Source organism: Rutidosis leptorrhynchoides, chromosome 11 (assembly GCF_046630445.1).
Source record: "Rutidosis leptorrhynchoides isolate AG116_Rl617_1_P2 chromosome 11, CSIRO_AGI_Rlap_v1, whole genome shotgun sequence".
NCBI lineage: Eukaryota > Viridiplantae > Streptophyta > Magnoliopsida > Asterales > Asteraceae > Rutidosis > Rutidosis leptorrhynchoides.
In genome coordinates, this window is record NC_092343.1 from 210,143,125 (window position 1) to 210,215,213 (window position 72,089).

General features: G+C 32.2%; 1 long non-coding RNA gene and 1 pseudogene across 2 annotated transcripts; one reads left to right on the top strand and one right to left on the bottom strand.

The window, feature by feature from the left end:
* Positions 1-11,955: 11,955 nt before the first annotated feature.
* Positions 11,956-14,223, top strand: LOC139877828 (uncharacterized). Of its 2 annotated transcripts, XR_011768798.1 has the most exons (4): positions 11,956-12,216; positions 12,903-13,226; positions 13,527-13,659; positions 14,004-14,223. It is a non-coding gene; the product is annotated as an uncharacterized lncRNA (long non-coding RNA). The 2 variants fall into 2 exon arrangements; XR_011768799.1 differs by lacking the exon at positions 13,527-13,659.
* Positions 14,224-37,511: 23,288 nt separating this feature from the next.
* On the bottom strand, positions 37,512-53,227 carry LOC139877768 (serine/threonine-protein phosphatase PP2A-2 catalytic subunit-like; annotated as a pseudogene).
* Positions 53,228-72,089: the final 18,862 nt, after the last annotated feature.

A 72,089-nucleotide genomic window follows, 5' to 3' on the forward strand; every position in this document is an offset into this window, starting at 1 on the left:
CACTTGTTCTGAAAAAGAACAAGCTACGGCATGTTGCTTTATTCATCAACATATTGATGAATGCTTACAAAATAATTATGTGACTGTAGAAGATCCCCATGTTTTATGGGAAGGTCTCAAAAGCAGATTCAATAATCAAAGAGAAATTTTACTTCCAGCTGCAATGGAACAATGGAGAACATTAAGGTTCCAAGACTTTAAGAAAGTAAATGAATACAGCTCAGCTCTGTATAATACATGTTCACAACTTAAATTCTGTGGACATGAAATTAGTGATGCAGACATGATGGAGAAAACTTTCTCCACAATGAATGCTGCAAACATCACAGTGCAAAGAAATTTGAGAATGCTAAAGTTCAAAACATATCCTGAACTTAATTCATATCTCTTAGTTGCAGAGCAAAATGATGAGCTATTAATGAAAAATCAGCAATCCCGTCCTACTGGTACACTTGCAATCCCTGAAGCAAATACTGCAAATAATTATAAACAGGGACAAGGACGCGGGCAAGGTCGTGGTTATAATAACCATCACCATCATCATGCCAAAAGCCATAACTATGGTAGAAACCATCCTTATGGTAATGGTAATGGGCGTGGACGTGGTCGTGGTCGTGGCCGTGGTGGTCAAAGAAATAGTAATCCACGAAAATATAAATATCAACCACAAAACAAGCCCATTAAACAAGATGTTGAAGAAAATTCTTCTAAAAATTCTGAAGAATCTTGCTACAGATGTGGTAGAATGGGCCACTGGGCTAATACTTGCCGAACATCTAAACATCTTGTTAAGATGTATCAGGATTCGCTGAAAGGTAAAGAAAAGGAAGTAAATTTTGTGGATAATATTGATCCAACAGTCACTGAGAAACCATCTGATTTATATGAAGATTTCTTGAATGTTTAAGTTGTGTGTCTTTTGAAAAATAAACGATTTAATATCGTCTGTCTTTGTCATTATGTTTGCTAAATGTTTCAGTACTATCTATTTGCGTTTAAAATATTGTGTAATATTAATGTACTCACTATTTATTTCTTATATATGAAGTTCAATATGAATTTTGCTGGAATACAACATCAATCAAGTGGTGGAGATCTCTGTATAGCAGACAGTGGAACTACACACACTATACTTAAATCCGAGAAATATTTTATTGATCTAAAACCAACGGAAGGAACTATACATACAATATCAGGACCTGCTAACTTGATAAAAGGGATAGGAAAGGCAAATTTCATACTACCAAATGGTACAAAATTTTTAATAAATGATGCCTTATTTTCTCCCAAGTCAAGCAGAAATTTATTGAGTTTCTCCGACATATACCTTAACGGGTATGATTATCAGTCAGTGACAACAGAAAATGAGAAATATTTAAGTATCACTGACAAGAGTCATGTGGTTGAAAAACTGCCAAGACTTAGTTCTGGATTACATTATACACATATAAATGTACCAGAAATACATATGGTAGTTAACGAAAAATATATTGATCCTGGTGTATTCAGTTTATGGCATAACAGATTAGGCCATCCAGGATCAACAATGATGAAAAGGATTATTGAATGTACTCATGGACATCCACTAAAGGATAGAAAAATCCATCATGATACAATGGTTCCATGTACATCTTGCTCTCTTGGAAAATTGATAACTAGACCCTCACCACTTAAGGTTGAGAAAGAATCACCAATGTTTCTTGAAAGAATTCAAGGTGATATATGTGGACCAATTCATCCACCATGTGGACCATTTAGATATTTCATGGTTCTAATAGACGCATCTAGCAGATGGTCTCATGTTTGTCTGTTATCAAGCCGTAATGTGGCATTTGCAAAATTTCTTGCCCAAATTATTAAATTGAGAGCTCATTTTCCTGATTACACCATTAAAAGGGTGAGACTTGATAATGCTGGTGAATTTACATCTCAAGCATTTAATGACTATTGCATGTCTATAGGAATTGTTGTTGAACATTCTGTTGCTCATGTGCATACACAAAATGGTTTAGCCGAGTCATTGATTAAACGTTTACAGTTAATCGCTAGACCATTGATAATGAGAACAAAACTCCCTGTATCTATATGGGGTCATGCAATTTTACATGCTGCTGCATTAATTCGCATCAGACCAAGTGCAAGTCATAAATATTCCCCCCTACAACTTGCTTTTGGTCAAGAGCCAAATATTTCCCATCTTAGAACATTTGGTTGTGCAGTGTATGTTCCAATTGCGACACCACAACGTACAAAAATGGGTCCTCAAAGGAGGTTGGGAATATATGTTGGATATGAAACATCTTCAATATTAAGGTATATTGAACCTATGACAGGTGACGTTTTTACAGCACGTTTTGCTGATTGTCATTTTAATGAAACATTGTTCCCTAGATTAGGGGGAGAAATGAAAAATAAAGAAAATGATGTTTCATGGTGTGAACCTCAATTAAAGTATCTTGATCCTCGCACAAAAGAATGCGAGACAGAAGTTCAAAAGATAATGCATATACAAGAACTTGCAAATCAATTGCCTGATGCATTTACAGATACAAAAACGGTGACAAAATCATATATACCAGCAGTAAATACTCCAGCTCGAATTGAAATTCCAAAAGCTGGCAATAACGTCACTCATGAATCTTTGCCACGTCAGAAACGTGGAAGACCAATCGGTTCAAAGGATAAAAATCCTCGAAAAAGAAAATCAGCTGATAATGAAGTAAAAGAAAGTGTTCAAGAAGAACCACAAATCAGTACTCCTACTGCAGAGGAGATTGATGATGTCAATACAGAAATTGCAATCAATTATGCATATTCAAAAATATTATGGAACCGAAATGAAATGAAAAATCTTGATGAGAAATTTTCATTTAATGTTGCATATGACATCATGAATAATGATGATGATCCAGAACCAACATCTATGGTTGAATGTCAAAATAGACATGATTGGGCTCAATGGAAAGAAGCAATACGAGCTGAATTAGAATCACTCAATAAAAGAAAAGTTTTCGGATCCATCATTCTCACTTCTAAAGATGTGAAACCTGTAGGATACAGATGGATTTTTGTCCGAAAAAGAAATGAGAAAAATGAAGTTACAAGGTATAAAGCTAGACTTGTAGCTCAAGGTTTTTCTCAAAGACCGGGAATTGATTATGAAGAAACTTATTCTCCTGTTATGGATGCAATTACTTTTAGGTACTTAATCAGTCTGGCAGTTTCTAAAAATTTAGAAATGCATCTCATGGATGTTGTGACTGCTTATCTATATGGATCACTTGATAGTGATATATATATGAAGATACCTGAAGGATTTAAGGTACCAGAAGCATCAAATGCAAAACCCAAAGAAATGTATTCGATTAAATTACAAAGATCTTTATATGGGTTAAAACAATCGGGACGTATGTGGTATAACCGATTAAGTGATTACTTGATAAACAAAGGGTATACAAATAATCTTACTTGCCCTTGTGTTTTCATTAAGAAAACAACATCCGGATATGTGATCATAGCTGTTTATGTTGATGATCTTAACATCATAGGTACAAATAAAGAGATCCATGAAGCCATTCAACTTCTAAAGAAAGAATTTGAAATGAAAGATCTCGGAAAAACCAAGTATTGCCTTGGTTTACAAATTAAGCATATGCCTAATGGTTTACTTGTACATCAAACAACATATACTGAAAAGATTTTGAAACGTTTCAATATGGACAAGGCAAAACCATTAAGTACTCCTATGGTTGTTAGATCACTCAATGTTGAAGCTGATCCATTTCGTCCATGTGAAGATCAAGAAGACATTCTTGGACCAGAAGTACCATATCTTAGTGCAATTGGAGCTCTTATGTATCTTACAAATTGTACAAGACCTGACATTTCTTTTGCAGTTAATTTGTTGGCAAGGTTCAGCTCTGCTCCTACCAAAAGACACTGGAATGGGATCAAACACATATTTCGATACCTTCGAGGAACTACTGATTTAGGATTATTTTATTCTAACGAATCAAAACAAGATTTGGTTGGTTATGCAGATGCAGGTTATTTATCTGATCCACATAAAGCTAAATCTCAAACTGGATATGTATTCCTAAATGGAGGTACTGCAATATCATGGCGTTCTCAAAAACAAACACTTGTTGCTACATCGTCAAATCATGCCGAAGTGATTGCATTACATGAAGCTACTCGAGAATGTTTTTGGTTGAGATCAATGACACAACTCATTACTGATTCTTGTGGACTAGAACGCGATAAAAGTCCAACAACTATCTATGAAGATAATGCAGCTTGCATAGCACAGATGAAAGAAGGGTATATCAAAAGTGACCGAACAAAACACATACCACCTAGATTCTTCTCATACACTCAAAATCTCATTAAGGACAACCAGATTGAAATGAGATATGTGCAATCTAGCAAAAACTCTGCTGATCTTTTCACGAAAGTACTTCCAACTGCTATTTTCAGAACACACGTTCATAACATTGGCATGAGACATGTTCAAAAAATGTAACAGCTGAAGCGATGTCTACTTGAGGGGGAGTCAACTCCATGCTGCACTCTTTTTCCCTTAGCTAAAGTTTTTTCCCACTGGGTTTTCTTTAGCAAGGTTTTTAACGAGGCAGTAATTTATAGTTGATCTTCAACAAAATAAAATTGCTATCCAAGGGGGAGTGTTATAATAATAATAATAATATAGATATGGATAGTCAATTTTGGTGTATACATATAGTCAATTTTGGTACACAAAGTATGTATTTTTATATTGAGATTTTAGGCTATAAATACTCATGAATGCAAGCATTAAACTTGCACCATTTCTCACACTTACAAAGTGTTTCTTTCTTTCTCTCCATTATCATCTTTGTTCTTACACTTCATTATTAGTATTCTAAATCAAGAATCAAATCACTAAAGGTAGTTATAAGCCTACTGAATTATAACATCAAGAATCAAACCACTAAAGGTAGTTATAAGCCTACTGAATTATAACATCAAGAATCAAACCACTAAAGGTAGTTATAAGCCTACTGAATTATAACAATTAGAGGTTATAATTATATAATAATTACATAATAATTAGAATATAACTGGAGTTTTGTCCGGCCAAACGTTGCTGCGGCGAGAATCATTTTCGTGATATGGTTAGATTTTTAATTTCCATATCTAGCTAGCATTTGATAGTGGTTGTTGGTCATTTTCATATTCTTAAATATTTACATTGCTAAAAACTCCACCATAGTGATACTTTCATGTATCCATCAAGATTGGTAACAATCATTTTTGATGGTTATATATACATATATACTTGTCTATATACTTGTCTAGTTTAAGATTAAGGATCTTCTTTTTCTTCTTTGCTTTCAAGTCTTTTTTATGGTGGAATAGCATTCTTTTGGTTATATTTATGTTGCTCGTGCTGTTTTAAGTTTGTTTGAAATGACAACTCGTAGACGATCAAAATATTCATGACATTTAGTACACATAGTTAATAACGTTTGATCATAAAAATATTTATAAAACTTATACATATACTATTGTATTATTGTTAATAAAATAAAAAAAGCAAACGTGTTAGCTTTGTTTTACAAAACAATTAGTAAATGATTAAAATGTTTACGATATTTGGTACATATAGTCAATAATGCTAGAAGATAAAAAAATATTATTATCACTTACTCATATATGATTGTACTTTCTTCGTCTTAATTTCATAATTCACTATTCCGTATTGAGTTGTAATATATTTATTGTCCTAAGTCGTCCAAATTCTATTGTAAATGGAGCATTAGTTTTTGAGATGTACCAAATTAGTTATGATAAATTGTTAGCATATAACCTCTGGCCGAAAACACTATTTTGAAAAAAAATCATTCGATAACTAAATTTAAAGTAAAAAAAATGGAAAAACTAATTATAATACACCAAAGCCGACATCCTAAGTGTACTCCATCCGTCTCAATTCCATTGTTCACTTTTTTGGGGTTGTACTAAATTAAATGTCCAAAGTCGTCTTTATATTCTATTGTATATATTATATAGTTTTGAGATATACTTAGTGTCATAAATAGTTAGCATATAACCTTTAGTTAAAACCGATACTTAAGAAAAAAACATTTGGTAACCAAATGTTTTTCCAAAATATTAAAAACTTATTATTATATAGTACACCAAAACTAAAGGCACATAAGTTTTTTATAAAAAAATTTAAAAACACCATCACACCTAATAGCAATTATACACATTATTTTGTTATTAAAATATAACATTTGGCTACACAGTTGGGAATTGAAGTTTTTCCCACTCACACGACCAAAGTTTGAGTGGGATTTAGTATATAAGGTAAACAGTTGGGAATTGAAGTTTTTCCCACTCACACGACCAAAGTTTGAGTGGGATTTAGTATATAAGGTAAATAAATATAGAAAAAATTAATTTTTTTTTTTTTTTTTTGAAAGGCAAGGTTAGTTGTTAGTTGTTAGACTCGAACCTGGGTCACTCTCGAATCCATGAAACATGGATACCAATGAAGCAAGGCCTCATTGACATAGAAAAAATTAATTAAATTATTATATATACTAAAGTAATGATTACTTCATAATTATTATGTAAATATAAATAAAATAAAATAAATTAGTATTATTTATTATAAATTAAAATTAAATATGTAAAGACCCGTCCTAATCCATCTGGACGAATATATTACATTTGATTACATCGCGAGGTACTTGACCTCTATATGATACATTTTACAAATATTGCATTCGTTTTTAAAAGACAAACTTTCATTACATCGAAAGTTGACAGCATGCAAATCATTTCATAATACATCCAACTATAATTGATTTAATAATGATCTTGATGAACTCGATGACTCGAATGCAACATCTTTTGAAATATGCCATGAATGACTCCAAGTAATATCTCTAAAATGAGCAAATGCGCAGCGGAAGATTTCTTTCATACCTGAGAATAAACATGCTTTAAAGTGTCAACCAAAAGGTTGGTGAGTTCATTAGTTTATCATAAACGATCATTTTCATCATTTTAATAGACCACAAGAATTTCATTTCTAGTTCTCATAATATACGTCCCATGCATAGAGACAAAAATCATTCATATAGATTGAACACCTGGTAACCGACATTAACAAGATGCATATAAGAATATCCCCTATCATTCCGGGAAATCCTTCGGACATGATATAAAACAACATCGAAGTACTAAAGCATCTGGTACTTTGGATGGGGTTTGTCGGGCTCATAGATCTATCTTTAGGATTCGCGTCAATTAGTAGACCGGTTTACTAATTCTTAGGTTACCAAGCAAAAAGGAGCATATTCGGCTTCGATCATTCAACCATATAATGTAGTTTCGATTACTTGTGTCTATTTCGTAAAACATTTATAAAAGCGCATGTATTCTCAGTCCCAAAAATATGTATTGCAAAAGCATTTAAAAAGGGAGTAATGAAACTCACCTAATGTATTTTGTAGTAAAAATACATATGACAATATTGAACAATGCAGGGTTGGCATCGGATTCACGAACCTATATCATTTATGTATTCATTAATACATGTAATTGTAATCGAATAACTATATATATTATTATTAGTGATATAATTTTTATATTGATAACTTATTTATTTCATTAAATATATTCATTTCATATATATAAAAATATTTATATAATTAAGTTATGTGTGTTAAATATATTTTATATAATATCGTTTGTTTGTTAAGTTAATGATAATACTAAAATAATGATATTAGTAACATTAATAATATTAATGAAAATGTTAGTTTTGATAAAATGCAAATTTTAAGGTTGATAGATTTTTAATAAAATTGGAACTGATAATATCAAATAAAATGATACTTTTAATATAACAATACTACTTATTAATGAAAAATTTGATAATAATAATAATAATCTTAATAATAATGATAATAATACTAAAATATTGATTTAACCGTAATGGTACCAAATTTTAACCTTAATGATAATACTAATAATAATACTACTGATAATAATAATAACTAAAATAATAATTTTTACTGCTGGTGTAGTTTTGATAATAATATTAGTAATAACAATAATAATAATAATAATAATAATAATAATAATAATAATAATCATAACTGTAATTGTACTCATGATAATGATAATAATTGATAACTAATACCTTTTATAGTAAAAATAATAATAACCACAATACTTAACGATAATACTAGTAACCACAATAATGATAATATTATTAATCAAATTAATAATAATAATAATAATTATACTACTTAAATAATTGATAATAATATAAACTATATTAATATAAATCATAATATTCATAATAATAATCAACATGATAACCATAACTAATAATAATAATAATAATAATAATAATAATAATAATAATAATAATAATAATAATAATAATAATAATAATAATAATAATAATAATAATAATAATAATAATAATAATAATAATAATAATAATAATGAATATGAGACTACCTTAAAGGAGGCTTTTTAAAAAAAAAAATGTCCAAGCCGAGAATCGAACTCGAGACCACTCGCTAACCCGATACACCCATAGACCATCGATCCATCTGTTTTCTTTCTGATATAATCCCAACCCAATTATTTATAAACCCGTTTATAATTCTGTTTCTTTTCTCTCCCTCTTCTTTAAACTGACTAGACCAGGAGGTTCCAAAATCAACAGATGAATTTTTAAGCAAGAGTTAAGAGACTGATATTTAATTACAACGACCCATTCTTGGAAGATTAATTCAACAGACATAAAAAATATATATATAAAAGAAACAGACTTGCTTCGTCGCTGTTGTAAAACAAAAAAAAATATATTGATTTTTGACTTTGAGTAGGTTATAGACAAAACTTCCTTCATGAAATATGTTTAATATCGTTCATATAATCTGTATGAATCATTAATTTATCCAAAATCATTAAAACGAACCTCAATTTAACCATGAACACATCGGTTGACTTTTGAAAACCAATACTTTGACTCGAAAATTCGAATTGGATTGGAAAGATTGGAAGCTGTAACTTTACAGATAGCTTAAGTACAAGATTTCTAATAAATCTGCATTAAAGGATTTTTAAATTAAGCTCGAATTTGATGTTTTTGGAAAAATGGTTAAGAACAGAGATATAGCGCCTGTTCTTGGTAATGCTGGTTAAATTTGGTTGTTTTAAAACGTAATGTTGTAATGTAAGATTTATAATATGTGATAGAAGATGGACTGAATTATTAGCACACCAATTGATCGAGTTTTATTGCAAATGGAGACCATCAATCAGTCAATTAAAGCAGTACAAAAAAAAAATATGAAAAGTGATTTCGATAGCTAACAGAATTCGTCTGATTGTGGAATACTTTTGTTATGGAAGACAGAAACAAAATATAGATGCAGTTTCAATGGCTACTTGCAACTGATTTAGATTTTTTTTATCCTATAATAATGCGTATTTATCTCTATATATATATTTATGTGTTTATATCCATATTTATATATATTTATATCTATATTTGTATATACGTTTATATAATCTGTATATGTGTTTCTATATATCTAAATCTGTATTTATATAAGTATATACATATATTAAATTATTTAATTTTTGATATTTTACAAATATAAATATATTAATAAAGTAATTTGTAATAATAATTGATAAATAATATTATTACATAGAAATAAGGACAATACAATCTTATTAGTTATAATAATATTAATATTATTAATGATAAATGTAATAATATAATAACTTATACATATCAAAGTTTTATATATATCTTTTGTATTTATTAATTATACAAATTTTAATATCTATAAAAGTAATGATAATATTTTCAAACTTGCAATTAAATCTAATATAATACCATTTATTATTTATGTAATATTATATTATATGATAACATTTACTGAATAGTTATTATTTATATATTTTATGTATATTTAATAGAAATAATATATAGATTCATAATAACATATATAATTATATATATCTATTTATATTAACAATAGCTTAATTATTCTAAGTATTATTTTACATTTTATATTTCAATTAAATAGAGTATACCTTACTAATTCAAAATATTATATGTATATGCTTATATTTATATTTATACAATATATATACATATTTATTTACAACAATTGTTCGTGAATCGTCGGGAATAGTCAAAGTCAAATGCATACATGAACATAGTTTCAAAAATTTCGAGACTCAACATTACAGACTTTGCTTAACGTGTCAGAATCATGTAGATATTAAGTTTAAATTTGGTCAAAAATTTCCGGGTCGTCACAAAATATTACTGTATAAATTATATTTATATATTATAAATAATATAATGATCATATAAAAATTTATTCTCAATCTCATTTTCTCTTTCAAACTTTAACCCTAACAAAAAATCTCTCCCCTCCCATTTTAAAATTGACATTGCCTCCACCATCCTACCACCACTCCGTCGCCGTCGTACAAAAATCCGGTCATCACCTATCTTTTCGCCGCAAGTAAACTCCATCTTCCTCATCCTCTCGTTGATACTCTCCTCCCTTTCGACTTTTTTTTCGTTTTTTTAAACCAAAGACGGCTGCTGGCGGTAATAAACCACCAAACCACTACAAACACCAAACAAACAACGAACAACAAATCTGGGTTCTCACAATTGTTTTCATTTTAAACTAGCGGCGGTGACGATGGTGGTCTTCGGTGGACGTTGACAGTTTGATGGTGTTCGATGGTTGATGGTGTTTGTTGGCGTTTGATGGTGTTTGTTGGCGTCTGATGGTGTAAAAAAATAATAAAAAGCGGCGATGACAGTGGTGTCTTACGGCGGTGTCCAAGGTGGCCGACGTCGGTTTGTTGGTGTTTGATGGTTGATGGTGTTTGAAGGTTAGGAGAAATTAATATTGTTTAGTTTAACATAAATTAAAATTGTTTATTAATAGAAATTATTGCTATTAACAATCGCTCTTGAAAAAGTGTTTAGTTTTTAGACACCTTGGATTAAGAATTAAATTGAGTTGGATTAAGACTGATTATTTACTTGCATTTTATAAGAGTATTAACTTAATTAAATGAGGTTAACTGTTTCTTGAAAATGTTAATTACATTTTTTCTTTAAAATATTAACTTAAAAAGTAATAATATATGGACTGAAAAAGAGTAAACTTTTTTGTTAGGACTGAAAAAAAGTAGTAGTTTTTTTTTTTTTTTTTTTTGGCGAAATAACGAAAATTTATATAGAAACGATGTCGTTTTTCAAAAGAAAATGTACTCAACAGGGAATACAAATGGAAATGGGAAAAAAACGTAAATTTAAATTGTAGACTTTGACTTTGACTTCCTTACACCAATTTGGTCACCTGTATACTGTTGTAAACGACGTTCGTTGCGTCCGTTGCGACACCCGTTGCGGCGTTTTGGTGACTAAACCGTTTCGACCCCGTCCCGTTTTCTTATAAGTCGGTCAACGGTCAAAAGTCAGGTCAAGTGCAGGAAAAATTGGGTCAACGCCGGTCAAAAGTTATAAATTCTGTTAAAATCGGTCATAAGTCGGTCAAATCAATCAAAATTGACTTAGTTTAGTATTTCATTTTGTATTATACTAACGCTAATAGCAATTATAGGTACAAACTTGTCAACGAAGATTTTTTAGCTCTAAAATATGTGTAAATATATATTTATATATATAAAAGTCAACATCCGTTTCGACCCCGTATCAGTCCCGTTTTTTTTTCGTTGTGACGTTTTGAGGTCGCTACCGTTTCGGCCCCGTCTCGCGTCTTTTTCTACCTCTGTATCTGTATCCGTCAAACACATTGATAGGTGACCTGTATATGTATCAATGTGTTCAGACCTAAATTTAAATTGTAGACTTTGACTTTGACTTCCTTACACCATTTTGGTAGTGGACCCTTTCTGATTCACAATCTTATACGGAGTACTAAACAAAAATCTCCCTGAATCTCCAACGGTCCAAACGACTCACATAAATAAATCATTTGATTCACAATCTATAATAATTTGCTCCGACGATCTACTCCGGCACCACCTACTCGTCGACCGTCGTTACCTAGTCCGGCACCGTCATCTAGAACCCTAGATTTCTTCACTGCCGTCTTCAATCTATGAGATTTGGGGGGTTTTACAAACCCTAAACTTGAGGTATGAATTATTTTGTACTTTAATCCGATATTATATGTTATTACTGTGAAATGAAGTTTGTGAATCAAAATGAGTAGAGATGGTGAGTTTTGTAAAAATTGAAACTAATATGTGAAATGGCATGTAAATATAGAGTTAAAAAAATTTTTGTTGATGATAATATTAAGTTTTAAGAGTTGTGAAATGGTAGTTTAAGGTTTGGAAATTTATAGGATGAGCTGCTTAAAAAAATATATATTATTTGTTTATTACTATAAGTGAAGTAAAATGGGTGAGAAGGATGATGAGTAAGGTGCTATAATGAAATCAAATGTTTAGTCTTAAACGATTAAGTAAAAAAATAGCTTGTTTTAATGGGAGAAGAGATGGTACATGGTTATGAACATCTGTTGGGAAAGGAATAACTTGTGGTGTTGTATGTGAAGAATTGAATCTAAAATCGTATTGTGTAGGTTGATTTTGCTTGGATCGATTAATATTATGAATCTTTGAATTAAATGATTTCGACAGTTGTAATTTAAATACACGCGTACGGAAACTGTGAACCTATTTGATTAATTCTCACATTAGCTACACTTATTTGTATTTTAGGTATTTTTTGGATTAAGATTAGCCCAATCGATCCATCGACTACGAGTATTATGTAATAAAAGTTTTATCTCTTTTCATGTGTGTATGTTTTTTAGATTCAAAGGAGAAGCATAATATCCATATTGTGACTTCATCAAAAAGAGCTCATTCTGTTTTTGTCAATGGGTGATCTTCAACGATCGATCCCATCAGTGGTGGATGGATTGAAACCAGGCCAAAGGAAGATTCTGTTTTGTGCTTTCAAGATTAGGAAGCTGATTAAAAAGGAAATGAAAGTTTCTCAATTTAGTACGGCTTATCATCATGGTGAGCAGAGTCTTGTTGTTGGCTCCATCGTTAGCATGGCCCAAAATTTCGTTAGGAGCAATAACATTTACCTTCTTTACCAAACAAGTGGGCGATTTGGTACCCATCAAATGGTAAGTTATATCTACATTACTACGCTTATCTTTGTACATCTTAATGACGTACTTCCGAACATGCTCAAACTCTTTTTTTTTTTGGTTAAATTTTTTAATGGACGTGGGATTTTTGTATACACTAGATTAAGGCCAAACAAGAAGTCAACTTTTAACCGACGTGGACTTGACTTTTTCCAACTTTGACCTAACTTTTTAACGTTGACCAACTAACTGACCGTTTTTGAGCACCATGATCTTGTGACATACTTACGTACATCCAAATTACTTACTTTTGTACATGCCCAAACTCTTTTTTAGGGTGGAAAGGACCATGCGAGTGACGGATATGTCTTTTCTAGCCTTTCTTCGATCACATGCAAAATTTTCACGAAGCTTGTCAACTTCTAATCAACTACTTAAACGAAGATGGACAATCCATTGAGCCCACTTGGTAAATATTATACCTGGCAAACGGGTCGGGTTTGGTTAGGTTGATAATGAGTCGAAACGTGTCATGGGTCTAATGGGTCATATTTGGAAACGGTTTGGGTTGGGTCGGGTTGATAATGGGTCGAAACGTGTCATGGGTTTGCTTGCATTTGAGTCTTCTGATAATTGGCATAAATATGCTTTTTAGGTGGTACACTTTAATTGGGGACCTAAGTTTGTATACAATGTTTGCATACTATTTTGCTGTAGCTAATTACCGCCCTTTTATGTTATGTCGTATAGAACATATGGAACTCTGAAGCAAACTAGTACTTATTTAATAATTTAGTTATTTATTTTGTGTAGTTTGCGCATATGAATTGTGTTCAAAGATGATGCTACGAAGACATCCATTTTGAAATTTGTGGCAAGTTATCTCAATGTCTATCTTATTTTGTTATGAATTATACATATGTATATTGTTATGCCTATTATTTATTGATATAATATGATGAGACCTAGTTGTGTTTACATACTGTTGTAGTCCAAATACATAATATAGAGCTACCTTTATTTGTGTATTAATAAGATTTAGCCTTGCTTTAAAAAAAAAAGATTGAGTCTTTGTGAAGTGCATATTGACTTTCGACACATACAAATGGTTGCTGACAATGGGCATTTGCTCCAAGGGTCCAATGTATCCTTGATATCAGGATGTAGCAAATATCCTAAGTAGGTTATTGTGGTGAAATGGTAATGGGAGATGTTATAGGGCCACCAACAAATCTTAGTACTGAGAATGCTACGTTTCTTGGCTAAAGGTATATTTCACTGTCTTAATGATAGACTTTATTAAACGTGATTTTGACCCATCCTTTTGGGGTATGTTATACTCTCTCTGTTCCATATTAATAGTCCACAGACGAGACGAAACAATACACAGTTTAAGAAAATATCATAAAAGTACTCTGTCAGTTTTACCCTTACTTTTTCCCTTTTTCTATTAATTATATCCACATACATTAAGGGCATAATAAAACTTTAATTTATTATTCTTATCTATATATGGAAGTCGACTATTAATTTGAGACAACCCAAAATGGAATACTGGACTATTAATATGGGACAGAGGGAGTATATAAATTATGGAGTCGGTAATATAATAATTTTAAGGTGCAATAAGCCTCACTCAATTAATATACTGCAATATTTAAAATAATTTTGTTCACGTAATTTTTTTAATGATTATTAAAGTTGAATGTTGGTGATACTTCTATTCTCGGTAGCCAGAACAGGAATAGTATGGCACCAACAGGAATTGTGTTCACTGATACATGACAAAACATCATACAAAAATGCTATTACACTAATATTCAATTTTTTTTGCATATACAATTCCCGTTCTAGCTACCGAGAATAAGAGTAGCACCAACATTCAACTTTAATAACCCCAAAAAAAGTGGTTCAACATTCATATCATCAAACATATAAACACCAATTACTAAGTAAACCCATACCCATAACCCACAACCCACAACATATACACACCAATTACTAAGTAAACCCATACCCATAACCCATAACCCACAACATATAAAACACGAATTACAAAAGTCATCCAATAAAACTATACTAATTATTATTTATTGTTCTATATGGTCAAAAGCTATGACTAACAATTTACAGCAATCTCGAAATCTTTAACATCAACTAATAATAAAGAAAAATGTTGTCACCAGCTAGTTCTTGTTATGCATTTCATTGATTTCAGGCAGCCTTTTTAATGTAAACGTCATATTGCCTTCAATATCTCTCTCCACACAGTTTGTTACCTCATACAGACCAAGACACACATAATACTCATTACCTCTTTTCGACTCTGTAAGTTTTCTAATCACTCTGACCCGATAGTCTGTACCAACACAGTTTATCAATGCCAAACTACTTTTTGCAATTTTTGGATCTCCTTTAACCCCACCTTGAACACCATATGTTGTCATGTCAACTTCACCTCCATTGTCGACGATACTCTAACATAAATTATTCCGTAAACGTCCACATAATCTTATTCTAATTGTATCCGATGGTGAATACCGATCACTCGAAGTTGGGCACGGTACTTATACTTATCTCCAACTTCAACATTAGAAATTGAACCTCAACTCTTTCTAACATCAACTCATTTCAATCTTTCTTTCACTATCTTGACTGTCTCGTTAATAGTTTCTCATTTTACTTTGTCTTTATTAATATTTTCTTCCTTTACTTTGTCTTTATTCGTTTTTCTAATCCCTCATATACTTTATAAAACAAAGCCATTGCGTCTTTGATTTGTTTTCGTCTCGTTTTTTCTTTTTTTTTATCATAAAAACTTTATCCACTTAAGATTTGCTTTCAGTGACCTCCAAAATTTTGTCGATGTCAATTTTTTAAAAGGTAATTGCTTTGTTTCCTTCTTTCATAATTTTCATCGCTATCTTCCTGCAGCAAAGATACAACCCATAATATTAATATTAGAGCATGTCTAATGATAGCTATCCATATATAAACTATTTATATTAGTAACATAATAATAAACTTATACCAACAATTAGTAAATCTTTTTTACAAATCAATTCATCTTGTCCACTTTTTTTTTGCTCTTTGAAGAAATATAATTACATTCTAATGATCGCACTAAATGAGATGTCTGCACCATTAATCAATAAATGGTAAGGTTCCATTCTAATATAGATGGTGGGACCTTACTTAAAATTAAAACAAAAACAAATGCTATCTTTATGTGTTTTTTTTCTTTCTTTTTAACGTCCGCGGTGTTAGGATTAGGGTGATGCTTCCTTTTGTTTTTATTACCATTTTCTTTTGCATCACCTTCAAGATCAAATGTTTGATCCTCCTTATTAGAGTGACTAAGTTCGTCATCAGTTTTATCGGTTTGATCCTCGTCATTAGAGAGATCAAGTTCATTCAGTTTAGTTTTACAGGTTTATCCTCCAAATTAAAGAGACCTCCTTTGTCCTCAGTTTTACAGGTTTGATCTTCCTGATTAGAACACTGTTTTTCCTTCTCATTCGGTTCGGGTTCGTTTTATTTAAATTCCAAATGCAACATTACACGTCCTTCATTGTCAAATAATACATCCTTGATATACGAGTCTCCCAAACGATAATATTGACTTCTATCTGTTACTTTCAGCTGTTACCTGATCCCACAATTAAATAAGAATATATAGTATACTATATATTCTTATTTAACATTTAATATAGATTAGGTAAACTGTATATTCATATTTAATTGTGGGATCAAGCAACATCTGGAATGAATTAACAAATAGAGGTCGGTATTATCATTTGGGAGACTCGTATATCAAGGATGTATTATTTGACATCGAAGGTCGTGTAAGGTTGCATTTCAAATTTAAACAAAATGAATCTGTACCGAATGAGTAGGAAAAACAGAAATCTAATCAGGATGATCAAACCTGTAAAACTGAGGACAAAGGCGGTCTCTTTAATCAGAAGGATAAGGATCAAATTTGTAAATCTGAGCTCGAACTTGGTCTCTGTAATCAGGAGGATCAAACTTGTAAAACTGAGGACGAACTTGGTCTCGTTAATCAGGAAGATCAAACATTTAATCTTGAAGGTGATGCAAAAGAAAAAGGAAATAAAAACAAAAGGAAGCATCACCCTAAACCTAACCCCACAGACGTTAAAAAGAAAAAGAGAGATGCTGACTCAGAAGGTAGTATTTGTTTTTATTTTAAGTAAGGACCCACCATCTATATTAGAGTGGAACCGTACCATTAATCGTGAAAACATCTCATTTAGTTAGATTGTTAAGAATGTAATCATGTTTCTTCAAAGAGCATTGAATAAAAGTGGACAAGATGAATTGATTTGTAAAAGTTTATTGATTGTTGGTGTAAGTTTCTGATCTGAAATAAGTTTATTATGCTAATAATGTTAATATTTTATCTTAAGATACCTATCATTAGACGACAGACTCTAATATTAATATTGGGGGTTATATCTTTGCTGGAGGAAGGTAGAGATGAAAATTATGAAGGAATAAAAACAAAGCGATTAGTTTTTTAAAAATATTGACATCGACAAAATTTTGGAGGTTATTGAAAGAAAATCTGAAGTGGATGAAGTTTTTATGATAAAAAAAGAAAAAACAACACGAAAACAGATCAAAGTGGCAATGGCTTTGTTTTTTAAAGTGTATGAGGAATTAAAATGAACGAATAAAAACAAAGTCAAGGAAGAAAATATTAATAAAAACAAAGTAAAGGGAGAAAATATTTGCGAAACAGTCAAGATAGTGAGAGACAGATTGAAATTGGTTGATGTTGAAAAAACTTCTCTTTCAATTTCCGGTGTTGGAGATAAGTATAAGTTTCGTTCCCAACTTCGAATGATCGGTATTCACCATCAGATACAATTAGGAATAGATTATGTGAACGTTCGCTAGATGATTTATGCTATTAGTATCATCGACGCGAATCGGTCCAAAAGAATGGGGGTAATGTTGACATGATAACATTTGGTGTTCAAGGTGCGGTTAAAGAAAATCCAAAAATTGTAAAATGTAGTTTGAATTTGAAAAACTGTGTTGGTACAGACCATCAGGTCAGAGTGGTTAGAAAACTTATTGAGTTGAAAGGAGGTAATGAGTATTATGTATTACGGTCTGTATGAGGTAACAGACTGTGTGGAGAAAAGATATTGAAGGCAATATGATATTTATATTTAAAAGGGTTGCCCGAGCAGCCTGAAATTAGTAAAATGCATAAGAAGAACTAGCAGGTGATAACATTTTTCTTTCTTATTAATTAATGCTATAGATTTCTAGATTGCTGTAAATGGTTAGTGATAGCTTTTGACCATATAAACCAATGAATAATAATTAGCGTAGTTTTATGAGATGGGCTTTGTAATTCGTGTTTCATATGTTATGGGTATGGACTTACTTTATAATTGGTGTTTATATGTTTGATGGTATGAATGCTGACCCACTTTTATGGTTATTAAAGTTGAATGTTGGTGATTATCCTATTCTCAGTAGCCAGAACAAGAATTATAACCCTAAAAAGTATGATGTTCAGCCATATTCGTCTCGATATGGCTACCGAGAATAGGAGAATCACCAACATTCAACTATAATAACCCTAAAAAGTATTTTGTGATGCATCACATGGATCATATCATGCCTCATCTTCCAAACTAGAAGTTGTTGCACATAAACGTTTCTGACATATCTTGAACCGTTAGTAAACACTTGATTGTGGATTAATATTTTGCACTTTGGCTATGGAACATAATTTTAAGCATAGTTTGGTCTAGACCGGTGAATATATGTTTCCGTTGCACTCTTTTTTCTCATTATTTAGTTCCTTAAACTGTGTGTTTGAATATTTTTATGGTTTCACTGTTGATATATTTTAGAATTGCAACTCATACACTCATATGGGGTTGGTGGTAAAGATTTAAAGATTGAAGCTTTTTTGTATTTGGTGGTTTGTTTTGATCATTTTATATGTGGGGTTGTTTAAGTTCTTTTTTCTGAAACGAGACGAAACGAACAATTAATGTCAAAAAGGAGTTGTTCAAATATTAGTAAAAAAGGAGTTAGGTTCAAATATTTGTTTGTGATAAAATCCCACATAAACACTTGATTGTGGATTATTATTTTGCACTTTGGCTTGTGGAGCATAATTTTAAGCATAGTTTGGTTTAGACCAGTGAATATATGTTTCTGCTTCACTCTTTTTTTCTCATTATGTAGTTCCTTATAAAAGTTGATGTTTTGTGATGTATCACCAACTCTAAAATATATCAAAAGTGAAACTAACAAAATATTCAAACACACAGTTTAAGGAACTACATAATGAAAAAAAAAAGTACATTAGAAACATATATTCACTAGTCTAAATCAAACTATGCTTAAAATTATGTTCCACAAGCCAAAGTGCAAAATACTAATCCACTATCAAGTGTTTACTGCAACGGATCAAGATATGTCAAAAATGCTCATGTACAACAACTCTAATAGGGAAGATGAGGCATGATATGAGTCATGTTTATTTCAGCTGATACATCACAAAACATCATACATCATACAAAAATGTTATTACACCAACGTTCAACTTTTTTTTTACATATACAATTCTGTTCTGGCTACCGAGAATAGGAGTATCACCAACATTCAACTTTAATAACCCTAAAAAGTGGTTCAGCATTCATACCATCAAAATTATAAACTCCAATTACTAAGCAAGCCCATACCCATAACATATGAAATACAAATTACAAATCCCATCCAATAAACTACACTAGTTATTCTTCATTGTTCTATATGGTCAAAAGCTATCATTAACCATTTACAACTATCTCGAAATCTATAACACTAATTAATATTAAAGAAAAATGTTATCACCTGCTAATTCTTGTAATGTATTTCATTCAGGGTGCCCGGGCAGACTTTTCTATGTAAACATCATATTGCCTTCAATATCTTTCTCTACATAGTCAGTCACCTCATATAAACCATGATACACATAATACTCATTACTTCCTTTCAATTCTGTAATTTTGCTAACCACTCTGACCCGATGGTTACAGTTTTTCAATGCCAAACTACCTTTTACAAATTTTGGATCTCCTTTAACCCCACCTTGAATACCATATGTTATCACGTTAATATTACCTTCATTGTTTTGGTACCGATTCGCGTTGACGATACTAATATCATAAATTATTCCGCAAACGTTCACATAATCCTTTCCTAAATGTATCTGATGGTGAATATCGATCACTTGAAGTTGGGCACGGTACTTATACGTATCTATAACTTCAACACGAGAAATTGAACCTGAAGTTATTCCAACATCAACTCATTTCAATCTTTCTTTCACTATCTTGACTGTCTCGCTAATATTTTGTCCTATTACGTTGTCTTTATTATTATGTCTCCCTTTACTTTGTCTTTATTCGCTTTTTTAATTCCTCATACACTTCATAAAACAAAGTTATTGTCTCTTTAATCTATTTTCGTCTTGTTTTTTCTTTTCTTATTATAAATTATTCATCCACTTAAGATTTACTTTCAATAACCTACAAAATTTTGTCGAAGTCAATTTGTTATGAGGTAATCGCTTTATTTTCTTTCTTCATAATTTTCACTGCTACCTTCCTGCAGCAAAGATATAATCCACAATATTAATATTAGAATTTGTCTAATGATAGATATCCTTAGATAAACTATTTATATTATTAGCATAATAAACTTATTTCGGTCCAGAAACTTACACCAACGATTAGTAAATCTTTTTTTACATATCAATTCATCTTGTTCACTTTTTTTCAATGCTATTTGAAGAAATTTGATTGCATTCTAAGGATCTCACTAAATGAGACGCTTGTACCATTAATCAATAAATGGTAAGGTTCCACTATAATATAGATGGTGGAGCCTTAAAATAAAAACAAATTCTACCTTCTGAATCAGCATATCTCTTTTTCTTTTTAACATCTGTGGAGCTAGGGTGATGCTTCATATTGTTTTTATTTCCCTTTTATTTTGTATCACTTTCAAGATCAAATGTTTGGTCCTCCTGATTAGAGAGACCAAGTTTGTCCTCACTTTTATAGGTTTTATCCTCCTGATTAGAGAGGCTAAATTCGTTCTCAGTTTTACAGGTTTGATCCTCGTAATTAAGAAGACCGTCTGTGTCCTCAGTTTTACATGTTTGATACCTTTGATTAGATTTCTATTTTTCCTTCTCATTCGGTTCGGGTTCGTTTTGTTTAAATTTCAAATGCAACATTACACGACTTTCATTGTCAAATAGTACATCCTTTACATACGAGTCTCCCAAACGATAATACTGACTTTCATCTGTTACCTAAACCCACAATTAAAGCAGAATATATGGTATAGAAAAAGGGAAAAAGAACACATTTATAAACTGATAGGGCTATGGATATGTCAAACATAAAAACGATAATGGATCACTCACCATGGCCAATCTGAACCTTGGAAAAATTACACTATTTAGTACTCCTTCCGTCCCATATAAATAGTCCAGTTTTGACTGTACGAGTCTTTTCTTTACATATTTGACTTTAAATTATTTTGTGTGTGTTATAATACTCGATGAACATTATATATGTAAAAGTATAATTAAAAACTAATTCATTGATTTAAATTTTATTGAATAATATTTAATTTAATATGAACAAAAATATTTAAAGTCAAATTTAAAACAAAACGATCTCTAAAGTCAAAATAGGTCTATTAATATAGGACGAATGTAGTATATAAATTAGGTACAATAATAAAAAAAAGAATACCTCTATGTATTCTATCTCAAGATATCCTAAACTAGCAAAACTCTCAAAATGAGCTAACATTAATTTGTCTACAATCACAATCACACATTTAACAACAAATAAATAAATAAATAAATAAAATGTACAGCTTATTAAAGGTTTTTGGGCTTATCTGATACCTTTGAGATGGGCTGCCTTGGCAGAATTGTAAACGACCGATGCGAAATGAGTTTGGATGTTTGTACCAACGAAAACGGTAATGTTTTTGTTTACTTGGCCCGCTGTTTTATCCTACAATGTTAAAACACCCGAAACACAGTGATTATTTGAAATTAATCAAGAGATTAATAGTGCTGGTATGAAATATAGCCCACACCAGTATATGCTTTCTCAACATAATTAGGTGCCACTGCGAGAATTGTATTTTTTCTTTTAGCAACTTTAGTATTTGCACTAACTTCCTCTTCTGCTACTGCTTCCGCTTCATCTATAACAATTAAATGTCCTTCGCTTCTTATCAAACTCTGAATAAAACAACTCATTTACAATAATGCATTCAAATTTCAACATTTAAGTACTACGTATACAATATACAATTACAAATAAAACATATGTTAACTCGATGATAAACTTAATCTTAGTAATTAAGTGGTAGAGGTAAAAGCTGAAGCGACTAAGATTAAATTTATCATCGAGGTAACATATGTTTTATTTGTATTTATATATTGTGTACGTAGTACTTAAATGTTGAAAATTGAATGCATTGTTGTAAATAAGTTATTTGATTACTTACGTAGGGTAAAGTAAAAAGGAAAGGACGTGTAATTGTTGTAGATGAAGACGAGGAAAGGACGTGTAATTATTTGGATAAACATAATCCTCCAGGAAAAGAAGTAATCGATCAATGGCAACCACACGAGTTCAAGTATTTTAGGACTCAATGGATTGCTGCTGGATTTGGTAACTTTGATAAAGATGGCATGGTTATTGGCGATTGATGTTAAGTTTCATAATAATGCTCCGAAATTAGGGTATTCATCTTGTTAGTTTCTTACTTTATGTCTAGTATAGATCCTCGAGTTTCACTCAAATTAGTGTTACTCGTATTGTAATCCTCTTTGTATCATTTCCTTATCAATAAAATTAGTTTGCTTTTCAAAAAAAAAAAAAATTGTTGTAGATGAAGAGGAAGCAGTAGCAAAACGGGAAGTTGGTGCAAATACCAAAGCTGCTAAAAGAAAAAAAATAGGATTCTCTTAGTGGCACCTAATTATGTTGAGAAAACATATACTGATGTGAGTTTATATTTCATTACAGCACTATTAATCTCTTAGATCCGGTTTGGGTGTTTTAACATTGTAGGATAAAACGGCAGCACAAGTAAACAAAGACATTACGTTCTCGTTGGCACAAACATCTAAACTCATTATGTATCGGTGGTTTCCAATTCTGACACAACAACCCATCTAAACTCATTATATTAATTTATTTATGTATTTACTTTTTTTAAATTTATGATTGTGATTACGAATAAATTAATATTAAGCTCATTTTGAGAGCTTTCCTACTTTAGGATATCTTGAGATAGATACATAGAGGTATTCTTTATTTTTATTATACCTAATCTATATACTAAATAGTGTAATTTTTTCAAGGTTTTGATCGGATATTGTGAGTGATCCATTATCTTTTTTATCACATATCCATAGCCCTAACAGTTTATGAATGTTTTCTATTTCCCTTTTACTATACTATGTATTTTTCTATAATTGTGGGACCAGGTAAGATATGGATGTCAATATTATCGTTTGGTAGACTCGTATATCAAGGATGTATTATTTGACATTGAAGGTAGTGTAAGGTTGCATTTGAAATTTTAATAACACGAACCCGAACCGAATGAGAAGAAAAAACAGAAATCTAATCAGGAGGATCAAACATGTAAAATTGAGGACAAAGATAGTCTTTTTAATTAGGAGGATAAAACTGAGGTCGAACTTAGTCTCTCTAATAAGGAGGATCAAACCTGTAAAATTGAGGACGAACTTGATCTCTCTAATCAGGAGATCAAACATTGATCATGAAGGTGATGCAAAAAAAGGGAAATAAAAACAAAAGGAAACATCACCCAAACTCCATGGACGTTAAAAAGAAAAAGAGAGATGATGACTTAGAAGGTAGCATTTATTTTTGTTTTTATTTTAAGTAAGGCCCCACCATCTATATTAAAGTGGAACCTTACCATTTACTGATTAATGGTGCATGCATCTAATTTAGTGAGATCGTTAGAATGTAATCAAATTCCTTCAAAGAGCATTGAAAAAAGTGGACAAGATGATTTGATTTGTAAAAAAGATTTACTAATCGTTGGTGTAAGTTTCTGGTTTGAAATAAGTTTATTATGCTAATAATATAAATACTTTATCTAAGGATAACTATCATTAGGTAAATTCTAATATTAATATTGTGAGTTATATCTTTCCTGCATGAAGCTAGTGGTGAAAATTATAAAGGAAGAAAACAAAGCGATTACATTTTAATAAATTGACATCGACAAAATTTTGGAGGTTGTTGAAAGAAAATCTGAAGTGGATGATAAGACGAAAACAAATCAAAGAGGCAATGACTTTGTTTTATGAAGTGTATGAGAAATTAAAAAGTTAATAAAGATAAAGTAAAAAAGATAAAGTAAAGGGAGAAATTATTATTATTAATAAAAAAAGTAAACGGAGAAAATATTAGCGAGACAGTCAAAAGATAGTGAAAGAAAGATTGAAATGGGTTGATGTAGGAAATACTTCATGTTCCATTTCTGGTGTTCCATTTCTCGTGTTGTAGATAAGTATAAGTACCCTGCGCAACTTCGAATGATCGGTATTCACCATCGGATACAATTAGGAATGGATTATGTAAACGTTCGCTGGATGATTTATCCATTAGTATCGTCGACGCGAATCGGTACCAAGACAATGAGGGTAATGTTGACGTGATAACATTATGGTGTTCAAGGTGTGGTTAAAGGAGATCCAAAAATTGTAAAAGGTAGTTCAGCATTGAAAAACTGTGTTGGTAAAGACCATCGACCATCGGGTCAAAGTGGTTAGAAAACTTACAGAGTTGAAAGGAGGTAATGAGTATTATGTGTATCATGGTATGTACGAGGTAACCGATTGTGCGGAGAAAGATATTGAAGGCAATATGATGTTTACATTAAAAAGGCTGCCCGGGCAGCATGACATTAATGAAATGCATAACAAGAAATAGCAGGTGAATGCTGAACCAATTTTTTAGGGTTATTAAAGTCAAATGTTGTTGATACTTATATTCTCGGTAGCCAGAACAACAACAAAACCCACTTCCACAAAAGTGAGGTATGAGGAAGGTAAGATGTAGACAATCCTTGCCTATCCTAGGATAAAGAGAAGTCATTTCTCCACCCAGAGTAAAACATCCAAGAATAGAGGAAGTCCTTTCTCTCAATGTTCAATGGATAGAGAGATTCCGAAAGGACCTCCGGCCAATAGGTAGATTTAAAAAAAAAACAAGAATAAAAAAAAGGTGTAAGATGCCATGAAAATGGTAGAATCAAATTTTCATGAGTTTTAAATCTGCCTGAAGTTCCATGAAAATGTTATTACAGATTACCTCGATAAGTATATTTGTAATAATATTTTTGTACGATGTTTTGTGATGTATCATATGAAATAAACATGGATCAATACATGCCTCATCTTCTTAACTATAAACCATTGCACGTGAGCATTTATGTCAGATCTTGAATCGTTGCAGTAAACACTTAATTATGAAATAGTATTTTTCACTTTGGCTCGTGGAACATAATTTTAAGCATAGTCTGATCTAGACCGGTGAATATATGTTTTTGTTGCACTCTTTTTTCTCATTATGTAGTTCCTTAAATTCTGTGTTCGAATATTTAGTTGGTTTCACTTTTGATATATTTTAGAGTTACAACTTGATGATACGCATAGTGATCTGTATCGAAAAGGCACATTATAGACAACATTCCGCTTAGAATATAACCGGCGTGAACCGTACTGGTCGAAGAACCTCTTCCCGGCCTCACTTTAGTGATCCGATTAGAAGGATATTTATGTATACACCCAGGAGGACGAGTCCTGGTCAAAGGCTGATCATGACGTTACATAAAGCTCACCCTACCCGGACAAGTGTGCAAGCTACCGGCACCACTTAGCCGGGAACAAAACATTGGGAGATTATGAACTATATTATCACGTAAAGGCCTACTGAACTAGAGATGGGCAAAAAAACCGGATCCAGATCCGATCCGATGAACCGATCCGGAATTGGACACGCCAAGAACCGGACACAACCAAATCCGGATCCGATCTGGTTCCAACCGGATCCAGGATTTCACGAAAACCGGATTTTTTTCGGATAAATACCGGATTTGATCCGATCCGATTTGGATCCGGATCCGGATCCGATCCGGTTTTTCAAAAAAATGACCCTTTTTTTTGCAGTTTCTGCAGTTTTTTTTTTTTTTCCAGTTTATGAGTTTTTTCTGACCACTTTAACCCCACAAAGTCCATTATAAATACATGGTAATATTTTGGTTGAAAATACACCAACATACACTCTCAAATTTCTTTCTACATCTTTAAATACTATCTAATCACACTATAATTACTCTTTAATCTCTACTTACTTATCCCATAATGGATAATTCACAAGCTTCCGCTTCCGGTTCCGCTTCCGTAGCAACATCTTCAAGAGAATACACTACGGCCGATATTAATTACAAAAAAGAAACAAAGCGAAAAAGTGAAGTTTGGTCCAAATTCGAGTTGTGTGTAATGAAGGATGGTGTAGAAAAAGCTCGTTGTACACAATATATGAAGTTCATGGGTGTTTCGGGTAATACAACGTTAAGAAAACATCTTGACAAAAGTTGTAGTGCAAGGCAAGACCCGACACAACAAACACTACGGACCGATGGTTCGATTTTTGAATACGATGCCGAAGCTCTTTGGCAAGATTTGTCAAGGTTTGTCATTCAACAAGCGCTTCCTTTGAACGACTTCGACAATCCAAGGCTTACGGAGCTAATTTGGAATCGATTACAACCGCGATATAGCTATGTAAGTCGTTCTACCTTAAGACGTGACGCCTTTAAATTATGGAAAAAAGCTAAAACTGAAATAATTGAAGGTTTTCGAATATATAAACATAGGGTTTCTATAACTTGTGATGTTTGGAGCGCACCACATGGAACGGCAAATTCTTATTTAGCCGTTACCGCTCATTGGTTTCATCCCGATTCGTGGCTTTTAATGAAACGTGTTATCAATTTTAAAATATTTGGTTATCCACATAACGGTAATAATATAAAAACAGTTTTACAAGACACTTTAGAAGAATATAATTTAACTGATAAAGGTTTTGCAATTTCGTTAGATAATGCGTCTAACAACGGTGCGGCCATGAGTTAAAAATTGCACTTAACCGATTTTAAATGGTGCATTTATTCATACACGTTGTGTTGCTCATATTATAAACTTAGGAGTTCAAGATTGTTTAACTTTTTGTGCTACATTAAAAGATAAATTTAGAAGATTATTAGTAACGATTTATCGTACGAGCAACGCACGACATCATAACTATAAGGCTTTTGTTAAAGATTGTAATGGAAATTGGTTAGGTCCTTATTTTGATAATAATACAAGATGGAATTCTACTTGTTTAATGTTCGACAATATTTTACGTCAAAAAGTACGTTAATCGGTTATAATAGAAGACTACTTAGAAAGGGATTTTCCGAACCAATTAGTGACGACGAATGGGATGACTTGGAATCATTAACAAGTTTTTTACAAGTTTTTAAAGAGGCATCGACAATGTTATCGGGTGTTTATTACCCAACTAGCGTACTAGTTTTAGAACAATTTTATATAATGACGAAAAAAATATGCGAATTTGCGAACTCAAATAATGTTATTTTTAGACAAGCGATTTTTCATATAAGAAAAAAAACTAAAAAAATATTTTGGAGAGATACCGAAGATATTTTTATGTGCGGCCGCACTTGACCCACGATTAAATTTTAATGGGGTCGAACGATTGATGATAACAATATATACCAACTTTGATTGTGCGTATGGTATTTTAGATGACCAACCCAACTATCTAAATAACCAAGTACACGAATTTAATGAAGTTTTTTAGAATATGTTTGGTATTTATGCAACAAAATATGGTCGACAATCAAAGTCAATTGTTGACCAACCCGGATCATCTTCTCGAAGGGGCCGAGACCTCAAAATAAGTCTTTTTAACTTAGTATGTGAAGACGCTTCCAAACGTGAACAAACATCGGCACCCACAAGCGAGTTGGGAAATTATAAGATGGGAAACTTTGCACTAAACATGAGTGAAGAACAATTTAACAACCTTGACATTTTAAAATGGTGGGAAACAAAACAAGACACATATCCAATATTAAGCATTATGGCTCGTGACTTATACCATTCAAGCTTCAACCGTAGCTTCCGAATCGGCTTTTTCTTTGAGTGATCGAATTATATCGGAAAGAAAGTCAAGACTTACCCCCAAGCCGTGAAAGTATGTATATGTTTGAAAGATTATTTGGATGGGGTATATATGATACAAGATCAAACTTCATTAGAAGGTCCGTTATATAATGACATTGAAGAATGTATAGAGTATGAAGAAAATGTAGCAAGATTATCACCTACATCAACCGAAGAGAATTCCGACAATGAACTAAATGAAGTGGATGAATGTGACTATGAACTGTTTGATATAGACCAAACCGAAATGAATGTATCACGTTACCAACAAGCTTACCTTTCTCTAGTTGATGACCCCGATTTTGAAGACTACGATCGAAGGCACCATCCTCATCGTGCTCAACAAGATAACACATTTTGGTCATTTGACGACTAAAGTATAACGGGTGATGGCAATGCCGAAGCGCGATATACTTTAGTCTTAATACATTATTGGGCGATGGCCATGCTGAAGCTCGAAATGTATTAATTATAATTGTATTGTTCGAATAAAAGTATCGTTATTTTTATTATTGTATCGTTCGAATAAAAGTGTTATTTTTATAATTGTATTGTTCGAATATTGTTATTTATATTATCTATTGTGTTAAGCATTATAACTTTTCTTTATATCGATTATATCATTGTTGTTCAAACGTTAAAAAAAATCGAACCTGTAAAAATGTAATTAGCAAAATTGAATCCTAGTCCAAAAAAATCTGAAAAAATCCGATCGAAATCCGAAAAAGAACCGGTTCCGAAAAAAATCCGACGCCAAGAACCAGAACCGGTTCAGGAAAATCCGGACAAAAAAATCCCTTTTTTTTGTCCGAATCTGGTTTTTTATCCGGTTTGTGCATCTATATACTGAACCATGTACGTCGGGTACCCGACAATCTTTACAAAATCATACACGAACTAGTTGCAATCATCACCGATCAAGAGAATACTGTGAAGAAGCACTTAAAGTAAACATCAGGTAAAATCCTTTTGCCTAAACAAGAGAAAGACATTCACCCGTCACATTACAGACAGACTCATCACATTCTCTCAGAGTAGCCATATCTCTCCAGGAAAAGTGCCAAGTTCCGGAACAAACACTTGGTCCCGGAATAAACACTTGGTCTCGGAACAAACACTTGATCCCGGAACAGGCACATGATCCCGGAACAGGCACATTGTAGTGACCCAAACTTTTCCATGTTTATATATATTAATTGAGATTGATATTTATATGATTAAATGTTTCCAACATGTTAAGCAATCAAACTTGTTAAGACTTGATTAATTGAAATATGTTTCATATAGACAATTGACCACCCAAGTTGACCGGTGATTCACGAACGTTAAAACTATTAAAAACTATATGACGACATATATATGGATATATATATATATAGTTAACATGATACTATGATAAGTAAACGTATCATTAAGTATATTAACAATGAACTACATATGTAAAAACAAGACTACTAACTTAATGATTTTTAAACGAGACATATATGTAACGATTATCGTTGTAAAGACATTTAATGTATATATATATATCATATTAAGAGATATTCATACATGATAATATCATGATAATATAATAATTTAAAATCTCATTTGATATTATAAACATTGGGTTAACAACATTTAACAAGATCGTTAACCTAAAGGTTTCAAAACAACATTTACATGTAACGACTAACGATGACTTAACGACTCAGTTAAAATGTATATACATGTAGTGTTTTAATATGTATTTATACACTTTTGAAAGACTTCAATACACTTATCAAAATACTTCTACTTACCAAAAATGCTTACAATTACATCCTCGTTCAGTTTCATCAACAATTCTACTCGTATGCACCCGTATTCGTACTCGTACAATACACAGCTTTTAGATGTATGTACTATTGGTATATACACTCCAATGATCAGCTCTTAGCAGCCCATGTGAGTCACCTAACACATGTGGGAACCATCATTTGGCAACTAGCATGAAATATCTCATAAAATTACAAAAATATGAGTAATCATTCATGACTTATTTACATGAAAACAAAATTACATATCCTTTATATCTAATCTGTAGTGACCCGAACTTTTCCATGTTTATATATATTAATTGAGATTGATATTTACATGATTAAATGTTTCCAACATGTTAAGCAATCAAACTTGTTAAGACTTGATTAATTGAAATATGTTTCATATAGACAATTGACCACCCAAGTTGACCGGTGATTCACGAACGTTAAAACTTGCAAAAACTATATGATGACATATATATGGATATATATATAGTTAACATGATACTATGATAAGTAAACATATCATTAAGTATATTAACAATGAACTACATATGTAAAAACAAGACTACTAACTTAATGATTTTTAAACGAGACATATATGTAACGATTATCGTTGTAAAGACATTTAATGTATATATATCATATTAAGAGATATTCATACATGATAATATCATGATAATATAATAATTTAAAATCTCATTTGATATTATAAACATTGGGTTAACAACATTTAACAAGATCGTTAACCTAAAGGTTTCAAAACAACACTTACATGTAACGACTAACGATGACTTAACGACTCAGTTAAAATGTATATACATGTAGTGTTTTAATATGTATTTATACACTTTTGAAAGACTTCAATAAACTTATCAAAATACTTCTACTTAACAAAAATGCTTACGATTACATCCTCGTTCAGTTTCATCAACAATTCTACTCGTATACACCCGTATTCGTACTCGTACAATACACAGCTTTTAGATGTATGTACTATTGGTATATACACTCCAATGATTAGCTCTTAGCAGCCCATGTGAGTCACCTAACACATGTGGGAACCATCATTTGGCAACTAGCATGAAATATCTCATAAAATTACAAAAATATGAGTAATCATTCATGACTTATTTACATGAAAACAAAATTACATATCCTTTATATCTAATCCATACACCAACGACCAAAAACACCTACAAACACTTTAATTCTTCAATTTTCTTCATCTAATTGATCTCTCTCAAGTTCTATCTTCAAGTTCTAAGTGTTCTTCATAAATTTCAAAAGTTCTAGTTTCATAAAATCAAGAATACTTTCAAGTTTGCTAGCTCACTTCCAATCTTGTAAGGTGATCATCCAACCTCAAGAAATATTTGTTTCTTACAGTAGGTTATCATTCTAATACAAGGTAATAATCATATTCAAACTTTGGTTCAATTTCTATAACTATAACAATCTTATTTCAAGTGATGATCTTACTTGAACTTGTTTTCGTGTCATGATTCTGCTTCAAGAACTTCGAGCCATCCAAGGATCCATTGAAGCTAGATCCATTTTTCTCTTTTCCAGTAGGTTTATCCAAGGAACTTAAGGTAGTAATGATGTTCATAACATCATTCGATTCATACATATAAAGCTATCTTATTCGAAGGTTTAAACTTGTAATCACTAGAACATAGTTTAGTTAATTCTAAACTTGTTCGCAAACAAAAGTTAATCCTTCTAACTTGACTTTTAAAATCAACTAAAAACATGTTCTATATCTATATGATATGCTAACTTAATGATTTAAAACCTGGAAACACGAAAAACACCGTAAAACCGGATTTACGCCGTCGTAGTAACACCGCGGGCTGTTTTGGGTTAGTTAATTAAAAACTATGATAAACTTTGATTTTAAAGTTGTTATTCTGAGAAAATGATTTTTATTATGAACATGAAACTATATCCAAAAATTATGATTAAACTCAAAGTGGAAGTATGTTTTCTAAAATGGTCATCTAGACGTCGTTCTTTCGACTGAAATGACTACCTTTACAAAAACGACTTGTAACTTATTTTTCCGACTATAAACCTATACTTTTCTGTTTAGATTCATAAAATAGAGTTCAATATGAAACCATAGCAATTTGATTCACTCAAAACGGATTTAAAATGAAGAAGTTATGGGTAAAACAAGATTGGATAATTTTTCTCATTTTAGCTACGTGAAAATTGGTAACAAATCTATTCCAACCATAACTTAATCAACTTGTATTGTATATTATGTAATCTTGAGATACCATAGACACGTATACAATGTTTCGACCTATCATGTCGACACATCTATATATATTTCGGAACAACCATAGACACTCTATATGTAAATGTTGGAGTTAGCTATACAGGGTTGAGGTTGATTCCAAAATATATATAGTTTGAGTTGTGATCAATACTGAGATACGTATACACTGGGTCGTGGATTGATTCAAGATAATATTTATCAATTTATTTCTGTACATCTAACTGTGGACAACTAGTTGTAGGTTACTAACGAGGACAGCTGACTTAATAAACTTAAAACATCAAAATATATTAAAAGTGTTGTAAATATATTTTGAACATACTTTGATATATATGTATATATTGTTATAGGTTCGTGAATCAACCAGTGGCCAAGTCTTACTTCCCGACGAAGTAAAAATCTGTGAAAGTGAGTTATAGTCCCACTTTTAAAATCTAATATTTTTGGGATGAGAATACATGCAGGTTTTATAAATGATTTACAAAATAGACACAAGTACGTGAAACTACATTCTATGGTTGAATTATCGAAATCGAATATGCCCCTTTTTATTAAGTCTGGTAATCTAAGAATTAGGGAACAGACACCCTAATTGACGCGAATCCTAAAGATAGATCTATTGGGCCTAACAAACCCCATCCAAAGTACCGGATGCTTTAGTACTTCGAAATTTATATCATATCCGAAGGGTGTCCCGGAATGATGGGGATATTCTTATATATATGCATCTTGTTAATGTCGGTTACCAGGTGTTCACCATATGAATGATTTTTATCTCTATGTATGGGATGTGTATTGAAATATGAAATCTTGTGGTCTATTGTTACGATTTGATATATATAGGTTAAACCAATAACTCACCAACATTTTTGTTGACGTTTTATGCATGTTTATTCTCAGGTGATTATTAAGAGCTTCCGCTGTCACATACTTAAATAAGGATAAGATTTGGAGTCCATGCTTGTATGATATTGTGTAAAAACTGCATTCAAGAAACTTATTTTGTTGTAACATATTTGTATTGTAAACCATTATGTAATGGTCGTGTGTAAACAGGATATTTTAGATTATCATTATTTGATAGTCTACGTAAAGCTTTTTAAACCTTTATTGATGAAATAAAGGTTATGGTTTGTTTAAAAATGAATGCAGTCTTTGAAAAACGTCTCATATAGAGGTCAAAACCTCGCAACGAAATCAATTAATATGGAACGTTTTTAATCAATAAGAACGGGACATTTCATAATCCATACACCAACGACCAAAAACACCTACAAAAACTTTCATTCTTCAATTTTCTTCATCTAATTGATCTCTCTCAAGTTCTATCTTCAAGTTCTAAGTGTTCTTCATAAATTCTACAAGTTCTAGTTACATAAAATCAAGAATACTTTCAAGTTTGCTAGCTCACTTCCAATCTTGTAAGGTGATCATCCAACCTCAAGAAATCTTTGTTTCTTACAGTAGGTTATCATTCTAATACAAGGTAATAATCATATTCAAACTTTGGTTCAATTTCTATAACTATAACAATCTTATTTCAAGTGATGATCTTACTTGAACTTGTTTTCGTGTCAAAATTCTGCTTCAAGAACTTCGAGCCATCCAAGGATCCGTTGAAGCTAGATCTATTTTTCTCTTTTACAGTAGGTTTATCCAAGGAACTTAAGGTAGTAATGATGTTCATAACATCATTCGATTCATACATATAAAGCTATCTTATTCGAAGGTTTAAACTTGTAATCACTAGAACATAGTTTAGTTAATTCTAAACTTGTTCGCAAACAAAAGTTAATCCTTCTAACTTGACTTTTAAAATCAACTAAACACATGTTCTATATCTATATGATATGCTAACTTAATGATTTAAAACCTGAAAACACGAAAAACACTGTAAAACCGGAATTAATCTCACTCGATTAGATCGAATAAGCTAATATCTTAAGTGTTGATGAACTCCGATATCGACCGGAATCTTTATCAGAGTTGTATTTTTAGTTGAACAATACTACAGTATGATTTTAGCAGAGTAACAGTATGTGTTTAGTACGTAGTAATGAATGACACATGGGGTGTATTTATAGGTGTTTTGAGGGGATGACGTCACACATGTCCCTTTCATGATCGTAACAAAGCTTTACCAGATTTGTGTGCTGACATGCCACCTGTCCTTTTCATTGGCGTAAATCCTAACAAACTTTCCTAGATTCGTGGACTGACGTGGAATACGATTCATTCGTGTGTTTGTTCCGGGACCATGTATTTGTTCCGGGACCATGCTTTGTTCCAGGACTTGTGTGATTGTTACGGAATAGCGTGGTTATTTCGGAATGGTGTGCCGGATCCGTTTATAGTGTGACGGATAGACGTCACACATTTGATTAGGTAAAGGGTCTTACATATGAGAATATCTCAATATTTATTCGTGTGTTATTTCCGAGACCATGTATTTGTTCCGGGACCATGTATTTGTTCCGGGACCATGCTTTGTTCCAGGACTTGTGTGATTGTTACGGAATAGCATGGTTATTTTGAAATGGTGTGCTGGATCCGTTTACAGTGTGACAGATAGACGTCACACATTTGATTAGGTAAAGGGTCTTACATATGAGTATATCTCAATATTTATTCAAGTACTTCTTCGCGGTACTTCTCCTGACCGGGTAAGGTTATCAGGTGACCAGCGTATTTGGCTAAGTAGACCTTGATGTGAAAATATGATTCGTAACCCCTCGGTGCTTCGTACCCGGGTGAGTGGTGCCGGTGTTCGACACACTTGTCCGGGTAGGATGGGCTTATGTGAAATCATGGCCAGCTTTTATCCGGGACCTTTCTTCTCTGATGTGTACTTGAATAATCTTCTGGCCGGTTTTCTTACGTATGACCGGGAAAAGGTATTTCTTCCTGGACAGTTATGCCGGTTAACTTCCAAGCAGAACTTTATCAAGTCATGGAAAAATAACCTTTTTTTATACGAATCGATATGCGTATCATCATATACATATATTAGATATATATGATTTGAGTAGATAATTTACCATTTCAAGTCAAAGTACATTTACTAGGATTTGAAATTCTATTTAAATTATTAATTCATACTTTTTCTAATTTCTTTTTATCCACATTCTTATACATGTAGCCAATTCAAATCAACTTTCTCTTAGTTATTGATTTTGTTTATTTTCTTTATATCATGTGTATTGTATAATGATTTATTATAAGATTATTTTATTTTATATATTAGTTTAATATGTTATATTGCAAAATTAATACGATAATGTTTGTTCATCGCGTAGGGAAAAAGTAAAAATTTGATTTTCAAAGTTAAATTCGGTTTAACCGAAACCAAACCGAATTCAAATTCGATTTTTGGTTTTGTTTCGGTTTCGGTTTTGATATTTGAATTCGGTTTCGATTTGGTTTTCGGTTTTAATTATAAAAGTTTCAAAACCGAAAAACCCGAACCGGATAATTCAAAAAATCAAAAACCGAATCGATGAACACCGCTAGTTTCAGTTCCACCAATATGTACAACATATAAGCTCATGAGCTATATAGTAGTCTAAAATCAATTGGTGATAGATTCAATGTCGAATCTCCGACTCTGATACCACGTGTAGGCAGGTCCACCAACATGTACAACAAATGATCTCATGAGTTACACAGTACTCTAAAATTAATTGGTGATAGAATGAGGTCTTTCCAAGCTTATATGCATACATTTGATTTCTTTATCAATTTGATGTATACCTTAACTGATTATCTCCAACAACATTTTTAATAATAAAACGGGCATAAGGGAAACTTTAAATTATTTCTTGTTATTTAATTTAATGAACAATATTTTTCGAAGTAACAAACATAATAAGATGAACAGTTTCTTTTAGATTGTAACTAGTGAAATTGTTTGAGATGCTAATATGGTAAACGTGGCCTATCTATGTCTTGGAGACATCCGTTTTTTGAAAGTTTATCTTTAGTTGGTGTTTGATTTGGTGGTTTGAGATCTTCGAATCTAAAATCTCAAACGATTTGAAATACATGTCTAACTTAATAATTATGATTTATGAGGGAGTGTATGACTTAGAGTGTGCTTGGTTGGGGGTATTAGAGAGTAGGGAATGACACTGATTATCATTAACTAGACTTGATATCTTATAAGAAATAGATTCTATGCTAATTAGTGGGTAATGAAGCATTACTCTCTAAATTGAGGGTATTGATTATAGGGAAATGACATATACTCCGTAACTACTTCTCCGTAACCGCCTCATTCATGCTACTACTTTTCTTTTACTTAAAAAAAAAATCTTAATCGCTAGTAATATCAGACCCGACCCAATGATGGTACAACATGTACATTTGTATAGAGCCCATATATTTTAGGGGCTCAAAAAATATTAAGGAGGCCCAAAAAAAATTAGAGTATTAGGACATAAAAAAATCGACAATCTCTAATTCAATTTATCAATCTCTCTTCTCTGCAGCTCTGCTTCATAGACTAAGGTGACATACAGTAATCGATCTCTAATCTGTATTGTATATTTACTAGCCTTTAAGAGCTCGTGCGTTGCACGACGACTAACAAACTTGAAACATATATGTTATATCAATTAAAGGTATCACAAGTATTCCTGTGGATGAAATAAACATAATATTGTCAACTTTTTTTGCTTTACACAAAATACATAGATAAAGGCTACTAATTCCAACATTAAAAAAACACAAAACTGCCAATGGGGCTTTGCCTCATTGGTCACCATGTTAACATGGTGTTCGAGGAGACCAGGGTTCGAGTCTCGGGGGGGGGGGGGGGGGGGGGGGGGATTTTCGTGAATTAACTTCTAACCACTAACATTGCCTTTCAAAAAAAAAAAAAAAACACAAAACTACATGTGAAATCGTAATAGAACAAATTGAACGAAAGATGAAAGTACTACACTTTGAGATGTGAGATAAGTAGTTCGGACATTTACAAAATGTATTGTCCGTGTAAAATTTAATTTCAAACTGCTTTAATATCTTTTGTATAGACGCACTTATCAGATTCCCATCTCCTTTATCTCCTTCTCTTTCAACTGTTTTCACGATTTCTTCAACTTCTGAGACCATTTCTTTCTCGGATTTCAACACCTCATCGTCTCCTTCATGAACAACATTTTGTTGCTTCTCTTTTTCGATTTTTGCAGCCAACTAGGCTTTGTTTTCGAACGACGAAGTAACAAAACGGAGTCTATAATATTTCAAATGATTTTCGGGCTGCAAACAAAATAACAATATCTTCTCAAGGTTTCATATTTAGGCATGATATATAGATCAACAACACAACTTAAGAGCTCTATGCAGCAAATCATGTCAAAATTAACCCTAGACTACACTTAGCTGCCCAAAAACCTAACTACATTGCAAGCATTCATTACAAAAGAATCATCTCTTGAATCAATGGCCTCCAATAATAGCACAAGCTACTCAAGTTTACAGGAAATAATCGGGTGTTCTTCGAGTCATGTCATCAACAACATCATGACTTGAAGGGAACCATTAAAAAACAATAAAATAATAATAAAAAAATAATCAAAAATTAAAGTATACATGTCCCCAGTTTCCATGACAAGCTGATGGGCTCGAGCGATAAGCTTTATGCTCTTGGTATGGTTAAATTGCTCTGAAATATCCTGTAAATACATATTATTATCAATGATCATGTAATCAAAATCTCACTGTAGAGTTTAAAATTATGAAAATTTAAAAGAATGTAATACTTGACCAAAGGTGTAGCCAGCTCCACGGGGCGAAATACCACAACCACAACGGTCATCTGGTTCGGACCATAACAGATCACACATAGGACCTTCGTGTGGGACCTCTTGAACACGATCAAAATTTCTGATATTATCAAGGGCTTCGATCGAAGGTGACAATCCACCAAAGAGAGAAAATATTTCAGATTCAACCTATAATGGAACAAAAAAAGAAAAAAAAAACATGCATAATAATGTCAATAAAGATGTTACATTATAAGTTGTTAGTTTAGTGGACACATGCATAAGCATACTAACCAATGCAGTCAATGGAAAATAATCAAACAGATCGGTAAAAGTCTTCCAAACGTTAGCATTGGCATACCTGTTAGTCAACCGTTAAAGTTATATACAAAAAAATTAAATACAATAATTTATTGTTGTAACTTGTATAAGATGAACAAACTTTCTTCCGAAGGCATTTGTCATAAATTCCATAGAACTGAGTGATCTGCACATAAAGAAAATATAAGATGTTTATAAAACTTGAGTAGTGTGTTGACAAGTCAAATGAGTAAGTAACATACCTGTCGACTTTCATGATTCCCTCTTAGTATTGTACTTCGCTGAGGATACCGTACTTTCAGAGCCACCAACAGCTAAAGAAACCTATTTATAGAAAGTCAAATAATGGTTTTAAACTTAAGCTCGGGTATCAGTAAAAAGTCAAAGAAATAACTTTATGCATGCAAAAACAAATATATAAGAAAAGCATGTTTAAAAATATACTTACAGTGACATGTTTAAAAATATACCCTAATGAACTGCAAAATCTTAGATAACGATGAAGGCGGTTGTGTTTTGTATGATGAAGATGGTGATGAGTCGTTCGTTTATGAATGAATCTGAAACCCTAATTGTTAGCAGAAAGCCTAATTGTTACACAATTAGCGAAGTGGAGTAACCCTAATTGTGTGGGTTTGTATCCGTATTTTTGAATGGTATAGTGAAGGGAAGCTCGCATCGCAGCTATGACGATCTTGTAATTGAACTGTCAAACCATCATCAATAACTCTACTTGAAAATGGAGATCTAGTGGGCAATCTTAGACAAATTCCCTTCATCAAATAAAGAATTGGCCTACACTCATCTCATCTCACTTCTCACTTTCTATTAAAGTAGTGATGCAAATGTAGCTAATTAACAGTACCTATTCTATCAATCATGCTGACCCGCCCATTTTACACTTAAACAATCTGCATATTCAAGAATATTATCAAAGTCCCGGACATATAAAGATAACTATAACTAAAATTACTTGTTGCTTTTGTCCCGGTGAAGACCGGTATCTATCAAATTCTTCATTGAAACTTCATGAAAATGCCCTTCTCAGTTATAATGAAGAAGCTCTTACTTATCGGTTCATTGGAAGGCCCATCACCGTTGAATAAAACGTTGGTTAAGTATAGTAGCACCTCTTATAACTTACAAAATCTCCATCGCCATCATAAATAAAATAAGAGCATACCAAAAATGCTTAAATTGATTCATGGCAATGTCGAACAGAGTTTCATATTTTGATTCATGGCAATATCCAAGGCATAAGTATAAACTTTGTCCACCGTTGCATCATCTAAAAAAACACCATTCCCGAGACTTCAACACAACAAAATTTTCAGAAATCAACAGCAATTCTTGATTAAGTGTAATGGTCAGAAATGAAAATATGAAAATGGTCAGACTTGATGCTCTAGAAAATGTTTCTAAAAAATTAATATTTGATCAAAATGTATAATCCATCTAAGACTGAAAATTGATATTATTATTATTATTATCATATTCTTATGTCTTACAACTAAATACACATCAAACATTTTTCAAAATAAGTGATGCTAAATGAAAATTATGATAAGAACTGTTAAGGTCCAAAAATGAAAATTACTCAATAGAATAAGTAGTGTTGCACAAAAAATAACAACTAAAATAAGCTAATCACCTGGAATTGTTAATTTATCTCCTTTCAGTTTAGCACTGCCAAATGCTTATTGACGAAGACTGTAGTGACAAAATCTAATTAGGATCCACATAAGTATTAAGTGACATGAAATATGGTATATTAAAAATCATTTAAAACTATACAAACTACAAACCATATATCATACCTCAAGGACTTGCGGTTCAACTGGGTGACCTTCAGTAGCTTTCCGCCCACCAAAAAAATGCAAGGAACTGGTTTGTGTTTTTGCTTTAATAACTCAGCAGAATCGAACTGCGTTTGTGTTTTGCTTCATTCGATCACCATGGACTTGAATTGACTGCCCTAATGTATGTAGTTAGTGTAAGTTGATGTAATTCCAAAGTGGCGTCTCGGGTATGATATAACTTCTACCAAAAGATGTTGTTTTACCATGTTTTGTCAAACAAAGCGGAAACGATAAAGCAAAGAAAAAAAAGTAAACTTCACGATTGCGGCTTGTTGGCAAAATGATGATTGATTTACAACACAAACACAAACACGATTGCGGCTTGTTGGCAAAATCTCTCGACACTTATAGCAGAGAAGTTGAAAATAACAGGGAGTTCAATAAATTGTAAACGTTTTAAGATACTTGTAACTTTAATATGTTTACCGTCCATCAGGTTAACTAAATTAACCCGAGTTTTCGTGGAAATGATCATTAAATAATAAATATATATAAGAAATCGTTCAAATCGTGCAAAACAAACCTTACACATATGACAGAAATTAAATAATTTTTGTGGATTTGTTTAGCGAACATACTCGTTAATTTCGTGAGAGAACGAACGTTTGGTATGATGATTTTGTGGAAGTCAAGCCATACTTAAAGAAGAAAACGACTTTCATTCCTAACATCAATACACACAGAAAACAACCAACAATTGCATAGCTTAACAGATACAAATATAAATCATCATACTTGGATTATACTGGGAATTGAAATCTAACTATTTATTCGCATCAAACTATACATTGTAGAAAATTTCAATTAAATTAAATTTCTGATTTTTTTATTGAAGTAAGAAACTTCACGCACCTTCAGAAAATTCATAAACTTCACGCACCTTCAGAATGAGATGTTCAAATTTTCATAGAACACAAACCGTCACTGTCTGAACTACGAATTTGCATTCATTTACGTTGTTATCTGCATATACCAAGTATATCCTCAAAGATAGTTGTGATTAAAAAAAAAAAAATCTATAACGCATAGAGTTCATTCAATCCAAAGACAATAGTTTGTCTTAACAAAGAATATCATGCTTTCCACTGCCTTTCATTTTAAACCAGTCAATAATCAGCATATATTTCTATGACATTGGATGATATTATAAAGATTTGTATGTACATGTATGTGAGCATATACTTCTTATCAAAGAATTTACCTTGAGGCCTACTGAATATGCTTTGTCTTCACTACTTCCACCTATTACAAAAATAGTTTTGGATAAAAGACAACTTTAAACTCACAATAAAAAGAATGTACTACCTGGATTTGCATAAGTAGCCCAAGCTCGACGAATTTGTAAAGGCTCGCTAAGGATGTACAACCTTTAAGGGTCTCAAAGCAGTACGCAACAGGAATCTTATTAGCACGAAACTAAGCCCGTGAAAAAGGATCATCAATAACATAAATTGAAAACACAACACTTTTTTCCACTAATGATTACCGTTGAGTAGAACTTGCATGATTCTTCTCAGTGTCTTAATTTGTTTTAATGAATAACCAATAAACCATAATCATCATGCCCAAAATGATCCTCTGTTGTAGAATTTTCAATTAGAGACAAATTGTTGTAATCTCCAACAACTACACAGAAACGAATTGCTCAATCTGACGTTGAATGGATACAATCAAATTACATCACCTGCATCATAAATGAATACAGTAATTATACATATTAAAGGCTGAATTGTTCAAGTTGAGTCACATTTTTTGTATAATGGGTCAATAGGTGAAAAAGGGAGTACAGTAAACTTGCTTCATTAACTATTATTTGGAGATACATATATCATACCTACTAATTAGTTACATACAAAGCCATTAATAGTCTAATTGCACCTTGCATATAAAACCAATCGATATTTTTAAAGCTACCTAAAGTATAACTTTAAGTCAAGTAGTTGATGAACTTCCAACTTTAGTCTTGTTTCGGGTCCAAATGAAACAGCAAAATCTCAAAGTAAGAAGAATAATATGTGTACCGCCATAGCTGCAGTTGAAGCCTTAAAAGAATCGTTTTTAATGAATCCAAATCCGCGTGATTTGCCTGTATCAGGAGTTCTCATGATCTGCAGAACACAACACAGATTATTAAAACTGAATTGTAAATAAAAAAAAGTACACTTAGTTAATTAGTTGCAGGATAACAATAAGGATGTCAATTTTAATTCAAAATTAATCACTCATATTTGTAAGGTAGCGTTGCAAAAATAATAAGATAATTTCAAAGTAAACTATGTAAACCAGACTTCTACTATAGTTAAACTAATCTTCATTGATTATGAAGGTCAAAATCTTGTTTAAACACAGAGGGTCAAAATCTTCATTGATTATCCTGTTTAAACACAAACGGTCACTAATAGTTTGTCATATTCGGAGTACATCCAGCACCATAAACCTATGCTGAATCCAGCACCATTGTTATTGCTATAGTAGAATTAAACATTAGGTGATTTAAATTTTTGTTGACAAGTACAGTAGTAAGTTTTGCCATAGTATAAAATAGTAGGTGATTTGAACTAAATCTCTAATCAACAAAAAGAGTACAACTACAACTAAAATTTTAATGGGAAACAATCAATGTAGATTGTGTCTAAAGTGTATTCAAATGCTTATAAACTGACATTACTCATACACAATTTTAAACTCTTGCAACCCATTAAAAACATAAGCCGGTGATCAAGTGAATATAACAACCTGTGTGACCAAGATAACACTATCACTAATCATTGACTAACATACAACCAAAATCATTAGTGATTCAACCCAAGTCTTTTAGGTAAAACAGGGTATCGACAATCAATTTAGGGTTTAGACATGACCCGTTTGGAATATAACACAAGGTAAAGCATAATGAGAGGTAAAATGGTCAAAAGTTGTCACCTATGTTTAACTATGAAAGAAAACAAACCTGCCACCTCTTGTCTAAAGATGAAGTTATAACCAGATCTGACAATGAAAAATGTCTGCACGAAAACGTACAACTGGTTCCACATAATTAAAACTGATGGAAGAACAGACAATTAACAAAGGGTTAATTCAGGCTTAACTGAAGCGAGAATAACCTCTGCACCATCTTGACGCAGCAGATTCACCATCATAACAGTTCCCATTTCTTCAGTTCCCAACTCAATTGGGATCAAAACCTATTGAAAACAGATAAATTCATAGTTAAATAAAGAAAATATACTATTGTTTACACCTTAGTACTTGGGTTCCACACTATTGTTTGTAACCATAAATGCATATATGTATGCAGTTATGGATATAATGAACTAAGTATGTATCCATGTGTATTTGCGTAAGGTTATATGTATCATGCAAATAGGTTTCTTTGTCAACGTTGGCCTAAAATAAACCTTAGAGTTTTCAAAGTTTAATACTTACTCCTTGTATTTAACCGCTAAAACTAAAACGTGTATATAGAGGTCCTTATTTGCACAGTGTAAAATGCTACCATTGAGTAACTAACAAATTAAAATTCCATCATTTCATATCCGAACACTCTTATTTAAGCCATATGAGAAAATGGGATGATCATTTATAGGGGTATGCAATGTGCTATTAAAAATGTTAAGTTAACGCTGAGTGTTGCTTTGCAAATGCAGAAGCAAAACACATATGACATAAATAGCAGCAAAAAAATCAACACCCGTTACCTTCATCAAAGACAATTAAACAACCGCAACCTCTACCAACTTGAAAACAACACATACAGAGTCAGCTACAACTGTCTCAATGAAAACGTTGACAAAATTCTGAAGCCTTACTCAACATCCATATGTTTAAACTACTTTAGCAACAAAAACAAAATGCATTGCCTTCGTGAACACTAAAAAGCATCTGCACTTCAAACAAAACTGTAATGCAAAATCGATTACCACAGTCTCGACAAACAACATATGCTGCTGCAAAAACAGACTTCTTAAACATCAACATTCATTACCATATCTACAATATCTACAATATAACTATAAAAGAAAAAAGGAATAAAAAAAGTACTTGCACAAATGGAAGTTGCAGACGTTGACGAATTGTCCATTATAGCCATAACAACCATTTGGTAAAGATGTAGTTACACAACTACAACCTAGCAAGTAGCAACAGTATGACCACCATTTTATAAAGAATAAAACGGGAACGAACCTTTTCATAATCCTTTGAAATAAAATTCCCCCGAATTTGTGTCATTTTGAAACAGCAAAAATAAGCTAGTAAGTTACTATGTAACTGTATAGCAGACAAATCAAAAAAACAGAATCCAAATTAAGTGTTCATTAAACCTAATGCCACAATTTTTTAAAAAAACAAAAAAAAGCAAAAGTAAAATCAATAACTTTCTTAATCCTGAAGAAATGAAACTGAAAATCAATAACTTTTTAATGCACCTAGATACTAGGTTTCGATTTCAATCAAATTATGTATGAATGGGTCAGACGTTTATATGTGATGTAGCTTCATAAATGGGTCAACTAGGTTGAACGGGTCTAAATCCTTCTAAACTATATTTTCAATATACAAAACCTGATTAGTAAATCATTTTATGATACGGGATCAAATTCATTTATTTTAATTCACATTCAAACCATCTACCATCCCTTCATTCCCAACCATGTACAAGTTCTAAACAATAGTCCTTCCTGAAGCAAATGCATGTAGGTCATCTACAAATATGATGAACAGTAATGTGGAGTTAGAACCCTTAGTTAATAACAAACTATAATCCATGTAAATCTTAACATTTACCGCAAATAAGAAACTATATATAAAGGAGTAAGGTCGGGCTCCTAGAGACAATTCATGAACCATCCCGAACATAACGTAAAATCTAAAGAAGGATCGTAATACGGTGTCAAAAACAGATTTTTACCTTGACGAAAATAGTCTAAAACACCTGTTACAATGAACATATGCACCCCCTAGATCTTCAGCAGACACCTCTTCGGCTCTTCCCCTGTAGCATCCTGGAAACTAATCATTTAGAAGTGCATCTCACGTATGATAAACAACCAAACACGGATATCCAACAAGAAGGTTTATGTAACAAACGTGTAGAATCAACCAAACATGACATTAACATATCAAGAGAAAAGGAAGATCTTTAACACAAAGTTAGTACCGATCATTCAAGCCAATTTGATATAATAAACCAAGATAATTGTGATATGTCAAGTTTGTCCCATCATTTATAAGAAGATAAAGGTATTGGGGGAGGTGAAATATCGGGAGAGTTTATGGATTTAAGGCCTGGAGATGATACGCAATCTGTCGAAAATAATGTTCCCGACCTTGAAGATTTAAAAGGTATTGAACAAGCACTTAAAATGTTAATGATATAATGCTGTTACTCACAGATGCAATTAAAGACATTGATAAAGATATAATAGGGATAGTAAAACATATCAAGCACTCTTAAAACCAATTCAAGCACTCTTAAAACATATGAGATAACAATGAAGTAAAAGAACCTATGACTCTTCACCAAAATTCTCTCATACATACAGAAAATTAACTTATTTTTGCACATGTTTAGATTATAAGATACGTAAAAGTATCAAGTCTGTGACTTTTGTTGGAAAAATTTGAATAAAATTAATTAAAAGGAATTTAAAATTTACTAGTTAATGTAATATTTATTTTTATTAAAGGTGACTCTTCAATATTCCATAACATATGAATTTTAGGACATTTTATTGTCATTTAATTTTAGTTTAAGTTTCATAATAACTACCCATTCTCCATGTAATATAAGGAGAGATTTCTCTCATGTATGTAAGAGACTCATGGTTCTTATTTGATGGTAGACATGTATGTCACCATGAAACACACACATATATGAAAGGATTAGTCGTCATAAGCTTGTGAGTTTTGTTCTAATTCATTGACAAGTTTGGTCAAGTGAGAAATAAAGTATTTGAGTTAGCTTATGAAGGACTAGTTAACAATATTTTCGGGCAAGTGTTCAAGTCCAGCAGTACTACTGCTTCGGCCGTTGTACCCTGGGAAACAGACGACGTGTAGACGGCGGAACTGTTTTAAGGGAACTGTGTTAAACACGGGCCTCGGATTCTTTTGGTGAGATGATTCATGTATTCTTTTACATATCATTTTGACTACATCATATTCAAGGTATGTATATTTCATCATATATATAGTTTCTTATTTATAATGAATATATATAATATATATTTTTGGGTACTATTTCCTACAAACTTAAAACAGTAATGTTATAGAAAAAATTGAATAGTTAGTTTCGATAAACGAAATATGTTGAACAAAATTATGTAGAATTTATTTCTATGTAGTTTGATACATAAATTGTTCTATTTGGTTTTGATAAATGAATGGTGTGTATAACGGTTGAAATATAATTAGTTGGAAACACTCAATTGCATTGAGCGTTTTCATATATAAATGGAGTCTTCCGTGTTGTTATTAGTATAAATGAAATGAAATGAATCTTATTTGGAAAATTTCTGTCTAATTGTATTTGCACTAGCGTATTGAAATGGTACTAAGAATTCTAAGGGAGAACGGTTTGTATTTGATAAATGTGTGTGGTTGGACGATTTTCAAAACTTATTGGAATCCTAGTAGTCCACAGTGTTCTGTCATACATGCATACGTGAATTATTGTATGAAGTCTCTTTTGGTGTTTGTATTTGTTCCCTTGTAGAAGTGCTTACTAAAAATGAGATATACCACACGAGATTATTAGTTATAAATTTATCTCCATTAGAATATTAAAATGATGTTAAATATTCGTGATGTGCAGATTGTATGTATACATATTCATTTCATGTGCATTATATATGAGTCAATGTGATATGTGATATAAGTAAAAGTATGAATTAAATGAAGTTTTAATTCAGGATATCAATTGACATGTTATGTAAACCGTTATTTGTACGGAGTATTAACTTTTGTAATTATGTTAAGAATTATTGGTTGGAAACGCAATTGAAGTTTAATTTTATTTACGTTATCTGAAACCATATTACATGTCAAATGTTTACAAGTGCTTTCAAAATGTATATGTTTAGAATTTATTTTCATGAACCCATGATAATATATGTTGCGATCCGGTATTTTTAAATTCTGTAACAAGTGACCATTTTTTTTGAAATATGATATTTATTACTAGTATCATACTGTATGTTATGAGTTTATATGGTTTGACAAAATGGTCTATGTTTGTAATTTGTTTCAAACATAAATCACTGAAAGAAACGAAAATGTTATATTCGTTTTAGTGTGCCAAGTATTGGCTCTATCGGAAACAAAATATATGTGTTTTGTTGGAATGGTTTAGAACATACCTTTAATGTTCAATGTTTTTGGGATAATGTTTTAAATCCTTAATTAAGGATATAAGGATGTGTGGAGTGTGTTTTACACAAGATATTTCTTTACACGTGGTAAAGATTATTGACATTATCTAAGTTGTTAAAATAACTTGAATGATAGATTTAACAACATGATGTAGTTTGGAAAAGAGAATTCAAACATATTGGTTTTGAATAATGCAAAACATAAGTTCTAGTGACTTATTTGGTTTTTGAGGTTTATTACCTTCTTGGTACCACGTATATTATTGTATTCAAAACATAAGGTTGAATACCTTTTACCATAACAGTTAACGAGAAAGTAAACATCATACTACAATGATAACGTGGTTTGATCGATAAAACTTTAGAACTTGTTGAATGTTCTAAGTTTTAGTTTCTGTGTATCAAACTAAAATATTAGTGGATATCGAGAACTTCATCTTGGGAGGACCAAAGTAGATTCCACAAGTGACTATGATGGGAACTAGTATATATATTACATATTTCACGTGTGACAAAAACATGTTTGGTATAACATGTTTTGGTTTTACATGTTTGGTTAAAACAAGTTTGGTTTAACTGTTTGGGTTGAAACATGTTTTATTTACCTATTTAGGTAACATGTTTGGTATACCTGTTGGGGTTGAATCCTATTTGGTTTAACATGTTTCGTTGAAATCGGTTTGATTTACCATGTTTGGTTGAAATCTGTTTGATTTAACTGTTTGGGTTGAAACATGTTACCTTTACAGTTTATTTTGAAGCCTGCTTGGTTTCACGTAGTTGTGATCATTGGAACTTTCGTATTAGTTCATATGATGGTCACGAATGAGAATGAATAGGTGGTCTTTTCTAGTGGTTGAAATCTTATTTGGTTTAACCTAATTGTGATTAATGGGACAGTTGTTTTAGTTCAGTCGATGATCACGAGTGAGAATGGCTTGGTGGTCATTTCTGATTGTATAAGTTATCATTTAAATGAGACGATGATAATCATGGATGGAATTGACATATCCCATCATTAAATTGAAAAGGACAATGCCGATGTTTGAAGCTTCTTTTTATAGCTTGTCATGAAATTATTTTGTACCGCTAAATTTTATGTGAAATAGTTTTGGTTGGTTCATTTGAGATAAAAACCTTCTACATTTCAAATAAGAGTTTTAATCAATTAAATAGTGTTCTCTCTTTATAATTATATTTTTTTAACGAAGTGGTAGAAGAAAGGATTTGAATTGTACTGCCTTTAAAATGGGTCATTACAATACTCGGAAAGAAGTTAGCTATGTCATTAAGTGACATAAGTTATATTTGAATACATTTAGCAAGATGTGATTCCAAGATGCATGTTAATGCGAACATAATGCTTGAGGATATGTCATCATATGAGAAAATTCCATGTGTGAATTTAAGATATGACACTATAATGTTGAGTCTTGCGAAATTCATATATCGGTTGGTAGATATTTCTACCCTTGAGGTCCGATTAAGATTCGGGGTACATTATAAATGACTTGACATTAAGGGGTCAAGCTAATAATAAAGAAATGATATGTATTCTTTGAGCGTAAATGTCATAATATTATGACATAATATTATGATGTTCGAATTAATTCAGATTATCTTGCGATGATAAATTGAATTATGTGATATGGACCCTGAAAAAGTCCAAATTCTCTTTATGGAGAATTAAAGGAACATCCTAGAGAAATGGAATAAGCATTATGCTTATGAAGGAAGTAAGACTGAATGATTGATAAGAGACAATGTTAATAAGACACTCAAGATGATGTCTTAAGTCTCGAAAAGATTTTGTCATGATACACGAGACATGGTATGAGATTCCTTGTAAGGAAAAGTATAGAGAATTAGAATGATGCATATTCTATTCTCAAACTTTGATCTTAAAGTCTATGGCATGCTAGACTTAGACATGTTAATGATGATCACCTGCAGAGATCTATTAACAACGAATATCCGGTGTGTGGAAATCATGTAAAGACAAAATCAGAGTTTCATTCAGTTACAGATGAATTTGATGACGACAACGATGTGAATTATTTCCATTGTATATGGAATGAGATTAAGATATGAAGTGAAAGATATTTTAAAGATACATATGTCTATCTTTATTGCATTCTTGATAGTTCGATTTTTGAATTGCCTAATAAGAATTCAGATTTACAAATAAATTTGAGTGCGAAAACCTTATTTAGTTTTCTAAAATTTGACGTCTCTAGGTCAAACCTAGAATATGACTGAGAATTGCTCAAAATGTGCGTAGAATCTGAAGCACGAAAGATGCAAATCTTGTGTGGGGGCATTTGACCACTTCATTGATTAGAATCATAATAGATATATATGATTATGATTGTAACTTATATCAAGTTGCAAGACATGTGGGGGAAGCTTTGAAAGGATAAGCGGTAACCTTAGTTAGTTGTGTACATTTTACACAATAACATGCAAATGTGGGGGTGTCTTGCATTTTGATATCAAGTGCGCAATTAATGATGATTCATAATAAGGCTAAAGATAACGGATAAGAATATATAGCTGATGATAAAGATTCTATCTCATTTTAGCTAAAGATGTTCATGATGATTAGTGATAATATGATTCATAAAAGGCCAAAGATATGGATTTAGTTAATGCTAAAATTTCAATATCATTTGAGCCAAGAATGGTAATTAATTTTGACATGGTCAATATAATTACGCTAGAACAACTAATCTCTTTGTTGGTTATTGTAGTTAACTTTGTAAAGTTAAATGATAACATTTCGGATCCGACAACCATAGGGTTGAGAAGAGATTATGTTGTGGAATGGGACTGAAGCCCTTAAATAAGTTTATATGAAGGAAAACCTAACTCAGTTGACTGGAAATCCCAAGATCTGAGTTCAATAGGACAACCTAATTGTATGAACTGGTGAGGTCACTGTGGGGGATTTGATAAAAGCCCCTGCGTCTTTTAAGGGAGTTTATTCAACGATTAGTAGACTTCCTAGTCCATTCCTAAAAGTGACAAGTACGAGGCTAAGCCTATGGCTTTTAATGATTCGATTGAAGTAGCCATACATGCTAAATCAGTAGCCATTCGTGGTGAATCACCTACGTGAGAGAGAAGTGGGGTCGCTTCGAAGGGTATTGTTGGGGCACAATACTTAATGGCTCTCACAGAACCAGGCTAGTGTTTCAGGACCATAACGAACACGACTATGAGGACTTGACTTTGTCAGGGAGAGTCTTGTGTGAAGCGTATTGTCGCCTACACAAACGGCAGACGAGTTCAAAGACATCGCCGTCTACTCAGAGCCAGTAGACTAAGTACGTTTCATGAGCGAAGGTTCAAAGGGTAACACCTACCTATCGTATGCAAGACTCAACTGCTGAAAATATTGTTTGGACATGTGTGTTTTGAGATCGATTTATATTCACATTGGAAAATCTATGTGAAACGAGATTCACATCAACTTTGGAATATATGGTTATGTAGTCGGTGGCCAAGGCTTCATAACAAAATGTTATATATCCAAGTAGATTTTAAGTGAATGAGATATCGATGGTTAAAGAGATGTTTTGAGCCAAGATGAATGAGAATCGTGTTATTGATACTATTGGTTATCAATTTCATTCATGTGGGGATTGTTGGAAAAATTTGAATAAAATTGAATAAAAGGAATTTAAAATTTACTAGTTAATGTAATATTTATTTTTATTAAAGGTGACTCTTCAATATTCCATAACATATGAATTTGATGACATTTTATTGTCATTTAATTTTAGTTTAAGTTTCATAATAACTACCCATTCTCCATGTAATACAAGGAGAGATTTCTCTCATGTAAATAAGAGACTCATGGTTCTTATTTGATGATAGACATGTATGTCACCATGAAACACACACATGTATGAAAGGATTAGTCGTCATAAGCTTGTGAGTTTTGTTTTAATTCATTGACAAGTTTGGTTAAGTGAGAAACAAAGTATTTGGGTTAGCTTATGAAGGACTAGTTAACAATATTTTCGGGCAAGTGTTCAAGTCCGGCAGTACTACTGCTTCGGCCGTTGTACCCTGGGAAACAGACGACGTGTAGACGGCGGAACTGTTTTAAGGGAACTGTGTTAAATACGGGCCTCGGCTTCTTTTGGTGAGATGATTCATGTATTCTTTTACATATCATTTTGACTACATCATATTCAAGGTATGTATATTTCATCATATATATAGTTTCTTATTTATAATGAATATATATATATATATATATATATATATATATATATATATATATATATATATATATATATATATATATATATATATATATATATATATATAATATATATTTTCGGGTACTATTTCCTACAACTTTTTACCTGGATCGAAAAAAGCCGCGATCCATTTCTGAATATCACTTGTTCAGCGTAATGAATTTTGATTTTGCCCTGCATATACATTATATCTATGTTAGTAACTCTGTATTGGTTTCTTTGAGTCTGAGGTTGCTCTTGTGTTTTATGAGGTTGCTATCAGCAACGACAAGGCTTGTCGTTAGTAGTTGCAACACAAACAAATATTAAGGTTGATGCTTTTAACTCAAACAAGATAAGAATTCAGTATCATTCAATGGTGTTAGAAACATATAATTATACACCAATTACTCCGTATATCCTAACTAATGGTGTAAGTTGAGTTTAATCCTAACCATTACACATGGGATAAACAACACCCTTATCCGTCATCCATGTAAGTTCAATCTAAAAAAAAAAAAAAAGATCAGTTTGGGTGATGTTAATATTCAAGCTCTTGATGTCATTCATATTTTGTCTGATGTAAAAGATGTTGAACAAAGATTCAGTATATACTTGATAGATCATAGATTTAGTCAACAAGGAATAATTAATGCACCATTTATTTTACAAAAACAAAAATCTCTGACTATAAGTCTGGTAGAGAAAGAAAGTGATTATTGTTTCAGTGCGCCCAAAGTGTTACACTGAATATAATATGTAAACAGAAAACCAAATAGCAAACTGAATCAAATGACTGAATTCGCACTGAACAATACAACTTCAATATGGTTGATATCATGCATTGATTACATTGAGACTCTAGAAAATGAAGAGATCAAGTAGTACTACATATCAGGACATAGGAAACATCATACAGAGAAACCGAAAAAAAAAATAGTTGCAATAATAACTAAAGCAAGCGAATGCAACTAATCAACAAAAAAAATTAAAAAAATATCAAAATTGCGCATAAAAATCAAGAATGTCAATAATTAAGGATTCAAGAATGGAAGAACACAATAATTAGTAGTAAATTTGTTAACTTATCATCAATCGCAAAAACCCTAAGTGATATAAACCAATTCATCTGATGAACATGGAACCACTCTTCCGCTGAATCTTAGAATGAATATAGGTGAATTAACATGACAATTTAACGATTTAATCTTATGAAATCTAAGACCTTATTTAGTGGTGAGGGGTGATGGTTGTTGGGGTGGGGGTGGGGGTGATGTAAATTTTTTTTTTTTTTTTTTTTTTTTTTTTTTTTTTTTTTTGAGGTTTTTTGTGCCGAGTTAGCAAATGTGACGGGAGGGCGTGATGGTTATGTTATGAGTTAAATTGGTCCCACATTTTTATTTAGTTTTTCTTTTTGTTTGATTAATTTGATTTACAAAAATCATTTTTTTTATAAAAATATAGAGGAATATTCATTTGAGTCCATAAATTAAGTTGAGATTCAAGGGACCAATGAGAGCGCGACACGTGTCGCGAAAATCACATGTGATTGAAAAAAAATTCAAAAATTTTTTTTTGGAAAAAAAATTTTTAAATTTTTTTTCGAAATTTTAAAAAAAAAAATTTTTTTTTATTTTTTTATTTTTACAATCACATGTGATTGAATTGTATAATCACATGTGATTGGATTTGCCATGCATAATCACATGTGATTGGGTTTACAATCACATGTGATTGGGTTTACAATCACATGTGATTGACATGCATAATCACATATGATTTTTAAAAAAAAAAATTCGGAAAAAAAAAATTTCGGAAAAAAAATTTGAAAAAAAAAAATTTTCGAAAAAAAAATTAAAAAAAAATTTTCGAATTTTTTTTTCCAATCACATGTGATTTTCGCGCCACATGTCGCCATCTCATTGGTCCCTTTGTTTTCAAGCAAATTTATGGATGCAAGTGATTACAACTCTAAAAATATAACATATAAAATAGTTTATATTAATAAAAACACATTTAAATTAATAAAATTAAACAATTACAGTTTATAATCCTCACTATGTCAAAATTTCCATTTACAACTCCGCAAAGGAAGATCATTCGGTAAATATCTACGAATTTTAAATTTACTATCGGTGATCCTGACTGCGCGGAAGATCTTTTATTTCAAGACACAGTGTCAAAACTTCTTTTTGAACTTAATTATCGAGATACTGGACCAAGGGATGGAATTTCAAACATTAAAAAAGTTAGAAGGGCTTTGGTTAAACTTATGGATGATATCGGAGATTTACAAAAGCGTGAGCGCAAGATGTTAAGTGATTTCGAAATATTTTCAGTACACTCCGCTGACTTGCTCTGGATGGTCAAAGAAGCTTTAAACTTGTCTTTCTTCCCACGTCATTTCTGGAATTTAGTTGTGGAACCTGTGTAATTTGTGTTTTTAAAATAAAATATTTTAATTTTACTCCGTCCATTTGTCTTTATTTAATAAAATAACCGGATTAAAATCCGAAATAAAATCTTATTCATCTTTTATTAACCTCGTTAAATTTTAAAAATTTAAAAATTAAAAATTTTGCAAGTCGAGTCGGGTAAATAAGCTCGTAAGCCGCACGGGTCCATTTTTCTTTCTTCTTTTCTTCTCCTCCTTTCCTTTTCTCCTCCGCTTTTTTTTTTTTTGTTCCTCTTCTCCCTTCGTGGCACCCAAGGCCGACAGCCCAAATCACCATCACCATCATCAAATCTTCATCATTTTCAACTATTCAAAGCTCAAATCCGACTCTTTCGTGCCTCCTAAACACGTTTCCATCGTCAATTTGGTGTAAAAGGTACTCTTTCTTGGTAAAAATTCGAATTCTTACTCAAGGTCAAATTTTTTACTTTTGAGAAAAATTGTGTTTTAGGCCGAATTTTGGATTCCTTTATGCTTAGTTAGATAATGTGATTGCTATGTGTTAGTTTTTAGGCTCGATTGAAGCATTTTGGATAGTTTTTAGCTCTCAATTCGTTAGTTGAGGATTTAGGGTAAAAATTGGTGAAATTATTGGAAAATTGATGTTTTGCTAGCTCATTTAGGTTTAGTGAATCATTTAGAGTATTTAGAAACTAATTTTGGAACAATGTATGCTTGTTTGCTTAAATTTAACATTTTGGTAAAACTACACTTAATTAGGATTAGGGTTTTTCCTATAGTTAAAACGTTTTTAAAACTTAGGATTGCCTTAAACTAGTTCAAATGAAGATATCATTGGTTTGCTCATGAAAATGTAGCTTAGTCTTTGATTTTCCTTATTTTGTACGTTTTGAACAAAATGAATATTTTTTGGGTAAAACGGCTTTAATCTTTGACTTAAGAATGTTATAGCTCAAGTTTGGTGATTAAAAATATTTAAGGCAATCAAAAATGGTCATTAGAACCATTGTATGCTTAAAAATCATCACATTTGAATCAAAATTGCTTATTACAACTAACTTGCTATAATTATTATTATTAACATTATTTATTGTAATCACGGGTACACTTTGAATTTTGCTTAAAAATAAGTTTGTAGTTGGATTAGATATTGTTTGTGGTAATTTTGGCTATATTTGACTATAACAGGAATTTGAAAAATGCCATTTTTAAAGCCCTCATTTCGAATTTTTTTTCCGAAAAATATATACATTTTTTAAATTCTAAGTCTTAATCTTTTGGAACATAACCTACGTTACTGACTTTCGCAGATGGCTAATCGCATACCAGCAGAGTATGAGTTGCCACATTACCTTCTCGGGCAAGATGATCAGCAGATAATGAGCCATTTATGAGAACCTGGATTAATCGGCCAAAAGGGGCTAACAAATATAATAACTGGACGATTATGGAACAGTGTGGATGGGCCGAAGAGCTTAGGGCAATCTTGAACTTTAGAGCAATCGAGAGAACACACACAGCCTGGCAAAACTTGTTTGAATTAAATGAGAAAACGTACAATGAGCCATACGCGGAATTTATGGCTACTTGGAGGTTTGATTCAGACGTTGATAGAGAGGATTACAGTGATCAAGAGTGTATCCACTTTCGCCACCAAAATCAGATGTACCACCTATCTCTTGCACGGTTTGCAAGATATTTGGAATTGTACAAACCGTCACAGCTCAACAGTTCTTTATTCAAGAGGGGTTACACCACCTTGAACAACATAGACTACCAAGCCTTCTGGCACGAATACACCTCCGATAATGAGCCGTGGAAATCAAGTAAAAAGGCTTCAAAATTCATCAATCCCGTACACCACATCCTTCACCACCTCATCACTAAAACCCTTCACCTAAAAGCCCAACATGGTGGTGCCGTTACCATTAACGATATGCGTCTGATGCACGCCATGATACACAACCAGAATATGCAAGTTGCGCACCTCCTGGCCCATGCATTTACTAATGAAAAGAATTCAGCAAGGACAGTTGTGCCGGTTTAGGGAGCAGTTGTTACTAAACTCCTCCGTCGGATGCATGTTTTGGGGAGTATCGAGAGGTTTGGGTATAAGATTGGGGCTGAGTCGGAAGAGATAGGGTATAAGATACTGAACACTTGAGAATACATCCGTATTGAGGGTGAACATTTGATCATTGCAGCTAATCCGGCAATACTGGATTCTGAAGACCGGACAGTGCCAGGGGTGAGAGTAACAGGGTTTAGGCCTGATACGAGGATGAGAGATGGTAGGAGATGGCGAGGTTCTCAGGAACCGCTGGATGAGGATGATCCCACCACACAGGGACGACCCACTGACACCCGCCGACACTCATCAGTAGGAGAAGGGGATAGCCACGCTTTTCGCCGTACCACTATCACATGGGAGACTTGCCTGGGCATGAGAGTTGGTTTGCCCAGCACGCTATCTTTCATAATCTGGATCACTTTACGCACTACGCAGGCAGAAATCTCAATGTTCCGCCATATCCTCACGAGTATCCGGTAATGTATGCCCACAGGGACCCCAGAGGTGCAGGCCCGAGCCGTCAGAGCACAGGACCCCCATCTCCTCCTCCTCAGTATCAGTACACGCAGCATACAGTCATCCCATCTCCTACTAGGGAACCGAGCACAGGGGATTTCGTCAACAACCTGTTTGACACATCCCACATGAGCACTCACAGAGATACATCCGCCGACGCTCAGGCTTCCGTATGGGATCAGGCTGCAAGCCGCTATATGACTGAAGGAGTCACGTAGGATATAGACAGTATGGGTATGAACCCACATTTGGGAAGCGATTTGCAAGAATGGCAGAATTGGCGTACGGGGCCTATGATTCATACGAGTACATCATCGCTTACAGGACTGATCGCACGGTCAGATGAGATTCAGTTCAGGGTATCTTCTAGGATGAACACGGCGGAATTGGCATAAAAATTCGCTACAGATAAGGAGATGTCTGATGAAGGGCAATCAGCCCTTCGACCAGCGAGACAGCCCCGCACTAGCGTATCGTATTCCTTACCCTACCCTCCACCTAAACCATGACTTACCTTATTTCTGAACTATTTTTATGATTACTTATGCTACTGTATTACATTTTATGTCTGTACACAAATCTTGGCATAACTACTTTATGTTTTTAAGTATGTATGATATTTAGAATAAAATTGCATGAATAAAATGTCACAAACAAACGATGATCGAGACTGTACGAGATGGAAGCACGACTTGGAGCAAGGACACATTGAATGAGGATGACGCCGGCACAAGAATTGAAGAACCCATAATTGGCACGCCATCCGACTGCACGCTTTGCAACCATAGGGGAGTACTACGTCTTCACCACTTTTTCAAATAGAATATACGCAAACTACTATACCACTTTAAAAACTAAATGTTGGATTGGCAACCCCACCAACATAAACTTTTAATAACATAACGCCTCTTTTAAAACCTAAAGTGTGGATACGTCTATCCTTAACATTGAGGACAATGTTATTTTAAAGTGTAGGATAGCAAATATTGCACATAACGATTCTTGTAAAACCCTCAAGTGTTGAAAAACTAAAATTTTCACAAAAATTTAATACTTTCTGAAATAAAAAACACTAAAGATTATACAATTCTATAAAAGATCAAAAAGTTTTTGCTACAAAATAGACAAAAGGGTAAAACAAGGTTAAAAACTTTTTGCGAAAATCAAACCAACTTTCCAAAAGAGCATTGCATAACGAAAGGCGCAAATTCACCCATTATAATTGTTGTGAGGCACCCCCAAATAAGGTTTTATAAGCACTCATTTTTAGTGCTTCGCCATACTTTCGTTGAGCGCGCCGATGTTAACATCTCGGAATCAGAACTTGCTCTTGATCTACATTTCGGAATCACACATTTTGACAAGGATGACTAAGTTAGAACCTCAGCCAATTGTGAAAAAAAAAAACCCCCACTACACATCCTTGTTTCCATTCCACAAATCCATTCACCTCTACTTATCTATTCTATCCGCTTCATAAACAAAGAAATAAATCCCGACAAAATCATTTCTTTCGGGAAACCCTCTACAAAACCGCATTAGAAAAAAATACGAGCATCCGAGCCAATTATCGAAGAAGACCGCCAATGAAAGGAGACCTAGAAGAAAAAAAGCAAAAGATGCTTGTAAAATATATATATATATATATATATATATATATATATATATATATATATATATATATATATATATATATATATATATATATATATATATATACATATATATATATATATACATATATATATACATATATATATATACATATATATATATGTATATATATATATATATATATATATATATATATATATATATATATATATATACATATATATATACATATATATATATACATATATATATATATATATATATGTATATATATATATATATATATATTTGATGATTAAAGGTTCTGAAAAAGGGAGCAAAACCAGAAAATATTCGAGGAAAGAAAGTCCTGGCAGACAAAAAGAAGGATACTTATCATGAAATTCCCGACAAAAAGCTGAAAGGATCACTAAAATCAATCTTTTAAAAAAGAAACTCCTATCTTACAAAACCCTTCGCACCCTAGAAACCTCCAAATCCCCATCTCTTCACAATTCAAGCTGGGTCGATAACTGAAAATTCTCTCAAATAAGTGATGGAGATTTGAGTCTTGATCAAGCCTATGACGAAGAATGTAAGCATGACTGGCTAAGAGTGATTTTATTTCTTAGAACTATAGGACACCCTAAACACTTTAGTGAAATGAGTGACCCGAGTGAGATAGCCTTAGTTATGTAACCTCCTCTCATGCTTGCGGAAAAAGGTTTGAGAATAACAAAAAGAATAAAAACTAAGTTTTCACTCCTCCATCTTGCGGAACAAAGACCACTTGATCACTATGAATAAAAGTCCTCATTATTTAAAGTTCAAAAGTTTGCTTGAGGACAAGAAAAGTCTAAGTGTGGGATATTTGATATCGGCTAAAAAGTCATGTTTTTACCCCCGATATTGAGTCCCAAAAGCATAAAGTTCAAAACTTTATCGGCAAAATAATTGCTTTTTCAGTTAAAATTGTAGATAAAGTAATTACGAAGACGATGTAAAAAGAATTAAGAGAAACGGAGCTAAAACGAAGATTCTAGAGCGAAAACGGTGAAAGACAAGAAATCAAGTTACGATCCAAGGAATCAGCAAGCCAAACGGCTTGCCAAACGGGCTGCCAAATAGCCTGCCAGTGTGGCAAACGGCCTGCCAAATGCCCAGATCAAACGGCCTCGTTAAACGGCTTGCTTTAGCAAACGGGCTCTGCAAACGGCTTGCCAAACGACCTGCCAGCCGTTTGCAGGCAAAATTTGTGCTTATTTAAAGGCTTTTTGTCATCCAATTTCTGCACACCTCTCTTCACTCTCTCACTACAATACACTTTCTCTCACTAGAGCTTTCAAGGCCTTCTCACCTCCGAGCGGGAAATTAAGTACCCGGAGGCGAAAGCTGAAGATTGTAATGGGAGCAGTTTAGAGGATGTCAGCACTTGTAATGGTCCAGATCTCGTCTGTAAATGGTGAACGCTTTCCTTAATTTAATGAAGTTATCTTGTTATCTTAAGTTGCTTTCATCTTGCATGCTTATCTGTCTATTATGAATGCTTATTTGATGTAGTGCGAGGTGTATACGAAATAGTTTATATTTTACTAGGAAAAACTATTAAATACGATACAATTTTACACAAGATATTTATTTATTTATAGAATGGATATACTTAAACCTTGCTACAACACTTATAGGCAGTGTACCTAATCGTACAGTAGTGTAGTTTTTAGTAAGTCCGGTTCGTTCCACAGAGAAATCTTTAAACAAAGCGTAACGCTATATTAGTTTACTTTTATAAAAATACAAACATATATATAAGTAATATTATTATTATAAAGGGGGGTTTTTACCGTTTAATGACCGGTTTGTCGATTTTAAGACTTTAGTCGTAGTTAAAACCTAATGTAAAATATAAAATAAATATAAGACTTAAATTAAAGCGTAAAGTAAATAACGATAATGAAATTGCGAATAATAAAAGTGCGATAAAATAAACTTGCGATAATTAAAAAGTACGATAATTAAAAGTGCGATTAAATACAATAACAATAAAAATGCGATAATTAGAAGTGCAATTAAATATAAAATAAAGGAAATTAAATATGAAATAAAAGAATTATGCTTATTTAAACTTCCGTAATCATGATGTTTGACGTGTTGATTTTAGTTTTATGCCCATGGGTTAATTGTCCTTTGTCCTGGATTATTTAATATGTCCGTCTGGTTTTTGTCCATAACAGTCCATCAGTCATAAATATAAAGTGCGAGTGTCCTCATCAAATTATTCTTATACCCGAAGTTAAATATTCCAACTAATTGGGGATTCGAATTGTAACAAGGTTTTAATATTTTGTTTAATGAATACACCAGGTTATCGACTGCGTGTAAACCAAGGTTTTACTACTTTGTTAACAATTACACCAATTACCCTTGAATGTAATTTCACCCCTGTTTTAATTATTCTAGTGGCTATTAATCCATTCCCGTGTCCGGTTAAATGAACGATTATCCGTACATATAAATACCCCGCCCATCGTGTCCGATTGAGTGTATATGGTAATTTATAGGGACGCCCAATTGTAAATCTTTATATTAACATTAACAAACTATCATTTAGTTAAACAAATATAAAGCCCATTAATAGCCCATAGTCTAATTTCCACAAGTGTCGTTCTTTTGTCCAAACCCCAATTATGGTACAAAGTCCAATTACCCAATTTTAGTGATTAGCCCAACATCATGATTACTTCGGATTAAATAAGCATAATAATAACTTAGCTACGAGACATTAATATAAAAAGGTTGAACATAACTTACAATGATTAAAAATAGCGTAGCGTTACACGGATAGAATTTCGACTTACACCCTTACAACATTCGCTAACATACCCTTATTATTAGAATTATAATTAAAATTAAAATTAAAATATAAATTATATATATATATATCGTATATATGAGAGAAGAGAGAAATAGATTATGAATTGTGATCAGAATTCGGTTGGCTTTATAGGGATTTTCGTTTTTTGGGGCTCCGCGACTCGCGGCAAAATCCTCTTCAAACTCCGCGAGTCGCGGAGAATGAATTTACAGCTCACACCCTTGGAGTCTTTCTCTGCCGACGGTTTTATAATATATATATAATATATATATAATTAATATAATTAATTATATATTATATTATACTTATATACATAGTTAACTTGTAATTTTTAGTCCGTTGCGTCGAGCGTTAAGAGTTGACTCTAGTCCCGGTTCCGGATTTTCGAACGTCCTTGCGTACAATTTTATATTTTGTACTTTGCGTTTTGAATCTTGTACTCTTGTAATTTCGAGACGTTTCTTATCAATAATTGGAACCTTTTTGATTGTCTTTTGTACTTTTGAGCTTTTTGGTCGTTTGCGTCTTCAATTCGTCGAATCTGTCTTTTGTCTTCACCTTTTATTATTTAAACGAATATCTCTTGTAAATAGAACAATTGCAACTAAAAGCTTGTCTTTCTTGAAGAATAATGCTATGAAATATATGTTCGTTTTTAGCATTATCAAATATTCCCACACTTGAGCGTTGCTTGTCCTCAAGCAATATCGTCTTGAAATACTAGAATCACTTCTTTATTCTTCACACTTTGTACATCAGTGATTTCTATACGGCGGTATAAACAATGGTAGTAACGATATGGTTTACAGTCCCACATGACTATAAAAATTTAGATCCATTAAGGAAATTGGATCTTTATGAAAACATTTGATCTTTTGAAAATTAAATCTAGTTTTTACCCTAGATAAGTTTTCCGGGATAACCCTTTACCGGTGTTTGCAAAATATTTTTGTGGGTTTGGTGGGGTTCAGAATTGAAAATTTTAGCTCAAAACTTGCTGTTTTGTGTCACCCACTTGCTAACCTTGTATTTGGAAAGCAACACGTCCAGTTTACTTGTTCCGTATATTACCTTTCGGTAAACTACCGTCCGGTTGTAAAGGAAAGCGTTGAACAAGCAACTGTTAAGGCAATGTCCCCTGACATGCTTTTAATTATGGTCTATAACGTGTCGGCAATTACTATCCTTGGTAGGAGCAATAGTAAAGCTCACCCTTATAATTTTTTCGGTCTGGCACAAGGTCCTGTCTTTGACCACTATGCAACCACCGTTCTTACGGTTGACACCCGATTTAGTTCAGGTGACCTAATGAATTCCAGGTGAATTCCTAGGATTTTACGTTCAATGGTAATGAACGCATTGAAAATGGGTTTTCAGAAAACAAATCGGTTTGTAATTTTGATCAAAATATTTTCTCGTTTAAGCTCGAGTTTAGATATCATCGAATTCCATGAGTTTGTATTCTCAATCTTTAAGGTCAATCTCTAGGATTGAGTAATATCAGTCTTAAAAGCTGATTTTTAATCTTTAAGGAGATTATCCTTTCTGGGGATCTGATTCATTAGTCTTATCCAGCTAATTTGCATGGTGCCCCCCCATTGTACGAGATAAATCCTTCTCATGGTTAGGATAAATCCGACCACTTGGCGACCCTGTTTAATGCTGAGGTCCGTGGATTTCCTGCTGATTTTAGTGATGACTTTTCTAGATTTTTCGTCAACCTACAGCTGGTCTGGACGACAACTTCTTGACCTAAATCAAGAAGCGCGTTTCTTTTTCGGAAGACTTTACTTCCTTTTAATGATGGAATTGATTCATCGTGTAGATCCATCTCTTCTTTTCTTTCATTGGGTAAAACAGTTTAGTTTAGTTCAAAGCAAAAGTATTTTCAGTTATTTGCTACAGATATATGTGACATATGTTTAAAATAACTTGGTAAATTTTCCCACACTTGGCTTTTATTTTCCTTTTTATCGTCCTCTATTCCATTTTAAATGAATTTTAACATTTTAGTTTGTTTCTCAATTTATGTCCTTTCCGAGGTAACAATAATTTCGGTGTTAAAACCTAGTTTTATCGTTCATAAATATGTATAAACATAATTTGAATTCATTTAATTGAAAATTTTGAAAAATTTTACTAGAATTGGGTAGTCAGTATATAAGACTAGGGCTGTTCTTTTTTATTAGAGAGCACTAGATTCTAATACAACTACTGCTTTACTAGTATTTTTAATGGTAACCAAGTGTATAAAGTAAAAAAAATTTTAAAATCCGAAAGAATTTAACCCCTTCCCACACTTAAGATCTTGCAATGCCCTCATTTGCAAGAAATCAGTAACAATTTAAATTATTGAGGGTGATTTGTGTGAAAATGATTAAATTTTACCAAAGTTTCCAAATATATTGGCGTTTGTTTGCTGAATGATAAATGGTGCACATCATTTGTTCATTCCGTCTTGTTGTTATTTCACATATATTTTGCATCTTGTCGTCAAAATTAGTTGCTTTTGCTGAACTTAATGCCAGTCTTTGAAAATGCGTTGTTTTACCCTGTTGTGTACATAAGATAAACTGCAAACATATATACATATTTTTGAAGTTTGGTATATTAACCCACATTCAAAAATTATTAAAATCTAAGAATAAAAGTTAGATAATTATAAAAATGATTACAATATTAACAAAAGTATTAAACGTATCAATAATTACAAATTACAAAAAAAAAAAAATAATAAGTAAACTAAGGATGATATTGGTACCAATAGGGGTTCCAGGCATAACCATAAGTGCTATAGAATGCTTCGGCAGGATCATACGTAGGATATGGTGGCTGCATCTCTATAGACCAAGGAGGGAAGATGGGTTTCGGTGTAGGAATATAGTTTCTACCTATATGTTGGCAATGAGCTATGATTTGGTTCTGATGAACTTGCCAATCTTCAAATGCTCTCTGTCTAGCATTTTCGTATTCCTGAGAAGCTATAAACCTATGCATTTCTTGCATCTCATTCCCCCCTCCTACATTACCTTGCTGTTGGTTTCTCTCCACCTGTGGATGTCTACCATGGTATCGTACTGCGGCGTTATTTCGCCTCTTCAAAACTTTCGCACCATGGTATACATTTAAACCTATAGTATCGCGGGGTTCCGGCTCTTCTAGTAATAATCCCCCCCGACTTATATCCACACCTAGATATTCACCAATCAAAGTAATAAAAATACCACCTCCTATTATGCTATGTGGTCGCATCCCCCGAACCATAGCTGATAAATAATAACCCACACAATATGGTATACTTACAGCGCTTTGTGGGTCTCGAATACACATATGGTAAAACAAATCCTGTTCATTTACTTTTTCTTTGTTCTTACCCCTTTGTGTAATCGAATTAGCTAAAAACCTATGTATCACTCTTAATTCGGCTCTATCAATATCCAAATAAGAGTAATTTCCCCCTTTGAAACGGTGATGGCTTGTCATTTGACTCCACACACCGTGTGTATCAAAATTTTCATCTATCTTTCTACCATTTAGTATCAATCCTCTACAATCAGCAGACGCTAACTCCTCAGGCGTATATATACGTAAAGCCTGAGCCATGTCCAGTAAAGACATGTGGCGCATCGAACCGCCTAACAAAAATCTAATAAAAGAACGATCGGTTAAACTAGCTACCCGATCATTCAACTCTATACTACATAACAATTCTTCACACCATACTTTATATACAGGTCTACGTATGGTGAATAAACATATCCAGTCATTAAAAGAAGAATTACCATACCTCTGTACAAGTAATTCCCTAATTGGCCCGGCCAATTCTACAGCTTCTAAGGGTCCCCATTCTATGACCCTCGGTACCTCAACAACCTTAGAATGAAGAGTATGAAAACCCCGTTGATATTTTGGATAATCTATCCAAAGTCTGTCAAATCTCAGGTTCGGGTGCAACTCTTCCAAGTGCATATCGGAAAAGGTCATGACTGGATGAGGTACATCCTGCTTGTAGTAGTTATCTACCTCCTGTTGTTCCAAATTCTCAGCAGGAGCATTGCGGGCTTGGGATGAAGATTCACCCCTTTCATTCTGCAAAACACATCAAACACAATTTTTGTGCATCCAAATATGCATTAGTGTCAGCAAAATCATCAATCAAAATAATTACAATGACATTATCAATTTATATCAAACTTAAGCTCATTTTCATATTTTCATCAAATCTACACTTTTTCAAATAAGCATATACGAAAATGTTCGCCAAGTTCATAAGCATTCAACTCAAATAACATGTCAAAATAATCATTACTAGCAATTAAACAAGTCTCAAATGGCATTATCTTTCAAAAATCAAGTTCATGAATTTTAGACTTGAAAAAGTCCACTTTAATTCTCAAAATCATGTTTAGGCTCAAAGTTTGGATCATTTAACTACCTAGACATGTTACACTACTTAATTTAGCAACAATTCATGACAAAAATCGACCATAACCTGTTTATATCAAAAAGCCCCAAATTGCTCAAGAACACAAACCCTAGATTATTCAAAATTTGAAGTTTAAGGCTTCTAATCATGTTAAACAGCATCAATCTAGGTTATACAAGCATAATAGATAAATAATTTAAGTCTAATTACACTAAAAAGCATCAAAATCAAATTGGGGAAAAAATAGCTCAAGAACATCAAATTTCGAATTAAATGGTGTTTAGGTGTAGAAATTTACCGTTTTTCTTGAGTAATTCTTAGATAGCATCCTTCTCAACATGATTTTAGCAAAAGATTTGGTGATTAACGGTTAAAAATTGGGATTTTTGGGGTTTTTTCTCGGGTTTTTCGGGTGCAGTTTTCGCAGGTTGTTTGAGTTGAGGAGTATGAAACTGAGCTGTTGCAGCTCTTTATTTTTTTTCTGTAATCCGACCTCTCCGCGAGTCGCGGGGATTAACCCTCCAAACTCCGCGACTCGCGGAGTTTGGTATATTATTTTTATTATTATTATTTTTTTTTATAATCATTAACTTATTAAAACAATTAAGTAATTAATTTTAAAATTTTGTTTCCCTTGTTATTTAGGACGAGGTCGTTTCGGATCGATGTCCTAGTCCGTCTCTCGACAAAATTTTAAAATTTGTCTTTTTGTAGCGATTGTTTTAAAAGCTAAGATTTTTGGGTTTTTTCAATGTTTTTGGCATACTTTAATTCAATAAGATTAAAAATAATGATAATAAAAGTTCTCGTCCCTACCTCGGGTAAAGCAATTTCGGTTCAAAGACCTAATCTTCAACTTACGACGAATTTTAAAAATCATATTCTTAACTTAATGAGATAAAGTAAATTTTTGTTTTTAAATTCACACAACTTAAATATAAAATTCAAAATTAAAAATTAAAAATTCACACCAAACTTAAAATTTGAAATGCATAAAATTAAAAATTAATATTTTAAAAATTCACACCAAACTTAATTTAAAAATTCATATTATAAATTCACTCCAAACTTATATTAATTTTTCAAATATTTACAATTTTAAATATATTGTTTTTACAAAGTTTACAATATTAATTTAAGATTTAAATATTAAGATTAAAAACATGGTAAAAATAAAATTAAAAATCTTTTTGTCTTTTTATCCCACTTTAATCAATCAAATATTATCAAAAATATGCGCCCCTCTTTTCGGTAAAGTAATTTCGGTTCCAAGACCTAATTTAACTCATGACGAATTTTTGAAATATTTTGGGTTGATTGTTTAAAGATATTTATACCTTAAGAATAAACGTTAAATTTCGCAGTGATGTAATAAATTTTTGAATGATATCAATAATTTCGGTCGCCAAACCTAATTTTATTCAATACCAATTTAATACTTTTTAGCGAACAAATTAGCGTTTATTATCAAAAGGTTAAAAATAAAAATAAAAATAAAAACTGTACAGACATACCTGTGAAATAGATTTCTTAGTTATATGATCTATCCCATTCATAAGATAGTCGGTTTAATTGATTTTCCATGGCTACATAGGCGTAACCTCGAGCATTCAGTGTCTTTTCTTCTAAACATATGAACGGTCCGTCTCTGCATAAAGTAACAAATTCGGTATTTGAATAGGTTTGATTATTGGAACATTTACCTCCATGTGACCATTTTCCGCATTTGTGACATCGTTCTAGGTGTCGTGCTCTTCTTTTCGCTGCGGATTTTGATTTTCCTTTACCAAATTGTAACTTATTATCTTCGCATCTAGATTCTTTTCTAACTCCGTCCATTCTTTCTCTGATTACTGATACTATTTCACTCGGGAGTATGTCATTATTACGTTTAGTGATCAAAGCGTGTAGCATTAGACCATGGTTTAGTTCACAGGCAGTCTTCATTTTGTAAAAACCTAAAAAAAATAAAAATTCAGAATGGGGGGAGAAGACTAGTTCTTTAGGGTCTGCTAGGGAAAGACCATTCGGGTTCCATTTTCGAGAACTACACGAAAACAGACAATCTAACTCTAACAGAAATACATATTATCCTTTAAAGACTTGATTCTCCCCACACTTAGTTAGCTGTGGTGTCGAAATTGTGATTAACTTCGTTGTCGACTTCCATCGGACCATGTATGTAATGTTTAACTCTGTGACCATTAACTTTAAATTCAATCCCATTTGAATTTATTAATTCTATCGTTCCGTATGGGAAAACTCTTTTGACTATGAATGGTCCAGACCATCTTGATTTCAATTTTCCAGGAAATAGCTTGAATCGTGAATTGAAAAGAAGAACTCTGTCTCCTTCTTTAAATTCTTTTGAACTTCTGATTCTTTTATCATGCCATTTCTTCGTTCTTTCTTTATAGATTAACGAATTTTCGTATGCTTCATGTCTTAATTCTTCTAATTCATTTAGTTGACTTAATCGTAGACGTCCGGCTTCATGTAAATCAAGATTACATGTCTTCAAAGCCCAAAATGCTTTGTGTTCAATTTCTACTGGAAGATGACATGCTTTTCCATAAACAAGTCTAAAAGGTGTGGTTCCAATTGGAGTTTTGTAGGCTGTTCTAAAAGCCCAGAGTGCATCCTCCAATTTAATGGACCATTCCTTCGGATTTGATCCTACGGTTTTCTCTAGAATACGTTTTAAAGCTCGGTTGGTATTTTCAACTTGTCCACTTGTTTGTGGATGATATGCGGTGGAGATTTTATGAGTTACTCCATATCTTTTAAGAACTTTCTCAAGTTGATTATTACAGAAATGAGTACCCCGATCACTTATTAAAGCTTTCGGTGTTCCAAACCTTGCAAAAAGACGTTTTAAAAAGTTGACTACAACTCGTGCATCATTAGTTGGGAGAGCTTGTGCTTCCGCCCATTTAGATACATAATCAATGGCTACGAGTATATATAGATTATTATGAGATTTTGGAAATGGACCCATAAAGTCAATACCTGATAATGCTAAAAACGAACATATATTTCATAGCATTATTCCTCAAGAAAGACAAGCTTTTAGTTGCAATTGTTCTATTTACAAGTGATATTCGTTTAAATAATAAAAGGTGAAGACAAAAGACAGATTCGACGATTTGAAGACGCAAACGACCAAAAAGCTCAAAAGAACAAAAGACAATCAAAAAGGTTCCAATTATTGATAAGAAACGTCTCGAAATCACAAGAGTACAAGATTCAAAACGCAAAGTACAAGATATTAAATTATACGCGAGGACGTTCGAAAATCCGGAACCGGGACTAGAGTCAACTCTTAACGCTCGACGCAACGGACTAAAAATTACAAGTTAACTATGTATATAAATATAATATAATATATAATTAATTATATTAATTATATATATATTATATATATATATTATTAAAACCGTCGGCAGCCAGAAACTCCAAGGGTGTGAAATGAAAATACCTCTCCGCGACTCGCGGAGTTTGAAGGGCTTTTTGCCGCGAGTCGCGGAGCCCCAAATTTCATTTCTGGCTATAAAGCCAACCGAATTCTGATCGAATTTTACACAATTATTTTCATCTCTCTCTCAATATATACGAGTAATATATATTTATATTTATAATTTATATTTTAATTTTAATTATAATTCTAATAATAAGGGTATGTTAGCGAATGTTGTAAGGGTGTAAGTCGAAATTCTGTCCGTGTAACGCTACGCTATTTTTAATCATTGTAAGTTATGTTCAACCTTTTTATATTAATGTCTCGTAGCTAAGTTATTATTATGCTTGTTTAAAACGAAGTAATCATGATGTTGGGCTAATTACTAAAATTGGGTAATTGGGCTTTGTACCATAATTGGGGTTTGGACAAAAGAACGACACTTGTGGAAACTAGACTATGGGCTAATAATGGGCTTTATATTTGTTTAACTAAATGAAAGTTTGTTAATGTTAATATAAAGATTTACAATTGGGCGTCCCTATAAATTACCATATACACTCGATCGGACACGATGGGCGGGGTATTTATATGTACGAATAATCGTTCATTTAACCGGACACGGGAATGGATTAATAGCCACTAGAATAATTAAAACAGGGGTGAAATTACATTCAAGGGTAATTGGTGTAATTGTTAACAAAGTAGTAAAACCTTGGTTTACACGCAGTCGATAACCTGGTGTATTCATTAAACAAAGTATTAAAACCTTGTTACAATTCGAATCCCCAATTAGTTGGAATATTTATCTTCGGGTATAATAATAATTTGACAAGGACACTTGCAATTTATATTTATGACTGATGGACTGTTATGGACAAAAACCAGACGGACATATTGAATAATCCAGGACAAAGGACAATTAACCCATGGGCATAAAACTAAAATCAACACGTCAAACATCATGATTACGGAAGTTTAAATAAGCATAATTCTTTTATTTCATATTTAATTTCCTTTATTTTATATTTAATTGCACTTCTAATTATCGCACTTTTATTTATTTTATCGCACTTTTAATTATCGTACTTTTTAATTATCGCAATTTAATTTTATCGCATTTTTATTATTCGCAATTTCATTATCGTTATTTACTTTACGCTTTAATTTAAAGTCTTGTATTTATTTTATATTTTACATTAGGTTTTAACTGCGACTAAAGTTTTAAAATCGACAAACCGGTCATTAAACGGTAAAAACCCCCCTTTATAATAATAATATTACTTATATATATATTTGTATTTTTATAAAAGTAAACTAATATAGCGTTGAGCTTTGCTTAAAGATTTCCCTGTGGAACGAACCGGACTTACTAAAAACTACACTACTGTACGATTAGGTACACTGCCTATAAGTGTTGTAGCAAGGTTTAAGTATATCCATTCTATAAATAAATAAATATCTTGTGTAAAATTGTATCGTATTTAATAGTATTTCCTGCTAAAATAATAACTATTTTATATACACCTCGTTCGACATCAAGTATTTTTGGCGCCGCTGCCGGGGAATTACTCTTAAAAGCCGGAAGCGTAACGCTAGTAAAAAAAAAAAAAAAAAAAAAAAATTTTATTTACTTTTATTAAGTCGTTTTTGTAAAAATTACGTTTTAATCATTCAAAAATATAAAAAGAAAAACAAAAATATAAGTATTTTTAGGATTTTGTTAAATATTTAAGTTTTATAAGTTTCTTTATCTTTATTTTAATTTATAAAAATATAAATTTTATTAAAAATCGTTTATTTAAATTAAAAACAGAAAACAGAAAATAAAAAAAAAAAAAAAAATAAAGAAAAACGCGTAAAAACAAAACCTGTCAACTGATTTCTGGATCCCCGCGACTCGCGGGGTTTTCCTCTTTATTCACCGCAACTCGCGGAGGGCCTCTGACACTCGGACAAAACCCTAATCACGGGTTTTAATTTATTATTATTATTATTAATTACTTAATTATTATTATTATTATTAATTTTAGTTTTATTTTTACTTTTTACTTTATATATGTATTTTGTTTAATTAGTTTTAATAAAATTGTATTATTTGTAGTTTTATTAAATAAATAATATAAAAATAATATTTTTATAAAAATTGTACTTTTTACAACTTTTTGTATATTTTTATATTTTGTACCTTTTTAATCGTTGTAGCGTAACTTTTGTATTTTTAGCTCATAATTAATTTTAAACTTAGTTTTTGCTATAGTTATTTTAACTTTAGATTTTTAGGCTTTGCCGTAGAATTCCTTAAGTGCTTTTTCTTTAGATTAAGATTTAGGTGCTTTAGAATTTTGCGACGCCTTTTTAAGTTTTAGTTTCTTTTTAAGTTATTTCCATTTGGGATTTAGTTTTTCCTGTAAGCTTTAATATTTTTAGACCTTTTACTATGTATCAATTATCATTCCAATTAGTAATTTCAATTTGCGATTATAATTTTAAGTTAGTTGTAGTAATAAGGTTAAATTAGTTAAGTATTTTTAAGTTTTGATAAGTTTCTTTTATTTTTCCG